Source organism: Danio rerio, chromosome 11 (assembly GCF_049306965.1).
Source record: "Danio rerio strain Tuebingen ecotype United States chromosome 11, GRCz12tu, whole genome shotgun sequence".
Lineage (NCBI taxonomy): Eukaryota > Metazoa > Chordata > Actinopteri > Cypriniformes > Danionidae > Danio > Danio rerio.
Window position 1 is genome coordinate 4,373,618 of NC_133186.1, and position 72,089 is coordinate 4,445,706.

The 72,089-nt window shown below is 37.7% G+C and overlaps 1 protein-coding gene and 1 long non-coding RNA gene across 4 annotated transcripts; both read right to left on the minus strand.

The window, feature by feature from the left end:
- Positions 1-7,940: 7,940 nt before the first annotated feature.
- Positions 7,941-15,127, minus strand: nampt4.1 (nicotinamide phosphoribosyltransferase 4, tandem duplicate 1). Its single transcript, XM_021472385.3, has 9 exons — positions 14,938-15,127; positions 13,636-13,698; positions 13,451-13,516; positions 11,939-12,493; positions 11,780-11,842; positions 11,210-11,674; positions 11,052-11,114; positions 9,239-10,951; positions 7,941-8,972 (listed from the first exon to the last, which is right to left on the minus strand). Exons 1-9 carry the CDS (start codon positions 15,002-15,004, stop codon positions 8,965-8,967), a joined length of 3,063 nt encoding a protein of 1,020 aa, XP_021328060.3. The 5' UTR covers positions 15,005-15,127; the 3' UTR covers positions 7,941-8,964.
- Positions 15,128-17,743: 2,616 nt separating this feature from the next.
- Positions 17,744-58,148, minus strand: nampt4.2 (nicotinamide phosphoribosyltransferase 4, tandem duplicate 2). Of its 3 annotated transcripts, XR_012386948.1 has the most exons (12): positions 58,035-58,148; positions 36,091-36,252; positions 33,784-34,069; positions 28,058-28,394; positions 25,364-25,426; positions 25,179-25,244; positions 23,626-24,174; positions 23,468-23,530; positions 22,892-23,362; positions 22,737-22,799; positions 20,924-22,636; positions 17,744-20,657 (listed from the first exon to the last, which is right to left on the minus strand). It is a non-coding gene; the product is annotated as a nicotinamide phosphoribosyltransferase 4, tandem duplicate 2 (long non-coding RNA). The 3 variants fall into 3 exon arrangements; XR_012386949.1 differs by lacking the exon at positions 33,784-34,069; XR_002459722.3 differs by lacking the exons at positions 28,058-28,394; positions 33,784-34,069; positions 36,091-36,252; positions 58,035-58,148 and adding an exon at positions 26,669-26,911.
- Positions 58,149-72,089: the final 13,941 nt, after the last annotated feature.

Consider the following 72,089-nt stretch of genomic DNA (forward strand, 5'->3'; position numbering starts at 1 on the left):
GGATTTGCCCTGGGACATCATCAACAGGTTCTACGTCACAATCACGCCTCCACAAGAGCAAGCTTCTGATTGGTTAATGCGGTGCGAATGTTCGATGAAGTTCAGATTTCGAACTGGAGATATTCGTGCAAAACGCTCGTTAAGCACGTCAAACGCGCAATTCGCCTCATTCGCTCCGCGCCATTCGCGCGTATCACGCGTTTGCATTGACTTAACATGTAAATCACTCTCGCTTGACGCGCGTTCTGCATCTGGTGTGAACGCAGCATCAGACCATTCTCTGTAAACCCTAGAGATGGTTGTGCGTGAAAATCCCAGTAGATCTGTAGTTTCTGAAATACTCAGACCAGCCCCTCTGCACATAACATGATTGTTGGTGCCAAAGTCACTTAAATCACCAAATCTTGACCATGTCTACATGCCTAAATGCATTGAGGTGCTGCCATGTGATTGGCTGATTAGAAATTTGTTAACAAGCAGTTGGACAGGTGTACCTAATAAAGTGGCCGGTGAGTGTATAGTGAGCACCCAAGGTACAAGTCATGCAGTGTCTCAGGAAGAGAATACTTTTTCTCTCTCTTTTTTTTTTTGGTTTATTTGTATGTGGGTTTTTACCAAAATCTGTGTTAATTACACTTCAACAGCTTCTTCGTAAATATATTTACCAGGAAAAACACATATAGACACACAGTATATAAAGTGCTATTGTATTTAGCATTGTACCTCAACTCTCAACCGGCAGCCTGATTAGTTTTCCCATTTGCCTCAACCCTGGACAGTCAATACACCTCATCAAATCCAAATAATCCTTTTTGCAAAGAATAGGGATCAGTTCAAGTGAAACGCTGGGATTATTGATGGGAGAATAGGATCAAGGAAGTTTCAGAGTACAACAAGCCATAAATAGCCTGACAAACACGACGGTTTTGATGAATTCTCCACAGACGTAATGGAAAACATCCAATCTAGAGAGGAAATAAAGCTACGAGCGCCGCTGTGAGATGTAATTCAGCTAACAAAGGCCCCAATGCAACAGCTAATGTGAGAGACCGATATGACGCACACGACTTCCCTGAACTATCTAATCTTCACACGTTTCATTTCTTATTTGTAGCATTACAGACCCTTAAAAGGAAGGAGAAATCAGGTGGGGGGTTACAGGGTTCAATGTGAAATCCAATGAAAATGTAAACGAATAATTTAAGGGTACTAACCTCCTGCCCACCATGCAATGTGTGCTGAATGACTTATCAGCTGGCTTGAAATGTTTGACTGAAAATGGGCCTTAGTATTTTTGCTCAGAGCTGGAAATGGGCCCAATTTAATCTAGCGCACCCACAGTAATTACATTAAGATCCTCTTAGGACCACCGCATGTGTGTGTGTGTGTGTGTGCCGGTGTAATGGATGGACCCTCATCACGCAGGCAGTGTGGGTAAATTAGACCATTCCCCTCATTTTCTCCAAACACAGGGAAAAGCTTTCTGTCAGTGTTTGCTAAATGTGCATTATGGGTCCTGGAACGGGAACATTTTGACAAGTCTGCCGCTTTGCTGTGCAAATCTGCCGGAATCGATACTCTCCATCAACAGGCAAGGTGCAGAAGCGGCCTGATATTACCCTAAAGTGACAGGAAACTGATGTGAGGACAGCAGGATCCCAAGGTCATTACTTTAGCACTTCCTTCTTCAGGGAGCTGACATATGTTTTGAGGTCAGTCTCTCAGAAAAATCCAAAACTGAGAACTCATGCGCTCTCATTTGGCTTGACATAAATGTCTCACATTTTCAGACTGATAGGTATGATGATGTAAAACAAATGATTGTCATACACTCTTATTCACACACATACACTACAGACAATTTAGCTTACCCAATTCACCTATACAGCATGTCTTTGGGAGAGCGTGCAAACTCCACACAGAAATGACAACTGGCCCAGCTACGGTTTGAACCAGCGACTTTCTTGCTGTGAGGTGACAGCACCACCGCCCCGCCTTTAATAATCGGAAGCAAATATTCCTTAAGGGGGCTAATAATATTGACCATAAAATGGTTTTCAAAAATATATTAAAAACTTATTCTAGCTGAAATAACAAATAATATAAAATCCTATAAAAATAATAATATTATACTTCTGTGTCAAGCGCATATGCTTTGGCACAGCCTAGCGTATATGCTTTGGCACTCGCATAGCTAGCACCGACACTAATGCGCACCTTTCAAAAAAAATTTAACTATATGTCGCAACGACGCATAGTGCAAGCTCTGTGATTGGTCGGCTTGGCAGCACTGATGAGTGTGGCCAGTGCTGAAAGTCGCGAGCCAGATGGAGCGAGTGTTTAGTGTCAAAATTGGCAAGTTTGAGCCTCTTGTACATTAAGGTAGCGTTCAGAAAAAACAAAACATCAGCAAAGAAACTCGACACAGAGGAAAATAAAAACCTCACTGCCAGCTAGCGTTTCTGAAGTGTTATTGCAGAGCAACTTAAAAAGCGTGCAGAATTATAAATGCACGGTTATTATTTGGCACAGCCAAATATTTATGGACCTAACTGCATATATACAGTGGTGGGCCCTTATCAGTGCATAATGTTTACATGCAGTGCTTTCATACAAGAGTTTCCTGTTAATTTTGGGTGACTTTAACTGGAGTTTCACATTCACTCATGAACATTTCATTCATGCCCCCGTGACAAACTGGGGTATTATACACAAATAAGGAGTAAGGACAGGTTATGGAGTTTAATAACGCACACCAAAATGGAACGAAACGTACGCATTCAGCCACGTGTGTGGATCTTGTCGGAAAATATGGCGAAAAGTCCTACATGACGGTCATAGTTTGATTGTGGTGTTTACTTTAAAAATGCCACTAATATATGCATACTTCAAGTCTTAATTCAATTTCTGTTTAGTTCAGTTATGACTTTAGTCAGATTAAGGTAATCAAAAAATAAATAAATAATTTAAAATGAGCCATTTTAATCTAGATTATTTTTTTATTAAGTTTACAGTGAGATTAATCTAGAATTTTTTAAAAAAAATCTATGCCCTATATATATATATATATATATATATATATATATATATATATATATACATACATATATATATATATATATATATATATATATATATATATATATATATATATATATATATATACATTATTCAAGACACTTGTACAGGCAGGTTAGAGTAATTAGGCAAGTTATTGTATAACGAAGGTTTGTTCTGTTGACTATTGAAAAAATAGCTTAAAGGGGCTAATAATTTTGACCTTAAAATGGGTTTTAAAAATTAAAAACTGCTTTTATTCTAGCCGAAATAAAACAAATAAGACTTTCTCCAGAAGCAAAAAAAAAAAAAAAAAAAAAAAAAAAAAAAAAAAAAAAAAAACTGACATACGGTGAAAATTTCTTGGCTCTGTTAAACATCATATGGGAAATATAAAAAAATAAAATAAATAAAGGGGGGCTAATAATTCTGACCTCATATGATCATATTTCTACCAATGAGCCGGTGTTGACTATTGAGCTAGTATGATTCAGTTTGTAAAAAAAAATGTCTTCTTTAACGACTGAAAATAACAACAAAACAGAAAGAAAAAACTTTTGTGCTGCAGGAGTTTGTAAAGATATTCAGCATCTCAAAAGTTTCATCTTACCTTCAGATGATGAATAACTACAATTACAACAGAGTGAAATAATGGAATGTATATAAACAAATAATACTGAAAAGAAACATACACTGTGAAAACAAACTTATTTTTCCTGTCTTATTGAATCATGGCTTTTTGTTGCCACTGAATAGCCGTACTGACACATGAGAATGAAAGAAATGACATAGCCTTTCACTCTCTTGAGCTGTGTCTTTAGATAGACCTTCAGATAAATACAGAAAGAACTAACCTTTTGTTTTCTAAAGCGCATTGTGTGGGAAGCTTTGGCTCATGGGCTGTGTAATTGCACGATTTCTGTGTTCTGAAGTTGGCTGAAGTTCACTTGCTTTCAGAGATAGCGATTATCAGATATTTCTCGGCGTCCCAGCAATATCCTCCACGCTTTGATCTGAAGGCTGTTCTTTCTCCATCTCCTCAGTATGCATTTCAGTCCCTGCATCCAACATCAGAAAACATGCAAAGAATGTGCGCTAACTAACATACCAATGATTCAATGAGTTGATTGATCTCAATGGATAAGATTATTCTCCAAACTGTAATCAAAATGTTTTAATATTCATTCAAAAATTCACTGATATTTCATTAATGTGATTTATAATATAATATAATATAATATAATATAATATAATATAATATAATATAATATAATATATACTCACCGGCAACCTTCCTAGTACCAGGTTGGACCCCCTTTTGGCTTCAGAACTGCCTTTATCCTAGATCCATTTTGGTCCATTTTGACATGATAGCATCACACAGTTGCTGCAGATTTGTCAGCTGCACATCAATGATGCGAATCTTTTGTTCCACCAACTACCAAAGGTGCTTTATTGGATTGAGCTCTGGTGACTGGAGGCCATTTGAGTACAGTGAACTCATTGTCATGTTCAAGAAACCAGTCTGAGATGATTCGTGCTTTATGACATGTCGCATTGTCCTGCTGGAAGTAGTCATCAGAAGACAACCATGTTCAAAGTCACTCAAATCCCCTTTCCTCCCCATTCTGATGCTCGGTTTGAACTGCAGCAGATCGTCTTGACCATGTCTACATACCTAAATGCATTGAGTTGCTGCCATGCGATTGGCTGATTAGAAATGTGCGTTAACGAGCAGTTGGACAACTGTACCTAATAAAGTGGCCAATGAGTGTATCATGGTATTTTCATTTGAAAACGTATGCCTTTTATCATACTTTTTGAATCGTCTTTCAGTGTATCAATACGGAAAAAATAGTCAATAATATATATTCTATAGTTTTTGATAGTAAAATATTAGTCATACTTCATTACAAGTCAAAATAAGTTAATTCGTTTTTACATTAAGATAAATGTTGTGCAAAATGATAATAAACATTCGGCACAATCTTTTTTTTTTTTTTTAAATAATAAAATGTGTGAGTTGAATCAATGATCCAAATGGATACGGCTTAGATTATTTTTGAAACAGTGATCAATTGAATTATAAAAATCCATTTTCGGAAAGGTCTACATATATAATTATGATAATTTTTTCCAAGATACTTTTAAAAATGTATTTCAGTGTAACAATAGTTTGTAAAAATATCTTGTCAGTCATATCGGAAAAAACTATCGAACAAAAGGTTTCATGACATAATAAAAGACTCTGAAATGTTAATTAAATCAGTTCAAACTACTAAGTGTTAGTGTCGTCAAGTTATTTATTCATTCATTTTCTTTTTGGCTTAGTCCCTTTATTGATCAAAGGTTGCCACAGTGGAATAAACCACCAACTTATCCAGCATGTTTTATGCAGTGGATGCCCTTCCAGCTGCAACCCAACACTGGGAAAACCCCACACACTCTTGCATTCACTATGGACAATTTAGCTTATTCAATTCACCTACAGCGCATGTCTATGGACTGTGGGGGAAACTGGAGCACCCATGCAAACTCTACACAGAAAAGGTAACTGACCCAGCCGGGGCTTGTGCTACCTATTGCGACATCGTGACGCCCTTGTCTAGTTTTGATGGTGATATGACGATGATGATGAAGGAACATAAATTGAGCCATATTTTGAAAAATATTTACAATAAAATGTGTGTAAAAAGTCATGCAGTGCTGTTCCAATGAGTAAAATAATACAAAATGTTATGGATTAGATTATTCTCTATGAACTATTAAATTAATAATTTAAAAATAAAGCCAATTAGATGTAAAAACAAATTATCACTTATCTTAATATAATATAATTTTGGAAATGTATTAATTTTAAAATAATGATTATCATAACTATTATCATCATACTTTTTTTTTTTAAATGTCTTTTGAGTATCGATTGTCGTACCAAACATGAATGTTGTCAGTAAACAAGAATTATTTGATGGCATATTAAAAGTCTCTACTTATGATCGCTGTGCATCCTTGAAATAACAAAAGGTCAAAATCTTTATTTTGCCACTATTTTTTAAAACTGTTAAGATTTTTTCAGTTAAAATCTAAATATGACTGTTTTTGTCTGACTTAACATATCTATTGAATGATGATGGAACATTGTTCCACCATATTTTGAAAAATATAATAAAATGTGAGATAAAGCTCATGCAAAAATAGTCTAATGAGTTGAATGATCCAAATAGATTATTCTCGCAACTGTGATCAAATGTATAATTAAAGGATAAAACCAATTAGATAAATATAAAATCTCATTTCTCACCTCCTTCTGTAATATAATGGGTCGAGGAGATATTTCTGGAGATGTAATTACAAAAAAAGTCTGAAGTCTGTGTGCTAAACTGAGAGAGTGCTGGCACTTTTGATATGCTTCAGCATTTCTGAAATATCCCTCGCTCAAACGGCAAACACGTTTCTCCTGCAAACATGGCTTTGATGATGTGTAATCTCTCGCTGTCTCCTTCCCATCATGCACTCTGTCAAAGAGAATCATTCACACAGTCAGACACTAAAAATCCTCATAGAGAAACTCGCAGCACACAACTGAAGGTTGGACTCATCATACAAAATTAATGTTATGCACTGAATGCGGTCATAAACGTAATTTTTTGAAAAAAAATATATATACAACTTATGCTTTGAGATATGCATATAAATATGAAAATATAGTAAGCTAAAAAAAAACCCTGAGCACAAAACCAGTACATTCGTACACACTCATACACTACTGTCAATTTAGTTTATTCAATTCACCTATAGAACCAATGAGTTAAGCAAACTAGTACACATTTTATAATATTTTTCAAAACATGGGTGAAATAATGTCCCATCATCATTCAACAGATACAAAATGGAGTCATACATTTTATGACATTCTGAACTGAATAAAAACTTGGTGGCAAATGGGCAAGACATAGTTTTGAAAAATAGTGGCAGAATAATTATTCTGAAAAATCCAGCTTAAACCAGCCTAGGCTGGTTGGCTGGTTTAAGCTGGTCAACCAGGCTGGTTTTAGAGGGGTTTTGGCCATTTCCAGGCTGGTTTCCAGCCATTTCCAGCCTGGTCTTAGCTGGTCAGGCTGGAAAATGACCAGCTAAATCCAGCTAAAACCAGCTTGACCAGCCTGGTTTAAGCTGGACATAGCTGGTTTTGGCTGGGCTCCCAGTCTGGCTAGGCTGGTCAAGCTGGTTTTAGCTGGTCACCTCCCAGCCTGACCAGCTAAGACCAGGCTGGAAATGACTGAAAACCAGCCTGGAAATGGCCAAAACCCCTCTAAAACCAGCCTGGTCGACCAGCTAAAACCAGCCAACCAGCCTAGGCTTGTTTAAGCTGGATTTTTCAGCAGGGAAAGATTTAACGTGACATTTAGTTCGTATTTCAGTGTTTTTTACTGTGCTTACCTCTGAATTCTGTTGCACTGCAGGTGAGCTGCCGCAGAAATAGAATTTAAGTTTCCTATTTTTTGATTTTGGCATCCTACCGCACAACACGACATGTTTGCTAATGCAACTGGTCTTTTTTTGCAACCCGTGTGACGTAGATTGGTAAGTCCCCTACATGAAGATTAGTGTCCAACAGTTAAGATAAATCACTCTCACGCTGTTTGCATATTATAACAAGTTTTTCTTCATTTTTTTTGTCACACTATAAGACATACCATAAGTGACGATTTACATTTTATTAAACATCTGACTTCATACTACATAGCAATTTTTACTGCCTATTTGTCAACAACCCATATAAACGCTAAGGATTTCATCTACTGCCCCCACCAAAAACATTTTGTTATATACTTATTTCTTAGCCACATATGTAAAATAATGAGACAAAACACAACTAATACATGCATACAGTTTTATTGAACATCATTTACATAAAACAAGTGACATTTCTTAAAAACAGAAAACAAAAAAAATCATATGAAACACACCGTGAGCTCTTTTTAACACTTCTGATTGGTGTTTCACTCTGACTCTTCAGTTCTTTCCTCCAGAAAACAATGAATGAGGAAAAGTGCAATGCTACACTTCCAGTTAAGCTGAAATTAGCCAATCGTGAGTCTTATTAGCCACTCTGTTCTGTAGGGGAAGGGAATCTGCAGATTTTCTTGATACGATAAGTTCTGTCATTTGGGAAATACTTTGTGTATGTGTGTGTGTGTTTATTTTGACAGAAGTATCACTTGGAATTCCCCAGTGTGTGTATTATCGAATCTTCATGCGTGTTCTGCTGTATTCTGTGTTCTTGATGAAGGCACATTAGAAGTTTCCAGGTAGATCTCTGGGTTTGGGGAGCCCTGCTCTAAATAAATAGAGAATAGGATTTTTGTGTGTCCTTTTTGTTACCTATCCCCTCCCCAAATATGCACTTTTAAAATAGAGTTTGTAACAGTAAACTCACTAGGAATTGTGGCCAATCAAACACAGTCTGGTGTGTGCATATTAATGATCCTGTGTGGAACATAGCAGTCTGTATTTTGTTCTGATCTGCTTGTTTTTTTTAACCGGGATTTTCACTCAGGATTTACTTGAGAAAGAGGAAACACCGGTGTGTGTGTGTGGCTCTTGGTGTGTCCATTTCCATCTACTACACTCTTATTATTTAGCCAATATTATCATTTAATACAAATGTCCCTGTTGAAGGTCATCCCACCGATGTGCAGCTCTGCCAGCCCCAACCAAGCAAGCCAGAGGCGACAGTGGCAAGGAACCAAACTCCACCTATTTAGGTGGAGAAAAAACCTTGGGAGAAACCAGGCTCGGTCGGGGGACCAGTTCTCCTCTGGACAAAACTTAAGGCAGAGCTGCAGTCTGGATGTCGGAGAGGGTCGGGAACGGTGGAATCCTGTTTTTCCTGGCTATACTTTGTTATGTTCCTAGTGAAGAGAAATTGAAACAGAAAATGAAACAGAAAATTAGTTATGAGCATAGAAGAAGGACCTCAATGAGGAAATTTAATTGAATGATTGTAGAGAAGCCTGTAGAGAGGCTCAGACACAAATTGTGAACACAAGATTGTAAATAATACAATATAACTGGCTAATAAGAGTTTATAGATCTCCAATATTACTAAATATTGTGCATAAAAGTGGTGTAAAGTATCTTTGTCATGATTTAGTGAAAAATGTTGTGTAAGTCTCACCTGTTTCTGCATGTTGTGTGTGTGCTCGGGTCTGTGAGCAGTGTGGTGAAGAAGGGGATGATGGGAGCTGCTCAGAGGGACACAATTCACTCTCCTTCAGCTCCGCATTTTCTCTGACCTCATCGAAGGTGTACGTCTTTATGATCTTCCCATTCCTAAACACAGTCTGGAGCAAGTCTTCTCCGTACTCCCCCAGACTGCCGCTTCCCTCTTCCAGTGTCACCAGACTTCCACTGGGTGTCCTGTGAAGGGAAAGCCGGCCTTTCTTTGACTTTTTAGTGGGGTCTGCAATGGGGTCTTTAAAGACGTTTATGGGCACCCCGTTCGTCACCGCATAACTGCACTTAAAGCAGCAGCTGAGCATATCTCGGTTCAGTTTCTGCAGCAAAGATCCTCCTGAACCAAAGCCGATGTTCTCAATGCTCCATCCGTGCTTTTTTATGCCCTCTAAGATGTCCTGTAAAGACTCTATGTCGATGCCATCCCCCTGGATGACTCTGATGTAGGGGGGCAGCACCTTATAGCCTTTGGAGTTCTCGAGCGGAGGGAACTTCTCTCCTAGGATCTCGAGCACTCTCAGAACTGTTTCTAGAGGGTCTCCTGAATCGGGTCGGACCACCAGCGGGGCGTCTGCGCTACGCATCTCCACCAGAGACCTCAGTTCTTCGCCCCAGATCTTCTCGCAGGCGTTGTAGATGTCGTAGCTGTCACTGACCACAGATACAGGGACGGATGGGAACATCCTGACAATGTGTTCGAAAGCGTCCTTCTCGTGGTCCTTTCCCCAGGCTGTGATCGTGCTGTGCTCTGCAGCTGGCACCGAGAAACCAGCAACTGGCTCTTTAGTGCCGTAATATTTCTTGATGAGTCTGATCCCAGCCATGGTGTCTGTTCCTTTGAAGTTTACCAAGTGTGCAGATCCACCGATTCCAGCTGTTTCCTGAGATGAAACTCCTCTGTAGCCGAAATCGTGCAGCTTATATTCAAGCCCGTCCAGGCTTCCAGAGGTTTCCATCAGATATTTGGCCAGAATCTTCTTTTGCTCTCGCGAGTTGGTCGCGACAGTGATAGGATACCAGATCTGCAGAAGAATCGTCTCTATCCAGTTAGTCAGCCAGTAGCACTCATCATCTGTGTTTTCCACAGTGAACAGCACGTTTCCACGCGGGATTACACTTCCCTCTGGCACAGCCTTGATCTCGATGGGAAGATGGCCGTTGTACTTCTCCAGAATGTAATTCCATCCTTTCTCATTGAACATGTCGTCATGAAAGTGTTCCCGGTACACTTCCTTTGCTTCCTGAATCTTCTCCAGTGTGACGACCTGTCCTTTAAAGTACTTGTGGAGAACATACTGAAGTCCATAGAAGACCGTCGTGTCATATCTGATTTTCCTGGGTTTGTTGGGGTTGGCCTTCTTCTCACGGCACTCAAAGTAAGAGTACATCTTACTAGTGTTGGGCGGGTATTGGTTGTAATGTGTCACCTTGTAGGAGTCAGTGGCTAACAAGATGTTGAAGTCAGCATCTTCTTTATGCTTTCCTGAGTCCTCTGAATCAGAGCTAGCCTGAGAGACATCGTCAGTTTCAGAGAAAGTGTCCAACACAGGAACTCTATCAATCTGAGAGACAGCATTAATCTCAGAGAAACTGTCTTTTGAAGAAACACTCTCAATCTGATAAATCTGGTTGGTCTCAGAGGCAGTCTTAGACACTGTGACAGAAGAAGAAAAGTAAAAATTGATCAGTATGCTGGTTAGTCAATAGTCTCTGGATTCATCATTGCATAAACCAAAAACTGAATAATTCCATACCTTTGAAAGCTGGACTCGCCCTGAATATAGCGTCTTCTTCCTCATCAAGAACAACTGCAAGTCCTGGAGAAGATAACATACAGCATTCAGTAAAATGTAAAAAAGGACAATTGAAGAACAATTTAAGTCAAATTCAGTTGCTTCCCTATTGCGCTTACCTTGATATTTAGAGAAACGCTGAACTAGTCTTCTTGTGTTTGTAGGGTCAGCCTTCTTCTTGTGACACTCAGAGTACATCTTACTTGTGCTGGGTGGGTATTGGTTGTAATGTGTGACAGAGTCAATCTCAGAGAAAGTGTCCATAATAGGAACTCTATCAATCTGAGAGACAGTGTCAGCCTCAGATACAGTGTCCACTGGAGCAACACCTTCAATCTGAGAGACAGCGTCCGTCTCAGAGACAGTGTCAACTGGAGCAACACCTTCAATCTGAGAGACAATCTCAGAGAAAGTGTCCATCACAGGAACTCTATCAATCTGAGAGACAGCGTCCGTCTCAGAGACAGTGTCGGTTGAAGGCACACCATCACCCTGAGAGACGCCGTCATTCTCAGAGAAAGTGTCTTTTGGAGAAACACTTTCAATCTGAGAAATCTGGTTAGTCTCAGAGGCAGTCTTAGATACTGTGGGAAAAGAAGAAAAGACAGAAAAAACATTATCAGTATGCTGGTTAGTCAATAGTCTCTGGATTCATCATTGCATAAACCAAAAACTGAATAATTCCATACCTTTGAAAGCTGGACTCGCCCTGAATATATCATCTTCTTCCTCATCAAGAAGAACTGCAAGTCCTGGAAAAGATAACAAACAGCGTTCAGTAAAATGTCAAAAAAGAACAATTGAAGAACAATTTAAGTCAAATTCAGTTGCTTCCCTATTGCGCTTACCTTGATATTCAGAAAAACGCTGAATCAGTCTTCTTGTGTTTGTAGGGTCAGCCTTCTTCCTGCGATACTCAAAGTAAGAGTACATCTTACTTGTGCTGGGTGGGTATTGGTTGTGATGTGTGACAGAGTCAATCTCAGAGAAAGTGTCCATAATAGGAACTCTATCGATCTGAGAGACAGTGTCAGCCTCAGTCTCAGAGACAGTGTCCGTTGAAGGCACACCATCAATCTGAGAGACAGCTTCAGTTTCATAAAAGGTGTCCATTGGAGGAACACCATCAGTTGGAGAGACATCATCAGTCTCAGAGAAAGTGTCCACTGGAGCAACACCTTCAATCTGAGAGACAGAGTCAATCTCAGAGAAGGTGTCCATCACAGAGACACGGTTTGTCGGAGAGGAGGTGTCAGTCTCAGAGCAAAGAAACGTCTCAGAGACACCATCACTCTCATGTAGGAAAACTACCACAGAGACACCGTCGTTCCCAGAGAAAGTGTCTTTTGGAGAAACACTCTCAACCTGAGAAATCTGGTTATTCTCAGAGGCAGTCTTAGACACTGTGGCAGAAGAAGAATAGACAGAAAAAAACATTATCAGCTTGCTGGTTAGTTGAGCAATTGGTTGAAGTAAAAATAAAATTCTTTTAGATTTTAGATGTGAACATTTGTAACAATCAACTTCTGAATCATTCAAATCACATGTATGAAAACATTTTGTCTGCCCTGTTTAATATTTAATGATGACGGGAAAAGTTGTGGAGGCACCTAAATGTTTTCTTCAGGGTTTCACTAAGTTAAATTTAAGACTTTTTAAGACCATTATGGTTTAAATTTTAGACTTATACAGGGCTAAATGCTCAGAGAATTTTCGTTTCGAATATCCCAGTTGGAAAAGATTTTCACTTGACCTTTTAAAAGAAATATTATTATCACTTAAGTGATTGTAACTTAATAATGCAATAATAATAATTTATTAACAAAAATATATGTCAGGTCAGTAGTAGTCCTCAGTAGTAAAAATTTTTTAGAACTTTTATGCAAATGTTACTGTAAGGAAAGTAGTTAAATGCTATTTTTAAATAAAAATGGCTAATTTGGCTAGCTATACATAAACAAAGGAAAATTATGATCTATTAAAAAAAGATTTAAGAGCTACAATATAATATTTCAGTAGATTTAAGACTTTTTAAGGCCTAAAATGTATCTTTTGAGATTTAAGACATTTCAATACTTTTTAAGATCTCGCGTATACCCTGTTTCTCAGGTTATTAAAGGTGTCTTCTGTCAATATGCTGTATTAATGCATTCAGTGTATCGCTGCACAATTAATCATTAAAACATTTTAAAACACATTAAAACAAAAGCATGTTCTATAAGTTAATACCATTTAACTCAATTTTTAAGTAGTGGTGCAAAAAATTGGGTAATTTTTAAAAAAGTCCTATCGCCCAGCCCTAATTTCAGTTGTCTGGATTCATCATTACATCAGAAAACAGAAACGGAATAATTTCATACCTTTGAAAGCGGCTGGACTAGCTCTGAATAGAGCGTCCTCCTCCTCATCAAGAACAACTGCAAGTCCTGGAAAAGATAATATACAGTAATCAGCAAAACATGTACATTTCTGCACTCATTACAGCACATCTGGCTGAGAATATTCACTGTCTGAAAAACAATTTACTTCAAATACAGCTGCTTACCTTGATATTTGGAGAACCGCTGGAACAATCTTCTTGTGTTGTTGTTGGTCATCATGTTTGATTCTGAGGGAGAAACATATCATTTAGCTTTTCTGAACAAACACCAAAATCTTAATTTCATCATCTAATGAGTTTTCTACTATGGATGTGCATTCTTCAAAATATCTTCTTTTGTGTTCAACAAGAGGAAGGAAACTCACAATGTTTTTTACTGAAGTTTTACATAATTTTCCGTTTACTAAAAGAAGGAAATTTCCGTAAAAAAACTGAGAAATGTACTGGTTATTTTCTAACAGGACATTCTTTGTATTTTTACAGATTTTTCCTTACAGTGTAGTTCACAATAAAGTGACATTTAATTTAAACATCACATTATTTATGTAATGTGAGACAATATTAATCTGTGAATAAAAATGTTCCGGAAAAAAAAAAAAACAGTAACTCATTGAAAACATTAACAATATAATAATATTCTAATATATAATAGTATAAATATAATGATACATTTATAAGTAGTCATTTAATAGTAATACACCTAAAATGTTAGTTTAATATGGGTTGTATACTAGTATTCCACTGTATTACATAGACAGGCATTGCATTTGAGTTCTGAATAAGGCAAATAGGCTCAACCCACCTGTTTACTGTAGTAAAAACCATTTTCTATAATCAAGTGTATTTTTTTTTCCATGTATTAAATAAATAAACTGCCACTTTTCTACTTAAATGACATGCATATACATATTTTAGACTTACAGGCTAATTCCCATATTTCACGATCTGAATGATAATAATAAATGGGTATTTTTTAATACTAGTCAACACTTGATGTTTCTACAGTATCTCTCTCTGTCAGTGAGTGAGTCTGTGAAAGATAAAACGATTTCTGCCTCCGTTTTCATTTCAAATTTAAAGGAGACTGGGGTGATAATTTAGTGTACAGTTTATGAGCTAATTACAAAAGTTTTAGGGGGGCTGAGTAGAAATATAGGGGGGCTACAGCCCCTCTAAAATAGGCCTAGCCACGCCCTAATGACCTGTCCTCGACGCAAAACGACGAATTTTAAGCTTATATTCGTGACTAATTGGACACTGACGATTGAGTTTACTTCAGTAAAGTACAAAATATATTAAATACATAAAATTATTAAACATACAGTAAATCCTGGATGTGTTTGACTTATTTTGTACAGATATTTTAGCACATTCGCCATTTTCCTACACCACATTGATTTTAAATACAAGTATATAAACCTGTAAAGCTTAAAAATGTATGTATACTGAGTTGTACATATGTTTTACCTTGATTCTGGCAGAAATCCATCGGTAGTTCGTTATTTCTCGCCAAATTATCTCGTTTGTAGTTCATCACAGCAATGCAAAACGATTATGAGGCAGTTTGCAAAACGGGCGGTTATACATACGTCAGCATTCCAATTTAGAACGCGTTCTAAAAGCCCCGCCCACTCAGGGAGCTGCAGACGCACGTCAATTTCTTTTAAAGTGACAAAAAATCACTTTTAATTGCCTTGGAAGTTAAATAACTGAGAATTACAGATGGCATTAAGAGGTTTTTGCATCTGAACTCTTTGTATGCAACAGTCATCATGCAGAATATAAAATAAAATACATACATACAAATAGACATGCACATACCTAGATTATTAAAATTGAATCATTGTAAATATACTTTTTTATATTTTGTAAATATAACGTTTTTATTACTGATTTATCCTAAAATGTTGATTGTTAAATGTACAGTTTATTCTGATGTATTATTTTTGTAGTGATTTGTATGGATAATACATGTTGAATAATATATTGAATATTAATGTAATATATTGAATATTATATATTGAATATGTATTGTTGATATTTAATTATATATAAATATCTTCCCTTTTTTTACACTATTACTATTTACTGTGTTTACTGTTTTTTATTATATATGCATATTACAATTTATGTAAACTTTAGAACTGTTTTGGCTATACATTTGTAACATTTGTCATGTCAATAAAGTAATTATTGGATATATATGTATAAGGGACCCATCATATTAAAATTATTAGACTGTACAGATTTCTTTTTCATTATTAGAGATGTTTTATAGCCTTCTTGTTACTTGTAGCTGAGGTCAAATATTATTTTGATATTAAATATTTTAATATATTTATATAAAATATATAAAATATTTTTATATATTTAATATTATTTTAAATATAATGTATTTAATATTATTTATTATTTAAAATAGTATTTAAAAATATTTACAGAAAAAACTAAAGGAGGAATACACATTACTTTTGCCTTGCTAAATTTACTTTTGCTAAAATTAACAACTGCTAAGCATTATCGAGTGTATCATTGCCAGTTTTACAATTAAAAATAATTGTGCATTCATCAAAGTTAATTATTTAGTAGAATGAAAATCAAACCGGTTTCCAAAAATCATCAGAAAATTTACAAGTACAAAAATAGATGTACAAGACTTCCAGGCTCAGTGTTACAGAAAGAACGCAGTGGTGAAATGTCTTTGTAAAATGTATTAATAAACATATTGCAGGGATAGGAAGATTATTATTTTGAAATGAATTTCTTTTAGGTGGCGCAGTGGGTAGCGCTGTTACCTCACAGCAAGAAGATCGCTGATTCGAGCCTTGGCTGGGTCAGTTGGCATTTCTGTGGCATGTTCTCCCAGTGTTAGCGTGGGTTTCCTCCAAGTGCTCCAGCTTCCTCCACAATCCAGACACAGGCAGTATAGGGGAATTGAATAAACTAAATTGGCCATAGTGTATGGGTGTTTCCAAGTGATGGGTTGCAGCTGGAAGGGCATCCACTCTGTAAAATATATGCTGGATAAGTTGGCGGTTCATTCCGCTGTGGCGACCCCTGATTAGTAAAGATACTAAGCTGAAAAGAAGAAATGATTGAATTTCTTTTACCTTATTTGACAGTAAAAACTCACTACTTGTTGACCAAATATCATCTATAAAATGTAAAGAAAAATATTGTTTCCATGTCAAAATTGCTTTCGGGAAACAACTATTTTCTGATAGGCTATAGAAGTTATTACACTTTTTATTCAAGATACCGATACCACTGAGAAATAAAGTCGCAATTCTGAGTTATAAAGTCACAATTCTTAGTTATAAATTCTGAATTCTAAGTTATAAGGTCAGAATTCTTAAAAACAAAGTCGCAATTCCAAGTTAAAGTTTACTGTTTTTCCCATGCTGATAAACTTCAGGTGATCTGTTATATAGATTTTTTTCCCCCAATTTATATGGTTCCTTTTACAGCATCGATGTTGTAATGTAATTAAAATACATTCAGTTAAATAAACTTTGGCATTCATTTATTTAGTTGCTCAAGCGTAAAACGAGACAAAAAGCCGTTTACTCGCACGTGCCAGTCAGAATCGGCAGGCTAGCGCAGAAGCTCTATTGAATATACTGGGGTAAAATAAATGTTCATGTTTTAAAGACATGGCGAGGAAAAATGTAATTTAATGCAGTGCTTCTTGTATAATCTGAGACCCACTTTATATCGGATATAACTCAGCAGGTGGAGATCGATGATTTTTAAAGAAAACAGACCTTAAATGTGCAGATATTTGCATTGGCATTCAGTTGACCGGAAGCGATAAACCCAGGTTACTGGCAAATTCAAAGTCCTATTAGCATGCTTCAGCATATACCTTATTCTGAGGTATAATGTCAGAATTGTGAATTATAAAGTCAAAATTCTAAGAAATAGTCGCAATTCCGAGTTAAAAAGTCACAATTGTGAGAAATAAAATTCTGACGCAATTCTGAGTTATAAAGTCAGAATTTTGAGGGAAGAAGCCCAAAAGTTTAGGATCAACACTGTAAACATTGCAACAGCATGCTGGACTACAAACCTCCAGCTGTTGCTGTGATTTCAAAGTGCAGATATGGTGTAAACATCACATAATATCATTCTGTTCAGTTTAATTTAAACAATCAAAAGCATATTAGGCATAAAACAATGCAGTCCTGTACACCCTGGTATTGTCTGTAATAGTGTTGACTCGGGACTGAAATTTTAAAAACTTTTTATTTATTTATTTATATTTAGATTTATTAAGACACGACAACATTGCATATTGCAAATCTACATATTCATATAGAAAATGTGTGTGCGCATGTACAGTGTATACATACCGTGCTCCGCATATGACACACTCACAGATCTCTCATTTAAATTAATATTCTCTACAGGAAGTTTTACAATATTATATTTGAGCATGTACATCAGTTTAGTCTGTACTGAAGCCAAATCTGGAGCTTATCTAACAAAAGAACTTATGATACTGGTCCAAATTTGTACAACCAAATTTTTTTGTAAGAGAAAAATATTAAAGAATCTAAAAGGAGCAAAACTCAAGAGAAACAAAAAAAATTGCATTAAATTTAGTTGAAATTTAGTTGTTTGATGCGCCTAATTTTATTTAAGTTAGGAGCACCAGTGCTACCAAGCAAAAAGGTTAATTTCGAGCCCTGTATTGATTACATATTATATATATTAATTGCATAATGCTTTCAGCATATTATAACAGCTCGTTACCCAGTGATAAGCAGTTATTCGGCAAAATTAGCGTTAAAGTGAGCAGTTTGTCTGACAGGTCCATCTGCGATAGCACTCTTCCAATGAATATTGGATAAGACAAAATGGCCAAACATCCAGCCCCAAATATACAACTATCTTGTTTAAACTCCCAAGATTTTACAAGAAGTTAAAGGCCGAAAAGTCTTAGTATGCCTACAGTTTTGTTGTGTGTTCATGTGCAAGAAATAATGCTCCACGATTACCATATTCAAAATATGTAGTGCTAAAAACCGAGGTTCTGCCTAGCCATGGACAAAGAAAGAAGACAGAACTGTACGAGGCCTGAGTAATCAACAACAAGCAGAACAACTGCATTGCTGCAATCAACAATGAGTGATGTGTGTGATTCAGCATAGCGTCAACTTACCTGTTATAAAATGAGAACTGCAGAGTCATTTTTAATTAGGTCTTCACTCCATTCAGTTTTTCTTATGGCTGTTAGCCAAAGACGTCTGCGGTTGGCATTAAAAGCAATGTGGTGTACGGTAAGATTTGTCTATTTTTGGACTTTTGATTTTGGCATCCCACCGCACAACACGACATGTTTGCTATTGCAACTTGTCTTTTTTTGCAACCGGTATGCGCAGTTGAACCCGTGTGTCGTCATGTGTGACAGGTTGGCAAGTCCCTTACATGAAGATTAGTGTCCAACAGTTAAGATAATTCACTCTCACGCTGTTCGCATATTATAACAAGTTTATCTTCATTTTTTTTGTCACACTATAAGACATACCATAAGTGACCTCTTACATTTTATTAAACATCAGACTTCATACAACATAGCAATTTTTACTGCCTATTTGTCAACAACCCATATCAGGGCTCAACGCTAAGGATTTCATCTACTGCCCCCACCAAATACATTTAATTTCATACTTATTTCTTAGCCACTGTAAGAGCCAAGTATGCATAATCCATTTGTGGTTATAGTTTAGTTAAAAAGGTTAAAACATGATGAAAATCGATATTTAAATATAATAAGAATTCATTGTGATTGTATTATCTAAAATGCATGATTTAATAATTAATACAATTAAGAAACCTTTACTTTGGTATTTTGGCTTCCGACAGTAAGACATCATGAGGTTGTTAGTTCATACGTTTAAGTCAGATTGCAGTTATGGATGTTGGAAGCAACACAGTTTTTTGACCGAGCTGATCGAGTCTATTGAAACTTTGCATTTTTGTTTGCATTTCTTCAGTAAACCTTTTTTAAAAGAAGAATTGGTCTTACTCGCGTTTTTGCAAATACTGGTTGTTGGAATAGAAGCTGCAAAAGGTGGTACATAAGGATTTGCCCAAATGGTGTGCCACTACAGCCACATATATATAATAATGAGACAAAACACAACTAATACATGCATACAGTTTTATTGAACATCATTTACATAAAAACAAGTGACATTTCTTAAAAACAGAAAAAACAAAAAAATCATATGAAACACACCGTGAGCTCTTTTTAACACTTCTGATTGGTGTTTCACTCTGACTCTTCAGTTCTTTCCTCCAGAAAACAATGAATGAGGAAAAGTGCAAGGCTACACTTCCAGTTAAGCTGAAATTAGCCAATCGTGAGTCTTATTAGCCACTCTGTTCTGTAGGGGAAGGGGATCTGTGCAGATTTCCTTGATACAATAAGTTCTGTCATTTGGGAAATACTTTGTGTATGTGTGTGTTTATTTTGACAGAAGTATCACTTGGAATTCCCCAGTGTGTGTATTATCGAATCTTCATGTGTGTTCTGCTGTATTCTGTGTTCTTGATGAAGGCACATTAGAAGTTTCCAGGTAGATCTCTGGGTTTGGGGAGCCCTGCTCTAAATTAATAGAGAATAGGATTTTTGTGTGTCCTTTTTGTTACCTATCCCCTCCCCAAATCTGCACTTTTAAAATAGAGTTTGTAACAGTAAACTCACTAGGAATTGTGGCCAATCAAACACAGTCTGGTGTGTGCATATTAATGATCCTGTGTGCAACATAGCAGTCTGTATTTTGTTCTGATCTGCTTGTTTTTTTTAACCGGGATTTTCACTCAGGATTTACTTGAGAAAGAGGAAACACGGGTGTGTGTGTGTGGCTCTTGGTGTGTCCATTTCCATCTACTACACTCTTATTATTTAGCCAATATTATCATTTAATACAAATGTCCCTGTTGAAGGTCATCCCACCGATGTGCAGCTCTGCCAGCCCCAACCAAGCAAGCCAGAGGCGACAGTGGCAAGGAACCAAACTCCACCTATTAAGGTGGAGAAAAAACCTTGGGAGAAACCAGGCTCGGTCGGGGGACCAGTTCTCCTCTGGACAAAACTTAAGGCAGTGCTGCAGTCTGGATGTCGGAGAGGGTCGGGAACGGTGGAGTCCTGTTTTTCCTGGCTATACTTTGTTATGTTCCTAGTGAAAAAAAATTGAAACAGAAAATGAAACAGAAAATTAGTTATGAGCATAGAAGAAGGACCTCAATGAGGAAATTTCATTGAATGATTGCAGAGAAGCCTGTAGAGAGGCTCAGACACAAATTGTGAACACAAGATTGTAAATAATACAATATAACTGGCTAATAAGAGTTTATAGATCTCCAATATTACTAAATATTGTGCATAAAAGTGGTGTAAAGTATCTTTGTCATGATTTAGTGAAAAATGTTGTGTAAGTCTCACCTGTTTCTGCATGTTGTGTGTGTGCTCGGGTCTGTGAGCAGTGTGGTGAAGAAGGGGATGATGGGAGCTGCTCAGAGGGACACAATTCACTCTCCTTCAGCTCCGCATTTTCTCTGACCTCATCGAAGGTGTACGTCTTTATGATCTTCCCATTCCTAAACACAGTCTGGAGCAAGTCTTCTCCGTACTCCCCCAGAATGCCGCTTCCCTCTTCCAGTGTCACCAGACTTCCACTGGGTGTCCTGTGAAGGGAAAGCCGGCCTTTCTTTGACTTTTTAGTGGGGTCTGCAATGGGGTCTTTAAAGACGTTTATGGGCACCCCGTTTGTCACCGCATAACTGCACTTAAAGCAGCAGCTGAGCATATCTCGGTTCAGTTTCTGCAGCAAAGATCCTCCTGAACCAAAGCCGATGTTCTCAATGCTCCATCCGTGCTTTTTTATGCCCTCTAAGATGTCCTGTAAAGACTCTATGTCGATGCCATCCCCCTGGATGACTCTGATGTAGGGGGGCAGCACCTTATAGCCTTTGGAGTTCTCGAGCGGAGGGAACTTCTCTCCTAGGATCTCGAGCACTCTCAGAACTGTTTCTAGAGGGTCTCCTGAATCGGGTCGGACCACCAGCGGGGCGTCTGCGCTACGCATCTCCACCAGAGACCTCAGTTCTTCGCCCCAGATCTTCTCGCAGGCGTTGTAGATGTCGTAGCTGTCACTGACCACAGATACAGGGACGGATGGGAACATCCTGACAATGTGTTCGAAAGCGTCCTTCTCGTGGTCCTTTCCCCAGGCTGTGATCGTGCTGTGCTCTGCGGCTGGCACAGAGAAACCAGCAACTGGCTCTTTAGTGCCGTAATATTTCTTGATGAGTCTGATCCCAGCCATGGTGTCTGTTCCTTTGAAGTTCACCAAGTGTGCAGATCCACCGATTCCAGCTGTTTCCTGAGATGAAACTCCTCTGTAGCCGAAATCGTGCAGCTTATATTCAAGCCCGTCCAGGCTTCCAGAGGTTTCCATCAGATATTTGGCCAGAATCTTCTTTTGCTCTCGCGAGTTGGTCGCGACAGTGATAGGATACCAGATCTGCAGAAGAATCGTCTCTATCCAGTTAGTCAGCCAGTAGCACTCATCATCTGTGTTTTCCACAGTGAACAGCACGTTTCCACGTGGGATTACACTTCCCTCTGGCACAGCCTTGATCTCGATGGGCAGATGGCCGTTGTACTTCTCCAGAATGTAATTCCATCCTTTCTCATTGAACATGTCGTCATGAAAGTGTTCCCGGTACACTTCCTTTGCTTCCTGAATCTTCTCCAGTGTGACGACCTGTCCTTTAAAGTACTTGTGGAGAACATACTGAAGTCCATAGAAGACCGTCGTGTCATATCTGATTTTCCTGGGTTTGTTGGGGTTGGCCTTCTTCTCACGGCACTCAAAGTAAGAGTACATCTTACTAGTGTTGGGGGGGTATTGGTTGTAATGTGTCACCTTGTAGGAGTCAGTGGCTAACAAGATGTTGAAGTCAGCATCTTCTTTATGCTTTCCTGAGTCCTCTGAAGCAGAGCTAGCCTGAGAGACATCGTCAGTTTCAGAGAAAGTGTCCAACACAGGAACTCTATCAATCTGAGAGACAGCATCAATCTCAGAGAAACTGTCTTTTGAAGAAACACTCTCAATCTGAGAAATCTGGTTGGTCTCAGAGGCAGTCTTAGACACTGTGACAAAAGAAGAAAAGTAAAAATTGATCAGTATGCTGGTTAGTCAATAGTCTCTGGATTCATCATTGCATAAACCAAAAACTGAATAATTCCATACCTTTGAAAGCTGGACTCGCCCTGAATATAGCGTCTTCTTCCTCATCAAGAACAACTGCAAGTCCTGGAGAAGATAACATACAGCGTTTAACAAAATGTCAAAAAGAATTGAAGAACAATTTAAGTCAAATTCAGTTGCTTCCCTATTGCGCTTACCTTGATATTTAGAGAAACGCTGAACTAGTCTTCTTGTGTTTGTAGGGTCAGCCTTCTTCTTGTGACACTCAGAGTACATCTTACTTGTGCTGGGTGGGTATTGGTTGTAATGTGTGACAGAGTCAATCTCAGAGAAAGTGTCCATAATAGGAACTCTATCAATCTGAGAGACAGTGTCAGCCTCAGTCTCAGAGACAGTGTCCACTGGAGCAACACCTTCAATCTGAGAGACAGCGTCCGTCTCAGAGACAGTGTCAACTGGAGCAACACCTTCAATCTGAGAGACAATCTCAGAGAAAGTGTCCATCACAGGAACTCTATCAATCTGAGAGACAGCGTCCGTCTCAGAGACAGTGTCGGTTGAAGGCACACCATCACCCTGAGAGACGCCGTCATTCTCAGAGAAAGTGTCTTTTGGAGAAACACTCTCAATCTGAGAAATCTGGTTAGTCTCAGAGGCAGTCTTAGACACTGTGGGAAAAGAAGAAAAGACAGAAAAAACATTATCAGTATGCTGGTTAGTCAATAGTCTCTGGATTCATCATTGCATAAACCAAAAACTGAATAATTCCATACCTTTGAAAGCTGGACTCGCCCTGAATATATCATCTTCTTCCTCATCAAGAACAACTGCAAGTCCTGGAAAAGATAACAAACAGCGTTCAGTAAAATGTCAAAAAGGACAATTGAAGAACAATTTAATTCAAATTCAGTTGCTTCCCTAATGCGCTTACCTTGATATTCAGAAAAACGCTGAATCAGTCTTCTTGTGTTTGTAGGGTCAGCTTTCTTCCTGCGATACTCAAAGTAAGAGTACATCTTACTTGTGCTGGGTGGGTATTGGTTGTGATGTGTGACAGAGTCAATCTCAGAGAAAGTGTCCATAATAGGAACTCTATCGATCTGAGAGACAGTGTCAGTCTCAGAGACAGTGTGCGTTAAAGGCACACCATCAATCTGAGAGACAGCTTCAGTTTCATAAAAGGTGTCCATTGGAGGAACACCATCAGTTGGAGAGACATCATCAGTCTCAGAGAAAGTGTCCACTGGAGCAACACCTTCAATCTGAGAGACAGAGTCAATCTCAGAGAAGGTGTCCATCACAGAGACACGGTTTGTCGGAGAGGAGGTGTCAGTCTCAGAGCAAAGAAACGTCTCAGAGACACCATCACTCTCATGTAGGAAAACTACCACAGAGACACCGTCGTTCCCAGAGAAAGTGTCTTTTGGAGAAACACTCTCAACCTGAGAAATCTGGTTATTCTCAGAGGCAGTCTTAGACACTGTGGCAGAAGAAGAATAGACAGAAAAAAACATTATCAGCATGCTGGTTAGTTGAGCAATTGGTTGAAGTAAAAATAAAATTCTTTTAGATTTTAGATGTGAACATTTGTAACAATCAACTTCTGAATCATTCAAATCACATGTATGAAAACATTTTGTCTGCCCTGTTTAATATTTAATGATGACAGGAAAAGTTGTGGAGGCACCTAAATGTTTTCTTCAGGGTTTCACTAAGTTAAATTTAAGACTTTTTAAGACCAGTATGATTTAAATTTTAGACTTATACAGGGCTAAATGCTCAGAGAATTTTCGTTTCGAATATCCCAGTTGGAAAAGATTTTCACTTGACCTTTTAAAAGAAATATTATTATCACTTAAGTGATTGTAACTTAATAATGCAATAATAATAATTTATAAATAAAAAATATATGTCAAGTCAGTAGTAGTCCTCAGTAGTAAAAAAAATTGAGAACTTTTAGGCAAATGTTACTGTAAGGAAAGTAGTTAAATGCTATTTTTAAATAAAAAGTTTTATTTGAGATTAGGATTGGTGGTGATTGTATAGGTGTGAATGGCCAATTTGGCTAGCTATACATAAACAAAGGAAAATTAAGATCTATTAAAAAAAGATTTAAGACCTACAATATAATATTTCAGTAGATTTAAGACTTTTTAAGGCCTAAAATGTATCTTTTGAGACTTAAGACATTTCAATACTTTTTAAGATACCGCGGATACCCTGTTTCTCAGATTATTAAAGGTGTCTTCTGTCAATATACTGTATTAATGCTTTCAGTGTATCGCTGCACAATTAATCATTAAAACATTTTAAAACACATTAAAACAAAAGCATGTTTTATAAGTTAATACCATTCAACTCAATTTTTTAAGTAGTAGTGCAAAAAAATTGGGTAATTTTAAAAAAAGTCCTATCGCCCAGCCCTAATTTCAGTTGTCTGGATTCATCATTACATCAGAAAACAGAAACTGAATAATTTCATACCTTTGAAAGCGGCTGGACTAGCTCTGAATAGAGCGTCCTCCTCCTCATCAAGAACAACTGCAAGTCCTGGAAAAGATAATATACAGTAATCAGCAAAACATGTACATTTCTGCACTCATTACAGCACATCTGGCTGAGAATATTCATTGTCTGAAAAACAATTTACTTCAAATACAGCTGCTTACCTTGATATTTGGAGAACCGCTGGAACAATCTTCTTGTGTTGTTGTTGGTCATCATGTTTGATTCTGAGGGAGAAAAATATCATTTAGCTTTTCTGAACAAACACCAAAATCTTAATTTCATCATCTAATGAGTTTTCTACTATGGATGTGCATTCTTCAAAATATCTTATTTTGTGTTCAAAGAAAGGAAACTCACAATGTTTTTTTTTACTGAAGTTTTACATAATTTTCCGTTTACTAAAAGAAGGAAATTTCCGTAAAAAAACTGAGAAATGTGTTGGTAATTTTCTACCAGGACATTCTTAGTACTTTTACAGATTTTTTTCTTACAGTGTAGTTCACAATAAAGTGACATTTAATTTAAACATTATCACATTATTCATGTAATGTGAGACAATATTAATCTGTGAATAAAAATGTTCCGGAAAAAAAAAACAGTAACTCATTGAAAACATTAACAATATAATAATATTGTAATATATAATAGTATTAATATAATGATACATTTATAAGTAGTCATTTAATAGTAATACACCTAAAAATGTTAGTTTAATATGGGTTGTATACTAGTATTCCACTGTATTACATAGACAGGCATTGCATTTGAGTTCTGAATAAGGCAAATAGGCTCAACCCACCTGTTTACTGTAGTAAAAACCATTTTCTATAATCAAGTGTATTTTTCTGTTGTTGTTTCCATGTATTAAATAAATAAACTGCCACTTTTCTAATTTAATGACATACATATACATATTTTAGACTTACAGGCTAATTCCCATATTTCACGATCTGAATGATAATAATAAATGGGTATTTTTTAATACTAGTCAACACTTGATGTTTCTACAGTATCTCTCTCTGTCAGTGAGTCTGTGAAAGATAAAACGAATTCTGCCTCCGTTTTCATTTCAAATTTAAAGGAGACTGGGGTGATAATTTAGTGTACAGTTTATGAGCTAATTACAAAAGTTTTAGAGGGGCTGAAAAGAAATATGGGGGCTACAGCCCCTCTAAAATAGGCCTAGCCACGCCCTAATGACCTGTCCTCGACGCAAAACGACGAATTTTAAGCTTATATTCGTGACTAATTGGACACTGACGATTGAGTTTACTTCAGTAAAGTACAAAATATATTAAATACATAAAATTATTAAACATACAGTAAATCCTGGATGTGTTTGACTTATTTTGTACAGATATTTTAGCACATTCGCCATTTTCCTACACCACATTGATTTTAAATACAAGTATATAACCCTATAAAGCTTAAAAATGTATGTATACTGAGTTGTACATATGTTTTACCTTGATTCTGGCAGAAATCCATCGGTAGTTCGTTATTTCTCGCCAAATTATCTCGTTTGTAGTTCATCACAGCAATGCAAAACGATTATGAGGCAGTTTGCAAAACGGGCGGTTATACATACGTCAGCATTCCAATTTAGAACGCGTTCTAAAAGCCCCGCCCACTCAGGGAGCTGCAGACGCACTTCAACACGCGGCCGCCGTTTTAGTACTGACAGTATTAAGGAATATATGATGATATATGAAGAGTTTAGATGAAAAAACCTTAAATGCCATTTAATATTTTCTTCTAATAGAAGCATTTCTCTCTGATTACGGCGGAGGCACAGTATTATTTCTTTTAAATTGATAAAAAAAAAAAAAAACGCTCTTTTCATTGCCTTGAAAGTTAAATAACTGAGAGAAATGCTTTAGGAGAAAATTACAGACGACATTTAGAGGTTTTTGCATCTGAACTCTTTGAATGCAACAGTCATGATGCAGAACACACATAAAATAAATTACATGCATACACCTAGATTATTATAATTCATCATTGTAGCCTAAATATACTGATTATTATCGTTTTTATTACTGATTTATCCTAAAATGTTGATTGTTAAATGTACAGTTTATTCTGATTTATTATTTTTTTGTGAATTGTATGAATAATACATGTTGAATAAAAATTTAATATATATTGAATATGTATTGTTGATATTTAATTATATATAAATATCTTCCCTTTTTTTACACTATTACTATTTACTGCGTTTACTGTTTTTTATTATATATGTATATTACATTTTATGTAAACTTTAGAACTGTTTTGGCAATACATTTGCAACATTTGTCATGCCAATAAAGCAATTATTGGATATATGTATGAGGGATCCATCATATTTAAATTATTAACTTGTACAGACTTTTTTTTCATTATTACAGATATTTTATAGCCTTCTTGTTACGTAGCTGAGGTCAAAGAATATTATTTTAATATTAAATATTTTAACATATTTATATAAATTATATTAAATATTTTTATATATATTTAATATTATTTTAAATATTTTTTAACATATTTACAGAAAAAATTAAAGCAGGAATACACATTACTTTTGCCTTGTGTATGTGAAACTTCCAAAAAAAAAAAAATCAACAACTTTTAAGCATTATTGAGTGTATCATTGCCAGTTTTACAATTTAAAAAATAATTGTGCATTCATCAAAGTAAATTATTTAGGAAAATGAAAATCCAAAAATCATCAGAAAATCAAAAATCATCAGAAAATTTACAAGTACAAAAATAGATGTACAAGACTTCCAGCCTCAGTGTTACAGAAAGAACACAGTGGTGAAATGTCTTTGTAAAATGTATTAATAAACATATTGCAGGGATAGTAAGATTACCTGTGTAATATTTTGAAATGAATTTCTTTTAGGTGGCGCAGTGGGTAGCGCTGTTGCCTCACAGCAAGAAGATCGCTGATTCGAGCCTTGGCTGGGTCAGTTGGCATTTCTGTGGCATGTTCTCCCAGTGTTAGCGTGGGTTTCCTCCAAGTGCTCCAGTTTCCTCCATCCAGACACATGCAGTATAGGGAAACTGAATAAACTAAATTGGCCATAATGTATGAGTGTTTCCAAGTGATGGGTTGCAGCTGGAAGGGCATCCGATGTGTAAAACATATGCTGGATAAGTTGGCGGTTCATTCCGCTGTGGCGACCCCTGATTAGTAAAGAGACTAAGCTGAAAAGAAGAAATGAATGAATTTCTTTTACCTTATTTGACAGTAAAAACTCACTACCTGTTGACCAAATATCATCTATAAAATGTAAAGAAAAATATTGTTTCCATGTCAAAATTGCTTTCGGGAAACAACTATTTTCTGATGGACTAAAGAAGTTACTACACTTTTTATTCAAGATACTAATACCACCAAGTACAAACTTTGGAGTTTGCTTTAAGACTGAGTTATAAGATGGGTTTTCATTTAGTAAAGCAGTTTATTAAAGATGCTTTCCACAATCAAATTATAATCGTTATGCAAAAAAATAAATAAAATTTCCTGATAAGTATAAATCTCACCACTGCTATTTAGTAAATCTCAAACAAAAATAATTCCCCTGTCAAACCAATCTTTTTTTAAACATACTATTTTTTATGCAATACATGTTGGTTATTCAATGGAAGCCCTTTCCCCCATTGTGTTATAAAAATATATAACTAAATAAAAATTTTTTAAAAACTATAAAGTTAGAATTCTGAGTTAAAGTCACAATTCTGAGTTATAAAGTCAGAATTGCGAATGATAAAGTCAGAATTCTGAGAAATAATGTTGCAGTCCGAGTTATAAAGTCTGCATTCTGAGTTACAAATTCTGAATTATAAGTTAGAAAGTCAGAATTCTAAAAAATAAATTTGCAATTCCAAGTTAAAGTCAAAATTCTGAGTTATAAAGTTCAAATTCGGAGTTATAAAGTCGCAATTCCGTGTTATAAAGTCAGAATTGCAAATAATAAAGTCAGAAATCTGAGAAATAGTTGCAATTCCGAGTTATAAAGTCTGCATTCTGAGTTATAAATTCTGAATTCCAAGTTATACAGTCATAATTCTGAAAAATAAAGTCACAATTGTGAGAAATAAAGTTGTGAGCTATAGAAATAAAGTCTGCATTTCGAGTTACAAAGTCAGAATTGTGAGAAATAAAGCCGCTACTCCGAGTTATAAAGTCTGCATTCTGAGTTATAAATTCTGAATTCTAAGTTATAAAGTCAGAATTTTGAAAAATAAAGTCACAATTCCAAGTTAAAATTACAATTCTAAGTTATAAAGTCAGAGTTGTGAGTTATAAAGTCAGAATTGTAAGAAAAAGTCGCAACTCCGAGTTATAAAGTCTGCATTGTGAAAAATAAAGTCGCAATTCTGAGTTATAAAGTCAATTCTGAGGGAAGAAGCCCAAAAGTTTAGGATCAACACTGTAAACATTGCAACAACATGCTGTGGACAACAAACCTCCAGCTGTTGCTGTGATTTCAAAGTGCAGATATGGTGTAAACATCACATAATATCATTCAGTTCAGTTTAATTTAAAGAATCAAAAGCATATTAGGCATAAAACAATGCAGTCCTCTGTACACCCTGGTATTGTCTGTAATAAGTGTTGACTCGGGACTAATATTTTTAAAACGTCCATTTCCTACACTGGCCTCCGGTTTCACAAACAAAATTTAAGGCTAGTCAAGATTAAATTGCACGTTTGAGCTGTCTCAATTCAAAGTAACTTGCAGTGAGATGTCCTAAAATACATCAGTGTATTTTTTTCTCTAGGTGCACAGCAATAATATATAGTACTATGACCATTTTTATAAATTTGGCTTAAATAGCCTAATTTAACTAAAGCCTAGTCCTGGCTCAATCTAAGCCCTGTTTGTGAAACTGGGCCTGGATTAATTAAGACATGACAACATTGCAAATGGCAACATGTAATAAATCTACATATTCATATAGAAAATGTGTGTGCACATGTACCGTATATAGATACAGTGCTTAGCATATATGAGTACACCCCTCACAGATCTCTCATTTAAATTAATATTCTCTACAGGAAGGTTTACAATATTATATTTGAGCATGTACATCAGTTTAGTCTGTACTGAAGCCAAATCTGGAGCTTATCTAACAAAAAAACTGATGATACTGGTCCAAATTTGTACACTCAAATGTATATGTAAGAGAAAAATATTGAAATAAAGAATGTAAAAAGTTGCAAATTTTGTTGACATTTTGCATTTTGTCAAATCTGAAGCAACTGCGTGGTGCTATCCAACACAATCTCACGGCAATTCGTAACTTTTTCATTTAGTGGCTAATTTGTATGAATTCGTACGATCTAATTCGTACAATTTAGTACGATTTGCTTATCCCCCAATGACGGTTGGGGTTAGGGGTGGGGTCAGGTGCCACGCCTCCTTTTTAAAATCGTACCATTTCGTACGACTGAACTCGTACGAATTTGAACAAATTAGCCACTAAACTGGCAAAACGTAAAATACTTACGTTTTCTCGTGAGATCAGGCTGTGCTAACATGTTAATATGGACCAAAATCTCTGCGGAATATTTCCAGTAGCTTGTTGAATCTATGCCACGAAAGATTAAGCCATTTTTTGAAGGCAAAAGGGGGTCCAACCCGATACTTGTAAGGTGTACCTAATAAAGTGGCCGGTGAGTGTATGTCCACCGTCAAAGGGGACCAATAATGTGTGATGAGTATCAGTTTGTGTCCACAATATGTCTATGGGTTAGTTTGCAGCTGCTCACTTCATGTGTGTTTTTTTCTGATGGTGAAAAGCACAGGTGTAAATGTCCTCTGAAACGCATTGGAGATGGATATAAATGCGATCACGTGTTACGGGATTTTGTACAGATGAAACTGCACGACATATGTAGATTTTACTCCCTTTTAAAATAAAAGAATAAAGGTTAGAGTGCAGGTGTTGTAGGCTATATGACCTTCAGATAGCAGCACAAATGCCTAAGCACTGGAACAGGGCCGGAGTGGGACTCCTTTTCAGCCCTGGAGCTTCGAGCCTTAAGGCCCGTGCCTTATATATATATATATATATATATATATATATATATATATATATATATATATATATATATATATATATATATATATATATGAGCAATATCACACAAGTAGCAGTGTGATATAGCTGTATATCGGCACTGGTGGGAGGCTTGCATTAGTGCCCCAACAGTGCTGATATACAGCCATATTGCACTGCTATGAGTGTGCATGCATTTATACAACAGTTTGACGGCATAACTGTGTAAATAAAAACAAAATCAAACATGGAGAGTCTCAAAAACCCTTTTGTATGAGGAACTACTTTCTTCCGCGTTGGATTCAAATCATAAGCTGACAGTTAAACAGCTGAGCAAGCATCTTTTAAACTTTAGATCTGTAGTGTCTGGTTTTTGCTGGCTGTATGTGGGCGGAGTAATACACAAAGGGTAAAGAGGCTGTACGGGTGCTGATAATACTTAAATATATCACAGCTATCAGCCAATCAGATTCGAGAACCAGACAGAACTGTTGTATAAAAAAAATTATTAAAAAAATTATATATATATATACACACACACACACACACACACACACACACACACACGATATACTATACATAGACATGATACACTCTATACATATGCAAAAACGATACATTGCATACACACACATACACTCATTATAGATTCTATACACATACACACGATATACTATATCATAGGCAGACATGATACACTACATACACATACACACTAAACATATGATACACTCCATACATATGCACACATGTATACATTTTATACATATACACTCATGATACATTCTATGCATACATGTCAGGCTCTGGGATAGAACCCGGGCCTCTGGCATTGGGAGGCAAATGCCCGTCCAGCTACAACCCATCACTGGGAAACATCCAAACAAACTCATTCTCACACATACACCATGGACAATTAAGCTCACCCAATTCACCTGTACCGCATGTGTTTAGACTGTGGGGGAAACCGGAGCACCCGGAGGAAACCCACACCAACACAGGGAAAACATGCATACTCCACAGAGAAATGCCAACTGAGCCAGCCGAGGCTCGAACCAGTGAACTTCTTGCTGTGAGGCGATTGTGCTATCCACTGCGCCACCGTGATGCCAAATTTATATTTATATCTATGTAAAATTTATTTAGATAATGCTTACGCTTATGCTTACGTGAGAGTATGTGATTGGCCAAGGACAGAATAGAAGTCAAGACAACTTTCCTAAATTCACCCTACTGAAAAAAGCAGCTTAATCCAGCCTAGGCTGGTTGGCTGGTTTTAGCTGGTCGACCAGGCTGGTTTTAGAGGGGTTTGAGCCATTTCTAGGCTGGTTTTCAGCCATTTCCAGCCTGGTCTTAGCTGGTCAGGCTGGGAGATGACCAGCTAAAACCAGCTTGACCAGCCTAGCCAGGCTGGGAGCCCAGCCAAAACCAGCTATGTCCAGCTTAAACCAGGCTGGTCAAGCTGGTTTTAGCTGGAATTAGCTAGTCATTTTACAGCCTGACCAGCTAAGACCAGGCTGGAAACAAGCCTAGAAATGGCCCAAACCTCTCTAAAACCAGCCTGGTCGACCAGCTAAAACCAGTCAACCAGCCTAGGCTGGTTTATGCTGGATTTTTCAGCAGGGCAAGTATACAGATATCTGTTTTTCATGACTTTTCCAAAACTTTGTGGGTTTTTCCAATACTTTTCCAGGCCTAGAAATTGCCATGTCAATATGCCATGACTTTTCCAGGTTTTCTATGACCGAATGAACCCTGAATATAGCATGTAATGAATTTGTTATTTAAAAATAAGTTGCTTTTTCACATTTTTGAATTCTAAATCTTTAGGAAATATATTTGGTACATCAAAATGTGTGTTTATGATGACCATCCGACAAGCTAATCCAGCTAAAAATTGTGCTTAAAATGTCCCTAAAATGCAGTATTTAAATCTCATAATTAAATAGAAATGGCAGCATGGTGGCACAATCGTCAACACAGCAAGAAGGTCGTTGGTTCGAGCCCCGGCTAGGTCAGTTGGCATTTCTGTGTGGAATTTGCATGTTCTCCCTGTGTTGGTGTGGGTTTTCTCCGGGTGCTCTGGTTTCCCCCACAAAAGCAAAAATTACATGTTAGTGGTGAACTGGGTAAGCTAAAGTGTCTGTAGTGTATGTGTGTGAATGAGTCTGTGTTTCCCAGTGTCCGGTTGTGTCTGGAAGGGCATCCGCTGCATAAAACATATGCTGGATAAGTTGGTGGTTCATTCTGCTGTAGCGACCCCAGATTGATAAAGGGATTTAGCCGAAAACAAAACGAATAAATGCATTAAAATGAAAATGAGGCATATAACTGCAAAAAAAGGCCAGACTTTTTGAGAAAAAGATCCATCCCTTTTACCAGGCTGCCTACAGGCCTGCGTTTGCCAGTTTATTTTTACCACATCCACTTATATCTATATATTACCTCTACCTCACATTATATAATTTAGGCTATAGACAAAATATATGATGAGTAAAACAATGTTAACATGAGATGTTTTATTTACCCTAAAACCAACTGCTGTGTCCGCCTGCACACCACTCTCCGTTCAGCAGGGGGAGCCAGTGAGCTGTGATTCTCCACAACACAGCTGGAATGAGGACAGGCTCCGGCACAATACAAAATGCTGCTTTTTTGTTTCAGTCGCACCGCTGTGCCGCTCTCTTCTCTCCGGTCATTTATTGAAAGCAAGGACATTAAGATGCAAAGAGAGCTCTCACAACTCGGCGGCCCTCGTGGAGACACCCACACTGCTGTTCCTACGCGCAAACACTGTGCTAAACAACAATGGGCTGAAGAGAGAGAGGGAGAATAACAATAAGAGAAACAAATTCAGAGCATTTGTGTTGTTTTTTTTCCAGGCCTGTCCTCTGCGACAAGTTTATTAAGTAAGGTAAGTGGAAGCGGTAGTGTGAGTTTACACGCTGATACACGTCACAGGCTACTGAGTAGGGCCAGATTTGCCAAGTCTGCAATTTTTCAACGTCTCAACTATATATTTTAGTTTTTTTTTTTTGATGTCAGCTACTGATTGAAAGCGTCTGTTAACAGTGAGGTAAACTTGGTTTTATATTCGCACATTTGTTTAGTGCCAACTTGTGACAGAGTCCTTATATTGTTTACTATGGTACTTGTGAAATTGCATAACATCAGAACAACATTAGCACTATCAGTGGCGGTTCTTGCTTAAATGGCACCCTGGGCGAACCACCATTTGGGATGATTTACAATAAGATATTAGTGTATGTAGGGCTGGACGATATGGCAAAAAATTATATCACGATATATCTCTTAATTTCGGTCTATAAGATATAATTCCGATATCGATATGGACAATATTAAGAAGTACCTACAAATGTCTGCAAACTGAATTTGCAAAGTCTATAATACCTCCAGGCTCTTATAAATTTTCTTTAAATAAAAAAAGTACAAAAAAATTAATGTTCTCTTTTTTTTTATTTAGCCTTTACAAATATATATATATATATATATATATATATATATATATATATATATATATATATATATATATATATATATATATATATATATATATATATATATATATATACATAGTTCATGGGGATTAGCTTGACCAACGTGATAGACAGAAGCTTTTATCAGTTGTTTTTTTGTATGCTGAATATTTAACAATTAAAATAATACCAAAATTCACATCGTAGAAAAAAAAAAAAATAAAAAAATAATTTAAAAAAAATGAAAAAGAGTATAGGCTACATTAATATTTGCAAAAGAAAAGAGTTGTTTGAGTATATTAATAGTTCTGGTTGCTTTTCATACTGAACACCCTTTAAGGGTTCTATCTGAGTATTTATATTTGTGTATAATTACTCAATTAAATTAAAAGGTTTAACATAAAATAGTTCTGATATATTTTATATAATCTATTTATATAGACTAATATTTTATATAACACATTTTCATTATTTAACATGTTTAATGCCTCTATCAATCGGATTCTTTCTATTTCATCAACTTTGCAATAACCACAGGGTTTCTGCAGGTTTCCCCAAGTTAAACTTAAAAAAATCTATCCCGATATATATTGATATTGAATTATTGTCCAGCCCTAAGTAGTATATACTGTACATCAGAGTAAACCCAAACTAGAACAATCTAACAAAATAACCTCAGACTATTGTCAAAAATTAATAAAACTCAGTGGATTTGTCAGGTGGAAAAAAATACATTTATGAACAAACAATAATAAAGAGCGATCCCATAAAAAAATCAAAATTAGTTAACATTTTGTAGTTTGTCATTTTTTCGCAACATACCATTTACACAAACAAACTTAAAGTCATCACGAAATCAAAATTTACACTTGTTTTCTATGTATATAGTAGTGTTCGCATATATAATGTATCTGTGCATGTCGTTATTTTGTAAAAATGTATTTGCCCTCATAGTCGTTAATCATACCCTAATCATCCCCCTTGAAATGGCATTCCTTAAGGGTGGGACTATCAGTGGGTTGTTTGGTTTCTGGTCTGCAACACCCATCTTTCAACACTCAAATCATTTCTCATAGAACAAAATCATGCACCAGCCTACATTTCTTTTTATCTTCCATTTCATGCCGATTTTCTGTTCCTAAGATGTTAGGTGACCACACTGCTGTTTTAATGAATATAACCATTTAGCATTTGAAGAGGATAAAAATAAAAAAAAGTTTTTTTAAAACTATCCTAAGAATAAAATGGATGTTGTGTGATAGTTTTAGGACAACTTTGATGAAATGGATTGGTCATTGTGTCCGAGAAAATGGTCAATGTCTGTGTCTCAAACCCACCATAATTAAAAGAAACAGCCACTGCTGTATCGTTGGGTCACACAGCTAAACATTTTTCTACGCCATCTCAGGAAAAAAGCATTAAGATCAGTGGCAGCAGTCCAGACAATTCCTCTCATCGATAGCCGAGGAACAAAACCAGCGAGAGCAGGATGGGACAACCTGAAAACAAAAAAAATTCAGAAGCATTCAGAAAGTCATCATGACAGAATCTCACCTACTTTACATGATACTAAACTGTAATGGAGATCCAAACTGTGCTATTGTTAATCGTACCATACTAAAACAGGTATAGCTAAAGCTAAATAAATGCAACCCTAAAAACCCTAAGAAGGAGGCAGCGAATGACTTGTTGACTCATTAATTCAAATGATTTGTTCAAAATGACTGATTCATTTGGAAAGGAACCAGTTATGAATGGATAATTGAATCAATGCCTCAAATTTAAATATGATTTAAAACAGATAAATTCCATATTAACTCTAGCATCTGATAAAAAAAAAAAAGTCTTAAAGGATACATTTATTATAACTTACATTGTTATATAAGATTTTATAGTATTACAATATATCACAGTCTTTTTTGTCTGCAGCCCATTGCAGGGTTCAACCCCAAGAATACAGGTCTGATTGGGCCAATGATTCAGATTTTTACTTGCCATTTATAGCCACTTTTAGTGACATATTTTAAATAATGTGTCAAAAATAATGTCTGTGAATCTAGAATTTAAATATTTTAAAAATGTTAATAAAAGTATAATGACTATAATGCAGTTCGAAATTATTTAACAAAAGGTGGCCGACTTGTCACACTGATGGCAAATTGTGCAAAACATCATTTTTTCATTATGTTATACCCGCCTGATCTCACGAGTAAACATAAGTATTTTACGTTTTGTCAGTTTAGTGGCTAATTTGTACTAATTCGTACGATTTTACTCATACGGAAATGTATGATTTTAAAAAGGAGGCACCCAACCCCACCCCAACCGTCATTGGGTGACGAGCAAATCGTACAGAAATGTACGAATTAGATCGTACAAATTCATACGAATTAGCCACTAAATTAAAAAGTTACGAATTGCCGTGACATTGCGTTGGTTATACCCACGTAAATGTCTGCTTCCTAGACATTAGAAACAGACGTTTTCTTTAACCATTATACTTTGATGTTGCAGTCACTTCACTGTACTGGTTGTTACCAGGTTATGGAAAAAAATAACAAGCCCAAAACCTCCAATCAGATAAGAGGAACCGAAAAGCAATATGGTGTTTACGACATCACAGAGAAGGTAGCATTTAAAGACTTAAAAGCACAAACTTGCAATTAGGGTTGTAACAATATACCGGTATGACGGTTTACCACGATTTGAACGTGCACGATTATCATACCAAGAACAATTGCATATCAACGGTTTTAACCCTTAAAGACCGAGACAGCCGCCCGCGGCTAAAAATAAGTATTGCTCTTAAATGTTTAATAACTTTTGATCCGCTGATCCGATTCATACAATTCAAAGATTGGCATAAAGAAGAGAATATCAGCTTTCCAGTGATGTATCACATAACATTCGCGGACTTTCTTTTTTTTTTTTTCTTTTTTTTTTTTTTTACATTCGCGGACTTTCAGAGGCTCCGGAATAAGTGCGGTTACGTCATCAACATTTGACAACGCTGATTTGACAAAGAAACGCTCGTCACTGTGTCTCCGGACAAATCAGACATGATACATTGATGCATTGTCCCTCCTCCATGCCCAGATTGGTTCAAACTTGCTATATCACAACCAATAAGCATAGGTTTCGCTTTTGTTTGTGGACCAAGCTTTTTGAACAACACAGAATGAGAGAAAGGCATACATTTATGCGCGGCTAAATAAAACGCAAAAAAAAAAAGTTTTGCATGAAATAATTCTCATACTAAGTACTTTTGCATGCACAGCAGCACAGAAACATGACAAAATAGTGACACAGCAAAGACGAACTGCTGCTCTTGCTGTTTTCAAAAGACGCAAATGAAGATGCAGCTGTTTGTCTGCATTGCATACAACCACATCCAAATCCATGCTGGCACATAGAACCTAAGGATGTTCCATATTGAATCTAGTTTCGTTATGTAACTATTTATAGTATAGTAAATATTTATATCTATTTTTTACTGAGGATTTGCACCATGTTTATTTGGACTTTATTTGGACTTTGACACATTATTTATTATTTTCTTATTTTTATTTGTTCATTGTAAGTGGTGTTGTTTATAGTAACTAAAAATATATAATTTGGAAAAAGTCAAATTTGCTTCACTGTTCTATTATTTTGTAACATACCGTATACCGCGAAACCGTCAAACCGTGGTATTGTTTTAGACGATTATCATACCGTGAAAAATTAATACCGTTACAACCCTACTTGCAATGCACGCAACTGACAAATAGTCGCAAGCAAATGAAACTTTAGTGACAAGGCAGCACTGTGCCGATCGGGCCAGTAATGATTCTGTGTACTGTCCCAAGCGTCTCTCACACTGGGCCCAGGCCATCAGGCAGTCCTTATTGTTGAGCCCTGCATTGCATCTTACATAATCAAACATAATAACGAATACACTTCATGTAAATTTCAGAGTAAGGTTTAATATTTATTTACAGTAATTATTTATGTTTTAAATGCAATTCCACTCATCCCTCAGGCATGATTAGACACCTTTGTGGGTCGTATGTTTGACATTTGACATCAGTCAGAGACCAATTCTATACATGGCAGACTGAGTGTGTGTGTGTGTGTGTGTGCATGCCCATAGCCATAGGGGGTTCCCACGCCCAAAAGGTCCAGAATTTGTCCTTTTAATTATTGTATGTAATTTAATATTATATAACATATTTATTATATAATTAATATAAAATATTTATAATCACTACATATTGGAATCAAGTGTAATTTTAAATAACTCTGGCCAGTAATTCGAATCCCATAGTGCCTCAAAGCCACAATAATGTGACGCGAGTCACGTGACATAACCCACTGAGTGGTCACATTTGAATCTTTGATGCGACATCCATGGTGAGTTACGCTGTGGGTCGAAAAGAGTAAGTAGGCAGAAAAGGCAGGCAGCGGCGTCATTATCGCAAAATATTGAACATATGTTCATAAAGACTGCCAAACAGGTAAGTGACTTACTTCCTAACAGATGAAAATCTGCTCCTGAGGTTCTAACTGGCCGCATTAGCCTGGACGTCCTGTATATTTATTGACTTGTCCAGTACATGACCTCTCTTTCCCTATTTCTGACATTGTTTAAATAACTGCCCAATGAAGCCTTAAATGGCAAGTGCTCGGCCGTCAGATGTCACTTCATAGCAAAAGGCGCTAATCCCGTCACGTCTGTGTTTTTGAGGCTGTTTGCTCACTTATTCTGATTGGATATAAACCTGATTGCTCAAACCACATCAGAGGGTGATTTGGGATGCATTCCAGATGAAGCTGGATAGGTATTATCATTTTTTTTTTTTTGGACAAAATTAATATAAACTAAATAAATTATGACCTGGAGAAAATCTGACCTGCGCCTGAAACACCTGTAGGTGCGTATTTACAGCCAAAATTCTATTAAAACATGTTTACTATCAGCATAAAACATGTTCTAACTTATGAGACCTGTAGCCAGGGGGGTTCGGGTGGTTCGGAAGACCCACCCCTCACTGACAAAGGTCCAGAGTTTGTCCCAAATGAGCTAATTTGTCCTATTTTAAAACTATTTTGACTGCAATGCCATCATAAATAATGAAAATAATCCTCCGAAAAAGGCTTTATTTTTTTAACCAAAGAGGCTAGAAAAAATCTGAAGAATTAATTATTATTGTATTATTATTATTTTTTTTTTTATTGAACTGGCCAAACTGTGACTGAGGATAGTTGAATGTGCTGGTTAGTTTTTTTTTTTTGTCTAATAAATGATATTAGGCTAGAGTTTTTTACTTTAAAACTTTACCAGATTGCTATTTTTTACTAATGACATATGATGTAATAAATTTGTATTTTAAAAATTATTCTTGTTAGAATTTTTTTAACCGCAATTTTTAGGAAATATTCTTAGTACATCAAAAAGTGTGGTTATGATAACATCTGACTAGCTAATCAAGCTAAAAAGTCACTACAATGCAGCATTTAAATCTCATAACTGCAAAAAGGTCCACTTTTTGAGAAAAAAAGAACCAACCCCTTCACCAGGCTGGCTACGGGCCTGGTGTGTACTAGTTTTGGTGGTTTACAAGGACATAAATTTGTATAATGACATTAGTATGACTTGGGTATTAACATTGAGGTGGTTTATGAGGACATGCCTTATGCCCTTGTAATTAAAAACACACACAAAAAAAAATCAAACTTAATGGGTTTTTTGAAATTTAAAAAAAAAATGAAATGGCTGGTGTAGAAGCATATAATTAGCATTTTGTTTATTGTATAAAATACATGACGCTTATAGAGAGTCCTCATAAATCACCAATACCAACATGTGTATGTCTCTGTGTGAGAAGAGCTTGACGTTGAAAGAGAGTTGTTTCTGCCTTGTAGACACAGGTAGAGGCAGGCTTCTCATAAAGCTGCAAACGGGGTATTTATATCACGCAGCAGCTCTGAAGCCTGAAGTCTCCCGTGAAGCGCAGAAAGACGCAGGTATCGGGCCTGTCATGGTAGACTAGCATGGAAGCAAAGCAAACCTCTGATGATAAAATGAGCACAGACGTTTGCTAAGCTGGCTGAAACACTCAGTAAGCCGCATATCATTTCTAAAGCATTCAGTAATGCCATTTTGCAATCTTTAAATAGTTACACATAAAAATAAATAAAATATGTATCTTTAATATTCACTCTTAGGAATGAATTTTCACATTTTTGTCATTTTGGCTGGCTTCACGGAGCAGCGAAGATTATATTTGATGTTCCAGGGACAAAACTTGGCATATTCTATCAGCTGGGGGCGTGAGTATTAATGTCCCCAAAATAATCTTTAATTGTTTTATTTATTTATATATATTTTTTTCTGTCCGGCTGTTATGTAGATAAGGCAAAGGCAAGAGGTGCATCCACATGCAGTTTGACATTTATTAAAATACTAACAAAACTAAAGATCCAAGGAAGAACAGAGCAAAAACCAAGGAAGATGGGGGCAAAATCCATGCAAACAAACTTTGACTGAAACACAAGGGCTTTTATACACCGGGAGAAACAACAGCAAGAGGGCAGAGACAATGGCTGTTTCTCAATATGCGTTCTTGCGTCTCCGTGTTCTTGTCATCGTCAATTGCCAAAGTTCAGTTCAAAACGGACGTTTTTTTGTTTACTATATGATTAAAGTTGTTTCAAGTTCTTTTACATTAAGGTAGTGTTCAGAAAAATCAAAACCCTCACAAATCAAATCACTTTTATTGTCATATCATCAGCTGCACGTGTGCTATGATGAGTGAAAAGCTTAGAAACTTGACACAGAAACAACAAAAAAAACCCTGCCAGCTAGTGATATTGCAGATAGCACGCAGAACAGACTTTAAAGGCTGCTTTATATACTTTTAAAGGCCACTTTGCAGCAACATCTGATATATGGGCAAGTAGGATGATGGACCTATTCTTGAATCTTAGGGTGCTTTCACACCTGCCTTATTTAGTTCGATTGAATGGCACTAGAGTTCGCTTTCCCAAGTAAGTGTACCGAGATCTGCTTGAAGAGGTGGTCTCGGTACGCTTTCAAACGAACCCTGGAGCGGTTCGTTTGTGGTGAGAATATGATCTGTACTAAAACAGGTCCAACTGCAAAAAGTACTGCGCGTTTTGGACTAATCCAGCTGCTGCATGCTGATGCGCATTATGGGATATGGAGGAAAAATATTTGTTGACAGCGCTTTACCAACAGAGAGAGAAAGAGAGAGAGAGAGGGGAAACATTACCTGATGGATCGTTGGTAATATTTCCGCAAGATGACCATGTCGCAGTTTAGCTAAATTAATTCACGCCTCCTCCTGAAGTGATGTGCGATGCATTAAAACACTGTTTTCCAGCCGTGGCCGCGCTTCGTTCTCGAAATGTATAGTTTGTCTAAAGCAGGCAAACAATCAGCCAGCACAGTCGTCCCTCCAGAGTAAAAACGACATTTTGTGTCTGCCGGTTTTGTTTTCTTGCGGGAGTTCATTGGCATTTTCCCTCACGTGAATTCTGACCAATGGATAAGCAGTTTAGGAACTATGTTCAACAACATCTGGCCAATGAGAGATGTGGATTTTGTCAGATGACTGCATTTTGGTTCGTATGAACTGGTTAGAACCAAAGCCAGCAGTGTGGTGTGAAAACGACCCAAACTTGGCAGAAAATGCAACAATGTATCATTTACTGCGCTTGGTCCGGACCAAATGAAGCGAACTACAGATGTGAAAGCACTCTTACGTTGCTCTACATTGAAAATGATAGTAGGCTGCAACAGAGATGCCTTGAGATTACACTAAAATTATTATTTACATTAAAATACTTGTTTACAGGAGATGCAAGAAATGCACTGTCTAAAATATTATATACAGGACATACAAAATGTATTTTATTAAGAAGAGATACTGCTAATTTTCTACTTTGAATATGAAAAACACTGAAAATTATTTATTTTGTTTCCAAAAGTGAAAAAAAAAAAAAAATACAAGATTATTTTCTTACCCCATTGGCAGATTTTTTTGCTTGTTTTCAGAAAAAACTCACTTAATTTTTGCATATTATTTCTTAAAACAAGACAGTATGTTTTGCTTGTCTAGAAAATGCTTCTTGATATAAGAAATTTTAGATATTTATACTAGAAACGAGACAAAAAATCTAAGCAAGAAAAGCATTTTTTTTTTGCAGTGAAGTAGGAGTTGACCTGTTGATCAGTTTGGTTTTGAACAAACTACACACACAATGTGAGCAAGAATACCTTCAATAATCCAACTTTGTGTTTACAGAACATGATTAATATCTCTGAAGAGTGATGTACATTTACAGAAGTCATACTGTGAATATATTGTAGCTGAATTAGTACAGCCATGCTGCAGTAGTCACCATGAGACCAACTCAACCTTCTATGAAGTTTCCTGTAAAAGCTTTCAACACCATTGCGGATTTTGTGTATCTGCCTGCTCTCTTTTTTTTTTTCTTGCAGATAACAGTAATTCTGCTTCTCTGCCAGCGCTGCTGCCAGTCTGTTTGCCTACTTTAAAATGAATAGAAACAACTTAATGGATCTTGTGGCAAGACCGCACAAAACAGTGATGCAGTGTGCCATTAAAACCAGCCGCAACTCCAAACAAATGAAGATTCACAGTGACTGAGGATTTGGCGGATCGTTCCAGAAATTGTGTTTTCTTTAATGATCTTTTATTCTCTTCCTTTTTTATTACGCAATTTACTTTGACATAACTTAAAAAGCAATGTTTACATCACAAATAAACGTTTTATATATAATAGATGTTCTCCAGATTAGGACTGTAGGACGGCGTTTCTACCGTGATGATGGTTAAGTGGTTTTTCTCATCAGATGTACACTGTAGGAAGTAATGAGGCTCGCTGGAGCTGAGAGAATGGACAGGGTAAGGTTATTAAGATAGCAACACAGATAGAGGCGTGTGGATCCTTTATGTCCCATCAGCGTGACAAACAACACCAGCCAACGAGCTCAAAATGAACCTATACTGTAGCAGCATCTATAGAGAGTATTAAACACTGTTGTAGATAAAGCTTAGGTGCTCGATCGGTTGAGTGGCGAACATGTTTGCTGTCTCATAAAAAAACTTTCGAGATATCTCCAGGTCATATTTCATCCCACAGTCCAAAGACAGAATGAAGATATTATTTTGGATTAGCTAGTACATTTCAAGTCACGTACTGTAAGCTTGTTGCTTACCGTTTCTCATTATTGTAATGCAAAATGTGAGAGACATTAGGGTAGTATAATCTGCATAATGTACACTTTAATTAAATGATTACTGTTTAATTTAGGGGGCTTTCACACCTGTGAATTGATTCAGTTGTTCCGAAACAGAGATTACAATTGTTACAGTGTTGCTCTTTGCTCTTGGAGCGGTTCGCTTTCACACTGCAAAGTGTGACCAAAAGAGCTTAAACAAGTCACGTGTGAGTAAACTCTCCTCACATTGGTCAGAGTGTCAGGGTTTATTTTGCAGCGTCCCGCTCAGCTGTCAGGAGAGGTGGTGGTTTAGTGGTGATTGACAGGGTGCGCACGCGACGTGTCTGAGGAGAGATGCGGAGGGGAGGGGTGAGAAGGGTGCGCGACGATGCCTATTTGAGGACCGGGAGGGAGACGCGAGATTACCGGGAGATCATCACTCGTTTGCAGGCATCCGGAGACTCGCGAAACTTCCCGCCATACTCATAATTCTCTCTTCATATAGCCGTAAGCCTATTACATATCCATAAAACACTGTGATATAACCGCGCTCGGATCGGATCGATTTCTCACTGCAATCGAACCGCTTCAGGGTTCGTTTCAATCGAGCCGAGACCACCTCATTCAAGCGATCTCGGAGCGATTACTTTGACGCGGAACAGAGCGCGATTGCCCTGTTCACATATGCAAAACGAACCGCGATAACTGGGCAAACGAGACACGTTCCGAAACAAAAGTGTAGGTGTGAAAGCACCCTTACAGTGAAATTGATAACCAAATTGGAATTATCCCTCATAATTCTGTAAGATACTGTTGAACTTACCATAAAAGACTTATAATATTAATAATACATTCATTCATTCATTTTCTTGTCGGCTTAGTCCGGGGTCGCCACAGCGGAATGAACCGCCAACTTATCCAGCAAGTTTTTACGCAGCGGATACCCTTCCAGCCGCAACCCATCTCTGGAAAACATCCACACACACATTCACACACACTACAGTCAATTTAGCCGACCCAATTCACCTGTACCGCATGCCTTTGGACTGTGGGGGAAACCGGAGCACCCGGAGGAAACCCACGCAAAGGCAGGGAGAACATGCAAACTCCACACAGAAACGCCAACTGAGCCGAGGTTCGAACCAGCGACATTTTTGCTGTGAAGCTACAGCACTACCTACTGCGCCACTGCCTCGCCATAATAATAATAATAATAAAGTAATAATAATAATAAAATGTTTTGTTTTTGGTGGCCGAGAGAGCTTAACGCTTAACTTAAGAAGACACATACACTGCAAATCCTCATAACACAAACACAAATAGAAAATGCAGTGCAGATCCTCACTATACATGCAAATAGCGCAAACCACAACAGAAAGATTTCAATGGGGTGAAGTGAAAAAAGTGATGGACCCGGCTGGGATTTGCTTAGTGCACAGTGACTATTGCTCAGTGAAGAAGTAGCTGACCTGAAGGTGAGTTTTTTTAACACCCTGATTAAACATTTGTTTTGTCTTTTGCATGTCATTACCCTAAATAAACTGACGAATAACTGTGAAACATTATCAGACAACTAAATTAACTTGACATCCTCAACTAAATGTAAGGTTAATGAAAATAAATATGTAATGCTTCATTGATAAAACAAATACTGTTAAAACATTTTTTTAATTTGTCATTAAATTACTTAAATATAATCCTGACATTAATGCACTAAAGAAATATACTTGTTTTGAAAACTGAAAAAAAAAGTCCACTAAAGGAGGTCGAGCCTTCTTTTATATGGCTCCTAAACTCTGGAATAGCCTTCCTTATAATGTCTGAGGCTCAGACACACTCTCTCTGTTTAAAACTAGATTAAAAGCATATCTTTGTACACAATGTACTATAGGATACGTGTGTGCGCTCCATGCAGGCGAGTTCGTTTGACAAACTACCCGTAAGACACATTCTCCCTGTTTTAATACATAAGGCGCTTTGTTAGAAAAACTTCTATGTATTTGTGTTTGTTTCAATGTTTGTTAATATAACTCCTAATTTCATTTAGAACACTTCATTTTTACATTGATATTTAATATATTGTGAAAAGTGCTATACAACTTAATAACCTTGAATTGCACTCATCAAGTAATGGCTGAGAATTATCCATAAACATTTTAAAAGCAGAAGAAAATGTACTATTAGCATTGCAAAAAAAATCTTGTATCTGAACCAAGAATACCATTACATACCATTTTATAACAGCGTGCATTTTAACCACAGTCAATCCAATAAGACACTTATTAGAAAAGAAAATCTCCTCACCTAGAGAACTGGCTTTTAAATAATAAACTATTGTGGCAATGTTTGTTGTTCCATTTTTGCCTGCATATGTAACTGAGATCGCCTGTTCTCATTTAGATGTGTTGCTTGATCGTTCATAATAGAGATGAAGTGGTAAACAGATTCAGTAGCAAAATTTGACCTTCAGGGATATCTTCCAAATTCTGTCGAAAGTTAAGCTTGCAAATTAAGACTCTTGCCATATCCAGTCAGCAAACAAGCACAGATATTTATTTTAGATTTTATTCAAGGGCCTTAAAGGGTCACGAAACACCAAAACCCATTTTTTGAGCTGTTGTTTGTTTATTCAGATGGCAAAGTTAGTTCGTATCGTCAGCAGTATTATTTCAGTGTTTAAACACAGACCTTAGTCAAAAAGATTTCTAAGTTACTAAGTTTACAGTATGTTAATATCACTACAATATTATGGACTGAAAGATCTGATGTAAATGCTCTCAGAGTGTAAACATGTACACACCGCAATCAAACTATTACCGTCGTGAGTAATTTTTGCTGCATTTTTTGAAAGGATAGTCTATACACACACGGCTTTCTAACGCTACATACCCGAGTGCATTTAAGTTACTGAGAAATGCTGATTTTTTTTTGTCTTATATAACGTGCGGTATCAAAGATTCCATTAAAACTACACTCTTCCAGCAGTTCCTCGTATGCAATATCGGGTTTGTCACGGAGGGCATGCATGAAAATATTTCAGAATGAAAGTGCCAAACTGCAGTTTAATAGGGATGTAACGGTATTGTAAATACCGTCATACCGCAATATTAATTTTTTTCGATATTACCGTAGTCGCATGACTCGGTAAAACTATAGGTCTTCTGAGAAAATTTGCTCAGGCGAATGAAGCGAACGGGAGGTAGCGAAAACTACAATTCCCATCAGCCCATGCTTGACCATCATCCCTTGCGGTCTGTTGTCGCTACAGATCCAGTAATGCGGAAATGGAGTGTGCTGCTAGAAGTGAGGATGAAAAAGAGCTGGAAAACTCTAAAGCGGGTGTTGTCGCCGCGCGCGTACTGAATAGCGGTGTTGTCGCGCGAGTTCTTATCAGCTGTGTTGTCGCGCGCGCGTACTGAATAGCGGTGTTGTCGCGCGAGTTCTTATCAGCTGTGTTGTCGCGCGCGTACTGAATACCGGTGTTGTCAGCACACTGTTCAGATTGATGCAGACATGAGACCTCTATCTTACTCATGGTTTGTCCTCTCAAGTGGGGGAAAGACAATGCACAACGTTACCCACTGCTGTCAACCTGGGCCAAGTCATATCTCTCTTGTCCCAGAAACCTCAGTCCCAAATGAGAGGGTTTTTTTCTGTTGCAGGGGACATTGTAAATACCCAGAGATACCAGCTTTTACCAGATTATATTTATATGATAATTTTCCTTTAAACCCATCTCTATCTAAGTGAGTGAGTGATTAAATGTTGAATGTGATGAGTTTTCAACAATACTAAATTGAAACTTTATTTTTTTACATGGTTTAATATTTTTTTGTTATTAAAATTGAAGTTCCTGTTTCAAAGTTTACAGATAGATGGCTAATTTGTATGTCATTGACACTTTTGGCACTTTTTTGGAGTATTTTCATAAGTTTTGTTTTTTCCTGTAAATGATTCAATAAATACCGTACCGTGACATTCATACCGAGGTATTACCGTACCGTGAAATTCTGATACCGTTACATCCCTACAGTTTAGGTCAACAAATTAATGATTTGGCAAATAATTTGATTACTGATGCCCATGTAAACAGTCATTGTCTTTCACTCCTGCATCTTTGTTTCGCCTCTGTGAAAATCAGTGCGTGGCCAAAAGAAAACTCCCATTTTTAATCCAAAACCTTCGCTCTTTCCCTCCCCCGACACAGAGCTGGACTCACCCACTTTCCTGACTTTTTCCACACTAGAGGTGTGAAAACACCCTGCTGAAACAGGGGGGTTTCATAGCCCTGTAACCTAAAAAAATATATAGATTTTTTTCAAGAAGTGACCATTTTTTGTTTTGTTTAAGCCCTACTATCTAAATTGATCTTGATGAATGCCCATTAGCCGGATTTCCATCCTAACATAATGTGAACCTTTTCAAAGTTTGCAAAAAAAGAAAATTCCCAAATGCAAATTAGGTGTGTTTCCATCAAGTTGTTAGAGTGGCTGACTGTAATGGTAACCAACAGTAAACATGACACGCAGAATAGAGCCACATGAGTGTAATATTCACTATGGATGCGTCCGATATCACATACTTCCCTATTATACATTAAATAAACATATGTGAGCCTTATAGTACGTCCGTTTTCATAGTATTGAAAACACAGTATGACCTACGGCAAGTTTCTGAAGCACGCATCTCAAGGACACTACAATATCGCATGATGCAATGTGAAATGATTTATAAATAGAAGTGAGGCGATGCAACTGACGTAGTTAGGTCATGTAATATAGACAAATGGCGGATGTTGTAGGTCCAAATTCAATTCATACTACTCACATTCATACTATATAGAACATATCTTTCTAACAGTCGTGTGGTAAATTCAAATGAGTAGTAGGCGATTTAGGACGCAGGCCCTGTCCGAGTTTATTCTGCAAATGCATTTCCATCTGCCATCTCAGTTTGTATAGACAGAGATTATGAGCGATAATAACATGCTCATGTAGCACAATGTAATTTTTATAGACAAAGAATACAGGAGAGAATTACATGTTCGCAATAACATGTTCAGCATTATGTTCTATGGCCATTTCAAATATGGAGTTTCTGTTGGTCTCCTTATCATGGTAACTCTGCCCTCAACCATTGATGCAAGTGGTTCTAACATCTAGGCCACCAACGGTTTGGTGCTACTTATGAATCACTTTTACGTTTACATTTCGTCATTTAGCAGCCGCTTTTATCCAAAGTGACTAACAAATGAGGACAAGGAAGCAATTTACAAAACTGTAAGAGCAACAATGAATAAGTGCTGTAGGCAAGTTTGAGGTGTGTAAAGTGTAAGAAGCAAAACATTAGTAATTTTTTTTTTGTAGTACAGTTAGCGGTAGAACCAGAGAGGCAATTGCAGATTAGGAAGGAAAGTGGAGACTAAATAGTTGAGTTTTTAGTCGTTTCTTTAAGACAATGAGTGACTCTGCCGTTCTGATGCAGTTAGGGAGTTCATTCCACCAACTGGGCAGATTGAATGTGAGAGTTCGGGAAAGTGATTTCTTCCCTCTTTGGAATGGAACCACGAGGCGACGTTCATTCACAGAACGCAAGTTTCTGGAGGGCACATACATCTGCAGAAGTGAGAGCAGATAATAAGGAGCAAGGCCAGAAGTCACTTTGTAAGCAAACAACAGAGCTTTGAATTTGATGCGAGCAGCAACTGGCAGCCAGTGCAAACGGATGAGCAGCGGAGTGACATGTGCTCTTCTAGGTTCATTAAAGACCACTCGTGCTGCTGCGATCTGAAACAGCTGAAGAGGTAGGTTCCAGATAGAGTTAGCTGGAAGCCTGGCTAGTAGAGAGTTGCAATAGTCCAGTCTGGAGAGAACATGAGTTTGAACAAGGAGTTGAGCTGCATGTTCAGATAGGAAGGGTCGGACCTTTCTGATGTTGTAGAAATGGTTTTCCTGATTCAGAGAAAATGCTTAGGGTATCGAAAGACAAAGAAGTGATTTGGAACTAGACTCTATTTTTCTTTAGTGGGAAAAGCGTTATTAATGTGTTGTTTTTGCTTTCCACCGACTTGACACTGAAAATATATTTTATGTTCCACAGGGGGGAAAATAGTACAACAGTCTGTTTAATGAATAAATTGCACTTCAACCAGTATTTAATTCCATATAGTAAACCAAATCAGGAGTTGTATCAATTTTCCAATTAAGTTTTGAGTGCACTGGGGGAACAAATCCTTGCCTCTGTGAATACCAGCCACCTCTCTTTCTCTCCCTCCGCAGGGCGCTGGACTCAGATAATCAAGTAAAGGTCACTCGCAGTAGATCAGCCATGATGTGGGGAAGGTCATTGGCTACGGTTTATTCATCAAACGTGGCAATTGGTGGCTAATTAGCGAGGCTAAAGACTTCTGCAAAGGTGCACTGACAGAACCGGATACTTAGGATAGTGAAGGTGAAGTAATCAGGTGTGAAGATGCTCCTGGGAATGAAATGGTTTCGGGCCGCTGTTCTTCTGAGCCTAAAGTGAACGCAGGGTTAACCAAGCATTGCATGCTTGCAACGCACTAGATCAGCTCCTGCAGAGTAAATGTATGCTCGGCTGGAGTAGAATCCAAACAAGTGATTTTACAGCCAGGCTATTATAGTTGATCTTAATAAATGCCTGTTAGCCTGGTTTCCATGCTAACATAAAGTGAATCTTTTTCAACTTTGCAAAAATTTAAATCCAGAATGCAATTTAGGTGTGTTTTTATCAAGCTGTTGGAGTGGCTGACTAGTATTTGTAACCTAGTAGCCAACAGTAAATAAGGCAAGCATACAGTAATAGAGTCACATGGGTATAGTGTTCACTATGGCTGCTTCTGACATGGCATACCCTCCTAAAACCTGAAAAAAATAATCTTTTTTTCCTTTTTTTGTGATTTCCTACATCCTTTGGCTTAAAAAAATCTACAATTTAGAGTTTTTACATTTTGTCTTTATTTTTAATTTTACAGCATGTCCACTGTAGTGGACCACAGGATCATTTTAGTTCAAAAATGACCGCCACTCAGACAACAAAACTGTACAGGACATGGCTGTAAAGGGATAATAATCCAATATTAATGTTACAAAAACAAAACAAAAGCCATTTTTTCCTTTTTTAATGAAATTCCTGAAACTGTTTAGTCTGAAAGAGAGCCAAACTCAAAAAAACTAATTAAAAAAAAAAAACAAAAAGTGATGTTAATCTAAAAGAAATTTAAAATAAAAGTGATTTAAAACTGATTGTCATTCTATAATTGTCTGATTGTTAGACTCTAAATCAGAGTCTCCCTCAACTGTTTTATAAAGAATCTACTCTGTTTTAGTTCTGCCTCCTACAACATGCCGTCATTAATTACATTAAAATGGTCCTGATGTCTACTATAGTGGACATTTAAAAAAGGATGATATTTTGAAACACAAACAAGTTAACAGCTTTGAAAGCTAAATGTATTGTTCCTGACACTTTAATGAACAAATATATATGTAATGACAATAATAAAAAAAACATTTAAAAAAGCAAAATTTTACATACTTCCCATAAAATGTGCTATTTTCTATGTCAGCCATTTTAGATGCAGTGTAAGAAGGGGTTCCTAGCATGCCAGTTAATCAAATAACATATCACTAGAAAGCCCAGGGTGTCCTCTGAACAGTACAACAGGACTTGACAGAGTAGCTCAAAAAATTCAAAGCAAATTAATGAAAACGCAAAGGACACAAGTCAATGGGTGGGGTCTCAGAAGGACACTTCCTTAATACACACATTAAAAACAGCATGCAAGCAGAGTATGTCCAACTTCATTGTATTTGAAAAACAGCATGCAAGATGTACCAGGATGACCTACTACTTCCTTTGAGATTCTGATTTGCGCATCCAAAGGACACTGTAATAACCCTTGATGCAATGTGAACGAATTTATGACTGGGAGCGAACCGGATACGTAGGATAGCGAAGGTGAAGTAATCAGGTATGTAGATGCTCCTGAGAATGAAATGGTTTCAGCTGCTGGAAGCCGAATAGTATTTCCGAATTCATAGTATTTGAAAAACAGTAACAGTAAGTACTAGGATGACCTACTACTTTTGACGAGATTCTGAAGCGTGCATCCGAAGGACGCTACAATATACCATGATGCAATGTGAGAGAGTTCATGAATGGAACAGAAGTGAATATTTAGGATAGTGAAGGTGAGGTAATCAGGTGTGTAGATGCTCCTGGGAATGAAATGGTTTCGGGCCGCTGTCCTTCTGAGCCTAAAGTGAACGCTGGGTTAACCAAGCATCGCATGCTTGCAATGCACTAGATCAGCTCCAGCAGAGTAAATGTATGCTCGGCTGGAGTTGAATCCAAACAAGTGATTTTACAGCCTTGATATCTCAAAGCCACTTGGGATGCGAGAGGCGAATTCCTAGTATTACAACTCTAAAGAGAAGCAACCGTTCCTCATATCTGAGGCAGATAAAGGCAAACAGGGTGCAGAGGGTCTGCTGTCCGATATCTGAGTGGTGTCCTGCAGATATGAGTGAGCGTCTTTTAGCTTTAAAACTCTGCGACCTCATGGCGTTGTTGTGAAAGCGAGGCGATGCCTCCAGCTAGGGGCCTCTCAGAGCTGGATGAGGCTCTGAGCATTTGCTTGGCATTTGGTGTGGTTTTCCATCCTGCGGTTCAGCAAACTCTTGTTTGTCTGTCTTTTTGTTTTCAAAGCAGTCCCTCTCGTCTGATTTTGGCCTGCTCTCTAAATTATGGATCAGTGCATGTTCCTCTCGCCTCGCTGGAAGCGCCGGAAAACAGTGGGCTACCGCAGCAAGCTCATCAGAGAAAGGTCAGATGTGTTTGGAAGGCACGGATTTCCTCAACCACATTAATTTGAGCAGGGAAAAAAAGATGTGAAAGAAGTCCTCCTGTAAAATGGCAGACGGATAGCCATTATGCTCTGACAATCACTCATTTGTTTCTGAGATTAAGTTGTTAGCGGTGCTTGATAAGACATGAATGACGATTATTTCTTAATTCAGAGAACAAATCCCTTAACCTAGATGCATTAAAAGAAGTTCTCATTGGGGATGCTCCGATCAGGATTTTTGCAGCCGATACCGAGTACAGATTCCTTGTCATGGTGATCGGTCGATACTTAGTACCGATTCTGATTCTTCAAGCTTTATCAGTTTGTTAAAGGGCCATGAAGCCCCTCGTTTCAGCAGGGTGTTTTCACACCTCTACTTTGGAAAAAGTCAGAAAAGTGGGCGTGTCCAGCTCTGTTTAGGGGGGAGTGTCGGAGGAACTAAAGTGGGATGGTGTGAGAGTGTCTATTTGGGCATTTTCGCGAGGGGCATGAATAATTCATTCATGCCCCTCGCGACAAATGTGATATTTGATTCTAGGAACTGCTCTAAGCGTGTATTTTTCATGCAATGTTTGAGACCGCACGGCGAATGAGAGAAAAAAAAACTCAGCATTTCCCGGAAACTTAGATGCACACGGCAGGTAGTGTCAGAAATCTGCATGTGTTATTCCGGTCACAAAATGCGGTTAAAATCCTACACGAGGTTAAAGTTTGGTTGTGGTGCTAACATGTTTACACTCGGTGAAATAGTTAACTTAGTTTGATACGAACAAACTGAATAAACAAAGAGCACTGTACCAAATCTGTAGAGACAGGACAATCACCAGCAACTAGAGCCGCGTCTTTATTAAGAGGAGACTACCAGCGAATCCAGATCTCAGCATTTGCAGATGAGAACAGCTCTCAGGTAAACAATAATCCTCCTTAGACACGCAAGTTATTGTTGTCGCGCGTCGTGTACACTGTTAATTCACATGTGACTCCAGATGAGCTCTCACAGAGAGAAAATGAAAACAAAACTTAACTGCAGCAAACTATTAAAGCAACACTTCACGCTTGTTTTGCCAACACAACGTGGCGTCTCTGTCGTCTAAACACTGTGACAGTAATGAATATTAATGAAGTTGCACAATAGAGCACGCTGATTGGTTTGAACCAAGCTTTACTCATGCATTAATGCATCACACTGTAAGACGTAATAAGACACACTCTGGCACAGACGTCCAGTCTGCACGCTGGAATACACGCTATTATGTCATGACCTTGACGCAGCTTCAAAAATTCGTTTCAAACCGGAAGTACAAATTTGCTTGAAATAACGCAAAAACTACCAATTTACACTTTTTTGTGAAATATAGGTGTCCTAATAGTGTTTTTAGCAGTGTGGGACACATATACGACTGTCAACAGCTCAAAAAATGTGTTTTGGTGTTTCGTGACCCTTTAAGTGGTGACGTGTTTGTGACGTATGTAATACTGCTTCCGGGTCCAAGCCGCCACTCATTTGAGTTGAGAAATCATTCGTTTATGATCACATTTTATTCTTATCACACATTAAAGTTAATTTTAAATAAAATCATAATGTAGACAACAATCTCTGGGCTTGCTGCATAACAAATACCAAAATTTTTACAATTTATAAAAAAAATAATCACTTTCTGGCCATCCGATATTAGGCATGGACATATATACTGCGATCGTGATTTTCGAAAGCCTTAAATCGCTTTGTAAACGTTTATTATTACCATTTCATGAGTCTCCCCATTCAGTTGAATAGAGCGCTTGGACCCGGAAGCCACTTCGCATGACGTCACATTTAACAAGTGTATAATGCATAAAGCACATTTTCCCTCTAGGTACAGTCCTTCCCACACATAGACTTTACTTGGGCGGGCCACCCAGGTATATTAACGACCACCCAAGTATATTTAGTGACATTTTTTTTACTGTTATTATCCTCCTATTACATTTTTTTGTATCACCCCAATATAAACAAACATGCCCGAGTGATTAAGTAGTGGAAAATCTTCTCTCCTTTACCCGTTTCATACTGCTCATTCTGTGTGTGCGAGAACTGTCAACACTCGCGTGCTCTGCAGACCAACAGACCAACCTGCACCTTTTTGTGTCCTGCCAGCGTTTCTAAATTTACTAAAATGTCCAGGATTTGGTTTTGCTTTCATTTTCTAAGCTGTCGTTAATCTGGGGTCACCAAAGCGGAATGAACCGCCAACTTATCCAGCAAGTTTTTACGCAGCAGATGCCCTTTCAGCCGCAACCCATCTCTGGGAAACATCCACACACACATTCACACACACACTCATACACTACAGACAATTTAGCCTACCCAATTCACCTACACACGCAAAGGCAGGGAGAACAGGCAAACTCCACACAGAAACGCCAACTGAGCTGAGGTTTGAACCAGCGACCCAGCAACCTTCTTGCTGTGAGGCGACAGCACTACCTACTGCGCCACTGCCTCGCCAAAATTCTTTTATTATTTTATTATTCTTTTAATATTCAGCTTTACTGTCACCTTAATGCCAGATTGTAAAGAGATGTGGCGAAACTAATCTCACGCAGCCTTCATCCTAATTTTGCTTTTGCCAAATACTCGCCATAATTTTGAATTTATTTTAATTTAATTTGTAAGGGAAGACTTATTTTCATCGGTGTGTTGGCCAATTTAAAGGCTAAGTGTATGTACCAAGTCCTATTTAGAGTGCTGAGATGTTACGATGTTTCAGAGGACTTATTTTATTTCTTTGTTAAAATTTCCAAGTGGCATATAGCCTACGTTTGTTACGAATAAATTGTTAAACACATAAATGACTCGTTCTTGAAAGAAGGCAAAAGAGCTGTGTGCCTGTGCACATTTGGCTGTAAACGGGTTTGGGCTTTATAAAGCTGTCATTCAAAATGTACCTGTCAGGCTCGGGCCGAATTGTCTCGGGCTCGGGCCTCATCGGGCCTAATTTTTATGGCCCGATTACAGCTCTAGCGTGCTCTTCCTCTGCTTGTAAACTCACAGACAAACATTTGCAATCAGTTCATGAGATTGTAGCATACCTACTTCCCATTCCTTGATTTTTCTTTCGGCTTACTCCCTTTATTCATTAGCTGTTGCCACAGCAGAATGAACCACCAACTAATCCAGCTTACGTTTTACACAGTAGATGCCCTTTCAGCAGCAACTCAGTACTGGTAAACACCCATACACACTCATTCACACACATACACCACGGGCAATTTCGTTTATTCTGTTCACCTATAGCGCATGTGTTTGGACTGTAGGGGAAACCGGAGCACCGGGAGGAAACCCACGCTAACACAGGGAGAACATGCCAAAAAAGCCAACTGATCCAGCCGGGGCTCGAACCAGCAACTTTCTTGCTGTGAGCTGACAGAGCTAACCAGTGTGTCGCCCATAGTTCTCATTATTTATTTTAATTCTTCATGCATTTCTAGGCTGGTGATGTATAGTTGTACAGTTCTGCTTTCAAAATACTTCTGGACAAACTCAAGATTAAAGGTGAAATAATTCAGCCTATTCGATTACCCAGCAACCACTCCGAACCATCATTCCTGTGCTTCAATAAGTGCTGCTGAGTTCTTCTTATCTAAAAATAAACACATATCGACGAGCCTATTCACTCACTGGTTTGTTTCTGTTTGATGCCATTCAACTATTCCTTCATCCATCCATTCATTCACTTGTTTGATCGACTGATTTTTCAGTCTATTGAACCAAGCCAGACGTACAGAGACAGAACTCAATTTTTCAGCTTGCAGCACTGTGACATTCAAATTTCAGTAACTTCAAGCCACTCCTGACAAAGAAAGAGACATACAGATGAAGATGGCCATTTGCTGTCAGTCAGACAGTCTCTTCATGACTGCCTGAAGGAACATGTCCTTTAATGCGAAGCTCTTTACAGACTCGAAAACTACAGTATAAACTCATTTCTCACTCTGGCTTCTGAAATACATTTACTGGATCAGTGTTTCGTACCAACATCCAAAACATTCATTATTCTGGGCTGACAAAAATCACCATATAATCAGCTAATTAACATCCATGCCAGAAATATTAAACCGTTAGTCCATAAATAACCAAAGAATCAAAAGGTCCATGATTGACCATATATGGTTCATGTCATGAATATTAATGAGCTCGCTCTGACATGCCTCTTACAGGCACACACACAGAGCATGATGTACACTGTTGAGCCGATGAAATGAAAAAAAGTCTGGAACTTACCTATAAAATACTGTGTCTCACTAATAAAGTTAAAGAGGTGACATTTAAACTCCTTCATTTATTTATCTAGTGAAACAAGTTGTTAAAAAAAGTGTTGCGTACACTTTTTGTGAATTAGAGGAGGAATCGATAACATCTATTTTATGAATGCACATATACCCAAATGTTTTGGTTTGATGTTGAATATCTTATATTGAAACTTACAAAATGAAAAATTCAGTTTTCATGTAAACATTTTTTTTTGATATACAATAATGATATTAATAAAACTTTGGAGCAAAGTTTGTTTATTAAATTAATGATTATATATGGGAAGTACCATGTTCACAAACAAAAATGGTCCAATGATAAACCTAAAATTTGTTAAAAATTGATATTAAGCATTATAATGATACCCTAAAAGACTTTTCGATTTAAAAAAGCTATAAGGATGTATGCACTTTTGGAATAATTTTCTTATACAAATTTTTTGTAATTTATATATTCTCTGTAATATTTTTGCTATTATTCCCTATTGATTTGTTCCTTTGATGTTAAAAATTGTAAGTACTGTATTCCTCAATATTTGTCTGCTGTTGTTCTTGTTTTGCAATAAAAAATGCATGTACATTGAACACAGACAAATATAAACCCAATCAGAGTGATGTTAACCTATTTAGCTCACCAGATCTGTTGTGAATAAAGGACAAATTATAATTAAACTTGATAAAAGAGAATGATAGAGATGTGTGCGTTGTATTTTGAAGCTACAGTCAAAGAAAAAATATATCAAACTCGGGATGAACACATGACAGTTGAGCTGAATGATCTGACAGGAGTCTACATGTGTTTGTTGAAACATAAACATCAAATCTCACAATAAACCATATAAAATAACAAAAGATGTAACTAAACATACCTTATGCCTCTTTGAAGTGGTGATGAATAAACGAGTAATATGAATATCTCGCATTTTTCGTCCTGAGGCGAGTTTGAAACAGACTTGTACGGTGGTTGCCCAGTATCACACTGTAAACAATTTGCCGCTCGCGTTTTCAAAATAAAAGTCCCACGTACGAAAGTGAAATTAGGGCTGCACGATTATGGGTAAATGAGAATCACTATTTTTCTTTCGCTAAAAATCAAGATCACGATTTTCTCTGGATACTGTACATGTAAAAAAGGCTGATATGAGTAGGCTATTATTATTATTATTTATATGGTAAAACAGCAATAATATTAGGCCTATGTGTAGGTCTACTGTTGGTAAAAATGCTACATTATGTATAGACTTGGAATTGTAGAGTTGAATAGACTTTAATTAAATCCTGGTTGTTAATTCACAGTAAAGTGATTACATCAGAACACAACTATTCATAATAGGGTATGCAAAAAAAAAAAAACAGCGCCTCAGTGCGTCCTCATCGGGGCGCATGCTAAAGAGTTAATGTGACTTTTTCAATTTATTACAGTTCCTTTTACAGCATCGATACTGTAATGTAATAAAATATAATCAGTTAAAAAGACTTTAGCGTTCATTTAGTTGTTGAAGCGTAAACCGAGTTGAAAAATCTCAGTTATAATTATTTAAACTCATTTTAGCTCAGAGGCCATATGGAGGAAAATCTATTCCCAAGTGGGTCGGACTGGTAAAATCATGGTATATATAACTTAAAACAACAAGTTTAGATTTTTTTCTTTGTTTTAAAAAGATCAACATAAAACATAAAGCTGAAGCCTGAGGGCAACATTATCTCACGGCAATTCATAACTTTTTAATTTAGTAGCTAATACATATGAATTCATACGATCTCATTTGTACAGTTTAGTACGATTTGCTTATCCACCAATGTCGGTTTGGCTCAGGGGTGTGGTTGGGTGCCATGCCTTCTACCTTGAATTAGTAAACTAATATGACCAAACGTGAATTTGTTACGTTTCCTCTTGAGATCACCTCAGTGTGATATGGCAGTGCATAGATGTAATCTTTCTCTCTGAGAAGCTAAAATTAACAGTTTGAAATTGCCATCCAGTGGACACAATTGGAACAGCAGTTTCTTTTACTGAAAAATTGCATCTCCTTTTTATTTATACTCTACAGAATCATCTTGGAGGCTGGATTAAACCCGTTTGCAGGCCTGATCTGGCCCTTGGGCCATACATTTGACATTCCCCTGCTGAAAAATCCAGCTTAAAACAGCCTAGGCTGGTTGGCTGGTTTTAGCTGGTCGACCAGGCTGGTTTTAGAGGGGTTTTGGCCATTTCCAGGCTTGTTTCCAGCCATTTCCAGCCTGGTCTTAGCTGGTCAGGGTGGAAAATGACCAGCTAAATCCAGCTAAAACCAGCTTGACAATCCTGGTTTAAGCTGGACATAACTGGTTTTGGCTGGGCTCCCAGCCTGGCTAGGCTGGTCAAGCTGGTTTTAGCTGGTCATCTCCCAGCCTGACCAGCTAAGACCAGGCAGGAAATGGCTGGAAACCAGCCTGGAAGTGGCTAAAACCCCTCTAAAACCAGCCTGGTCGACCAGCTAAAACCAGCCTAGGCTGGTTTAAGCTGTTTTTTTCAGTAGGGTCCTGATTTAGACAGTGAAGATCAGGGATTTTTAAAGATAACAGACCATAAACGCGTCGATTTACAACTTTATTACCTGTTATTCACAGCCTATGCAGATTCTGTTCTATTATACCTTATAAACACAGTATGTGACACTTTTAAGACCATGTGGAGGTGTTCATGTAGCTGAGCAAGAAGACTTAACCTTGAAAATATAATTGGCTGAATTGTAGTAAAGCAGATTTAAGATTGTGTGTAGGGTCAAATGGAGATCACAATCTTTTGTTGATTAACCATGCAGCGCTAAGTGAAATATTCACGTAAAATAACTAAGGGATGACAAAATATCACTGTAGTATCACTAGAAAATGTTTGGCTTATCAAACACAGCCTGAGGTGTGCACATGAATGATTTCAGAGCTGAGAGAGAGTTGTGTTCTTTTGATAAAGTAGCTGCTCATCAGGTTCGGATAAATGACCTGAAGTAGCAACACATGCAAATGTGGAGGGCGTGGCCCGTAAGTCCCATCACAGTTAGTTTTTGTCAGGATTTTGCCCATGTTATTTTAGTTTTTTCTTGTAATGTTTTTTCTTCACCACTAGATGTCCTCATTTCGTTCTTTGTCTTTATTTTGTATTTGTAATCACAGCTATTGATTTCACATGTTCCTTGTTTAGCTGTTTGTATTTAAGTAGCCTCAGTTTAGTAGTTCTTTGCTCGGTTATTGTGGATCCTAGCCTGTCATCCTCTGTGAGTTCCTCTATTTGAAAAATTACCTTTTGTCAAGCTTTTTGTGACTTATGTTTTTTTGTAGTAATTTTGAGCAGTTACTGATCCTGAGTTTTTTGCCTCTTGAGTTTTTTGCATTTTTTGAAATTGGAGAAGTCTCTGTTTTTTGTCTGCTCTATCTTTATCTTCTATTGAAGTGTTTTTTGCCACTAATAAATTCCTCTTAAGGAGAAAGTTCCTTTTTGTGACTTTGGTTCTTCAACGCCTGTGTGGCTCAGTGGGTTCAAGGCCAACATCTCGTGCAGGAGACCCGGGTTCTATCCCAGTCTCTGACAGAATAACCGAGCCAACATCATGAACCCTGAAAACCCCAGTTCCCAGGAGCTCCTTACCACAGTGGCTCAGCACGAGTCTACAGTTCAACGACATGAGAATGTCCTAGTTCAGCAAGAGGCTTTGATGGCCAAACATTCACAGGTACTCTCTGAACTTATGACTACTGTTCGTCAACTTTTTGACAGATTACCTACCTGTTCTAATCCGGCATCCACCGCCACCTCAGTACCCTTGTCAGAATCTCGAGTACCCTCTCCTATGATGGAACCTCGCCTACCGCCACCACAACATTTCTCAGGTGATCCCAATGCATGTGATGGTTTTCTAACCCAGTGCTCTCTTACCTTTGAATTGCAGCCATCATCCTTCCCATCAGATCGGGCACGAATCGCATATGTGATCACTCTGTTATCCGGTAAGGCTCTCTCCTGGGCTACCGCAGTTTGGAAGGCCAAAGCCCCCTTCTGTTCAAGTTACACTGCTTTTGAACAGGAGTTTAAGCGAGTCTTTGACCACCCTCTCAGTGGCCGACAAGCCTCTAAAAGACTCCTCATACTTCGGCAGGAGACTGGAAGTGTGGCAGAATATGCCATACAATTTCGTACAGTGGCAGCAGGGAGCGGCTGGAACGAGGAAGCTCTCATGGTCTGTTTTCGAAATGGGTTATCCGAGATTATTCAAGATGACTTGGCTACTAGGGAACCTGCCCAAAATCTCGAGATTCTAATTGATCAAGCCATTCGACTAGACAACCGACTGAGGGAGAGACGTCTAGAGCGCTCCACGGCTTCCACTGAGATGCTCACTTCAATTCCATCATCCACATTACTGGCCCATCAAGATTATTCTGAACCAATGCAGTTAGGCCGGACTCGCCTTTCTTCTACTGAGAGAGACCGCCGCATGAGGGAGCGGCGCTGCCTTTACTGTGGCTTATCAGGTCATTTTCGCTCCACCTGCCCTCAGCTCTCGGGAAACGCTCCATCCCGTACAGGCAAGGAAGGACTGTAACGGGAGTTACATACAGTTCATCACCTTCCAAAAGTGGTTTGTTCCTTCCTGTCACTCTCACTTGGGCAGACCAACATTCCCAACTCCAAGCCTTCATTGATTCTGGTGCCGCGGGAAATTTCATGGACATCACTCTAGCCAAGAACCTCAATATTCCCAATGATCCCCTTCCAGAACCACTGTCAGTCACAGCTTTGGATGGCAGACCATTAGGTCCGGGTGAGGTAACTCATCTTACTTCTGACCTGTCCCTTTCCATTCACCAGCATCATGAGAAGCTCTGTTTCCACCTCATACAATCACCTGAATTCCCAGTTATCCTTGGACACCCCTGGCTGCTTCAACACAACCCGCACATTGATTGGGTTACTGGAACCATCCTGGCTTGGAGTCCCACCTGCCAAGCCACTTGTTTGAGTCAGAAACCCCTGAAACCCATTTTCGAGTCTCGAGAGCCCTTAGATCTGTCTCAAGTTCCAGCCCAGTACCACCACCTTAAAACTGTCTTCAGCAAAAAGAGAGCTACCTCCTTACCGCCTCATCGTCCCTATGATTGTGCCATTGAGCTGCTTCCGGATTCCTGCCCCCCTAGAGGCAGTATTTTTTCCTTGTCCCTTCCTGAGCGCACTGCCATGGATGACTATATTGAGGAATCCCTCGCAGCAGGTATAATCCGGCCTTCCACCTCTCCAGCAGGCGCTGGTTTTTTCTTTGTTGGAAAGAAGGACGGCGGTCTTAGGCCATGCATAGATTACAGGGGGCTAAATAAAATTACCATCCGCAACCGTTATCCCCTGCCATTGATGTCTACTGCTTTTGAGATCTTACAAGAAGCCTCAATTTTCACTAAGCCTGATCTGCGCAATGCTTACCACCTAGTGCGCATCAAACGAGGAGATGAGTGGAAGACTGCTTTCAACACACCTACTGGCCACTACGAATACCTAGTGATGCCCTTCGGTCTCACCAATGCCCCCGCTGTTTTTCAAGCCCTCATTAATGATGTTCTCCGAGACATGTTGAACAAGTTTGTATTCGTCTACTTGGATGACATCCTCATCTTCTCGAGCTCACTCCAAGAACACGTACATCATGTCCGCAAAGTCCTCCATCGACTTCTCGAAAACCACCTGTATGTTAAACCAGAGAAATGCCAGTTCCACGTATCCCAAGTCAAATTCCTTGGTTTTGTCATCCAACCAGGGCAGATCCAAATGGATCCACAAAAGGTTCAAGCTATGGCGGACTGGCCTTCCCCTTCATCAGTCAAGGAAGTGCAGCGTTTCCTGGGCTTTGCTAATTTTTATAGAAAATTCATCCTAAATTTTAGCACTGTGGTGGCCCCATTATCTGCCCTCACCAAAGAGAAAGTTGCTGGGTTCCGGTGGGGGCCTGAAGCTGAGAAGGCGTTCAATGAACTCAAGAAGCGCTTTACATCGGCACCTATCCTCCTTATCCCAAACCCTGACAAACCTTTCACGGTTGAAGTTGATGCTTCCGAAGTGGGCATTGGAGCGGTGTTATCCCAGAGAGGTGAGGATAACAAACTTCACCCTTGTGCTTTTCTCTCCCATCGTCTCACCCCAACCGAGAGAAACTATCACGTGGGTGACAGGGAACTACTGGCAGTGAAGCTAGCACTTGAGGAATGGAGACACTGGCTGGAGGGATCCAAACACCAATTCCAAGTACTGACAGACCACAAAAATCTTGAGTATGTGCAGCAGGCTAAGCGACTCAATCCCCGCCAAGCCCGATGGTCTCTGTTCTTTAACCGGTTTCATTTCACCCTCACCTACCGTCCGGGTTCCAAAAATCTGAAACCAGATGCATTGTCCCGAGTATATGTAAAATCCCCTCAAGAAGACCGCAATAAACCTATCATCCCCAGTTCAAAGATTATTGCCCCCATCAGGTGGAGTCTGGAGGGTATTGTTAGGAAAGCCCAAATCAAAGACCCTGACCCAGGCGGAGGTCCTGCTGGCTGTCTGTACGTCCCCAAAGCTGCTCGATCCAAGGTTCTCCAGTGGGGACATTCTTCCCAGCTCACGTGTCATCCAGGGTCTGCTCGCACTCTTGAGTTTTTGCAGAGACGGTTTTGGTGGCCCACCATCAAGAAAGATGTGACCTTGTACGTCAATGCATGTCATACTTGCAACCAGAGTAAAAGTTCCCACTGTTCACCCCAAGGTTTCCTGCATCCACTTTCCATACCTCACAGACCCTGGTCGCACATTTCTATGGATTTCGTCACGGGGCTCCCTCCATCCCAAGGGAATACCACTATTTTGGTAATTGTGGACCGATTTTCCAAAGCTGCACGATTCATTCCCTTGCCCAAACTTCCCACTGCCAAAGAGACAGCCGAGCTTACCATAAATCACGTGTTCCGAGTCTTTGGCATTCCCCAAGACATTGTCTCAGACCGAGGACCTCAATTTTCCTCCCGATTCTGGCAAGCTTTTTGCCAGTCCATAGGGGCTACGGCCAGCCTATCCTCAGGTTTTCACCCAGAGTCCAATGGTCAAACCGAAAGACTCAATCAAGACCTTGAGACCACCCTGAGATGCATGGCAGCCAATAATCCCACCACCTGGTCCCGTTTCATTATATGGGCAGAATATGCACATAATACACTCTGTTCTTCAGCTACTGGTATGTCCCCTTTCGAATGCCAATTTGGCTATTCTCCTCCACTATTCCCGGAGCAGGAGGTAGAAGTGACCGTCCCCTCAGCCCTCCAGTTTGTCAGACGCTGCCGTCAAACGTGGAGGAAGGCACGTCTTAAGCTTCTCCGCGTATCCCAACAATACCAGCAACAGGCTAATCGTAGACGCAGACCAACCCCCACTATGCGCCCGGGCCAAAGAGTCTGGCTCTCAACTAGAAATATTCCCCTACGAGTGGATTCTAGAAAACTCTCCCAGAAGTTCATAGGACCCTTCAAGATAGCAAGGAAAGTAAACCCGGTCACTTACAAGTTAAATCTACCAAAATCATTAAAAATAAACCCTACCTTTCATGTATCGCTACTAAAACCAGTCTCATCCTCTCCTTTTTCTGTGACAGGTAAACCTCCCCCTCCTCGGTTATTTGGAGGCCAACCAGTCTACACAGTCCACCGGATACTGGATGTTCGTCAAGTGCGTCGGACCAAGCAGTATCTTGTGGACTGGGAAGGCTACGGCCCTGAGGAGCGTTCCTGGGTTCCTGCCAAGGACATTTTGGATCCTAAGTTGATTCGAGACTTTCACACTCTCAAGCTCAAGTCTCTCGGCAAGAACGTCAGGAGCCGTTCCTAGGGGGGGGGGGGTCCTGTCAGGATTTTGCCCATGTTATTTTAGTTTTTTCTTGTAATGTTTTTTCTTCACCACTAGATGTCCTCATTTCGTTCTTTGTCTTTATTTTGTATTTGTAATCACAGCTATTGATTTCACATGTTCCTTGTTTAGCTGTTTGTATTTAAGTAGCCTCAGTTTAGTAGTTCTTTGCTCGGTTATTGTGGATCCTAGCCTGTCATCCTCTGTGAGTTCCTCTATTTGAAAAATTACCTTTTGTCAAGCTTTTTGTGACTTATGTTTTTTGTAGTAATTTTGAGCAGTTACTGATCCTGAGTTTTTTGCCTCTTGAGTTTTTTGCATTTTTTGAAATTGGAGAAGTCTCTGTTTTTTGTCTGCTCTATCTTTATCTTCTATTGAAGTGTTTTTTGCCACTAATAAATTCCTCTTAAGGAGAAAGTTCCTTTTTGTGACTTTGGTTCTTCAACCCCTGTGTGGCTCAGTGGGTTCAAGGCCAACATCTCGTGCAGGAGACCCGGGTTCTATCCCAGTCTCTGACAGTTTTTTCCTCTGATTGGCTCATTTACCACTGGGGTTTTACACTCGTGGAATTTACATGAAATTAGGACACAGTGAGGCTCACAGTATGCCCATTTCTGTATACTGATCTTTTATTATTTTACTACACCTTAGTATTATCCATATTTTTTTATCATAGGGCACCTTTAAAAAGTCTTAAATTTGACTTAACGAAACCTGCAGAGACCCTGGAAATAGTAAGTAAATTTACATTTTTGGGTGAACTACTCCTTAATATGGACAGTTTTCAGCCTGAATCGACTATGGTGTAGATCAGACTTTAAACCATAAGCCAAAAGTCTGGGTGACCAATTTATAACTCACTTTAATTCCCTTCTATATCTCGTTCTCTTTTTCAACTGTGTTTGAGTATGACAACTGATGCTTAAAGTGGTACATTATCTTTCCCAGCAAAGCTCTAAACTCTCGCTAGAGGAAAGCGAATGAGCAGCAGACGCCGTGGTTTACTGCGTTTGCACACGCGGTACAAGAGATCAATAATTGTAATTATTATCATTATTTTCTCCTGGCCTTGGCTAATCCCCAGTTGTGGCAGGAGTTCGATTTTCGGCTTGCATCAGGGGAGAGAGATTACACCATACAGTCCCTGAATTTGATGTACTGCATTTGTTCCCATTTCGGTGACAGTCCCACAGTGCCACACTACCAGCCAATAAACACCAATGACATGCTTATTTATTGCTTTGATTAAATGGTTTGTTCCACTGAATGAAGCTGATTGGTCAACACACGTGTTTTATGTATGATACAGCACAGCTATGACTGCTTTTATTCATACAGTATATGGATGGATTTAATCTCTATAAGTCTTTTTGTTTATTCATTTATTTTCTTGTCGGCTTAGTCCCTTTATTAATCTGGGACTGCCACAGTTGAATGAATCACCAACTTCTCTAGCATATGTCTGCAACCCAACACTGGGAAACACCCATACACTCTCATTCTCTACAGACAATTTAACTTACCCAATTCACCCATAGCGCATGTCTTTGGGCTGTGAGAAAACCGGAGCACCCGGGAAAAATCCACGCTAACATGAGGAGAACATGCAAACTCCACACAGAAATGCCAACTGACCCTGCTGAGGCTCTAAACAATGACCCTTCTGCCTTCACCGCACCACCTCTTTTGGTTTATTTTTTAAAATAATATTTAAATTTAAATTTATTAATTTAAACACTCATTTAAATGAACAAAAAATATTTTTAAAAAGTTTAGAATAAATTTTTGATTGATTTATTCAAATATTTATTGATTTGATCTCTATTAAGAGTTTAAACCTTTATATTAAACCAAAAATACCTTGATTATCGTTCATTATTTCAATAATCCAACAGCTAAAGGTGTAGTACAGGGGTGGCCAACTCTTTTCCTGGAGAGCCTCCTTCCTGAAGATTTTAATTGCTACCCATATCAAACACACCTGAACCAATTAATTAGGACCTGAACACCACGTGATAATTACAGGCAGGTGTGTTTGATATTGGTAGCAACTGAAATCTGCAGGAAGGTGGCTCTCCAGGAACAGGGTTGGCCACACCTGGTGTAGTATGTAACTTTGACAGCCAGTGGTTGAACTAGGTATTGCACTCGGGTTCAAAACAAACGCCAGCGCAGGTTGCCAGATTGACGACACCAACAGCAGTGTGTTTGACTATCGAGCCTAAAAGCTGATTTAAAGCTGATTCAAATTGTGTTCTAAACAAAAGCAATGGCACGTGGTAGAAGGAATATTTTATATTTTAGTTTTTGTCCAAACCAACACCTGAAATTTATACTTTAGAAACGGCTTGTAATTCTCACAGCTGAAAAACAGGACGAACTGTAATCACCGCATGTGCACCTAATGTACTTTATTCAATGTTAAGTGAAGTTTATTTATAAACTAATTTCGAGAGGATCACATGCTTATGATTGTTTGCTGCTGGTCCCGCATTATTCAATTTATGATTCACTGATCAGAAGATTCCTAAGCCACTATAAATACCATAAGTTCCATATGACAGCCTTCTTCGTTTTGAAGAGTTCCCCCTTCTACCCCTACTCATCCTCCTTTTCTAGATGGGTGGCACGGTGGCCCAGTGGTTAGCACTGTTGCCTCACAGCAAAAACGTCACTGGTTCCAGTCCTTACCAAGCCAGTCGACATATCTGTGCAGAGTTTACACGTTCTCCTCATGCTCACGTAGGTTTCCCCCGGGTCCCCCGGTTTCCTCCCACCATCCAAAAACATGTAACTTAAGTTAATTGACTAATTCAATTCGGCACCATAGACATGCTCCTAGTAAGTAGCTATCTCTTAAGAGCAATCACTATCTATTCATCAGCTACTTCAGCAGGGGAGTTCTCGAGATCTACCTGAGCTCAAACTCCCCTCTCAGCTTGCAAATGGGAGGGAGCCACGGGCTCGAGGATCTTATGAGCTCAAGGCTCTCTCCCGGGACAGCACGCCAAACAAGCTTTATAATCAATCATCAGCTAAGTGTGAACTCTTGAAATGCTAATAATGTGAGTTTTAAATGCCATTTTACATGATGTTTATTGCCATACTACTGAAAGCAGCAGCAGATAATTCACCTAAGATCTTGAAAAGAAAATAAACCGTTTCAAATGGAGCTTTAGAACTGTGACTCAGTGCAAGGCAACACATATCAGTGATTCAGCATCTACATTTAATAATATCAAAGAGGTTTAATGTGTATTAATTAGATTTTAAATCTTACAATTTCGTTGGAGTGCAGTGAGTGCACTATTCTGTGCCTCTGAATGGCTGTATTTAAATTTCTGTCATGTTTGGTCTGGTGCAAACAACCAATTACTTATCACTGCAAATCTCATCATGTAGCATGTTGTTCGGACACAGGGTTACAGAGTAACCTGCTAACCTAATGTTTACGTTCGAAATATTTAGATTATTTGCTATTAATAACCACCTCATGTGGAACTCTGAATCTGTGTCTCATTTCGGAGGCTGCTACTGTCCACTGGAGGTCGCATTTCGATTGTGTATGCATACTTTGAGAGCCTTCATGACTGAATGAATTAAATAAGCTGTTTTCCACCAAGGAGTGCTAAAATACAATTGGCTAAACTGGCATTGGGCGGGTTAAAGAGACCGAAACGAAGACAGACGTTCCGGCATGTAACACTAATCTAATTTGAACAAAATGAACACATTTTGGACCTCACTGCTATTGGACAGGATGCCTAGTCAACCGAAACACTGCGTTTCCTGCGAATCTGTCATCCTGCATCACACGATTGAGATAAACAGATAGACCTGAATCTTTAACCGCTCTGACAATTAAAATGGAGTGCAGAAGCTAATTAGAGCGGTCTTTATTTCGCTGAGACGGGATGCTGAACTTTAATTCATGCCGGCTGGAGAGGGAGCAGATTCATTTATTTGGGTAATTGAAGGTGCTGATTAGCTGTCTATGAGAGAAAGGGAACGGAGAATGATTGCTCACAGACTCGAGCTGAGCAACAAACCTAATCTACCTTTTCCCCGGCTTTTCCTCAGATAGCTCTTTAAATCTTGGCCAGACACCGCATTTAAGAAGGGAAAGACGGCGATAACAAAGGCCACCTGTGGGAAAACGGGTCGCATGTTTATTATCTTGTATTTGCATTCGGATGTGCGTTCAGAAACTGTCAGGGAATCCGTTTTGAGCTGATGAGACGACTGTTACGAGACACGCTGAGGCGTTCGCCAAAGAGGAAAACGAGAACATCACATTAAAGTGTGTCAACTAAAAACCAACAACTGATATGCTCATCAAAGCTTTTAAAATACACACTTCCTTTAACTGGACTATTCGTGTCTCTTAAAGGAACAGTTCACTCAAAATGAAAACGATTCACCGTTTATTTATTCCAAGACTTTAATCTGTTGGAAACCAGAGCAAGGAATTTTTCACAGTATTTTCCATATTATTTTTTCTTCTGGAGAAAGTTATTAGAAATTAGTTGTAAAAACTATTATGTTTAGAAATGTGTTGTAAAGTCTTCTCTCAGTTAAACAGGAATTCAGGAAACAAACATACAGAGCGGCTAATAAATCTAATAATTCTAACTTTAACTGTATATATTTTAGAGTCTGCATGAAATCATAACTTACAATATTTATTCTGCTAGCATACTGTCAGTTCCCCGGCTCGTTCCTGCTTCTCCAATCAACATTCTCCTATTTGATGCGCTTTGCTCCACTCTCTGTATTAATCTGCCTGGAAAGTAGGAGGAGTAGGGGTGGAAGGGGGGATTCTTCAAAATGAAGATGGCTGTTATATGGGTATTTATAGTGGCTTAGGAATCGTCTGATTGGTGAATCGTAAATTGAATGATGCGTGATCAGCCGCAAATGAATGAATATTACCCAAATGATGTTTAACAGAGCAAGGATTTTTTTTTTCACAGTATTTACTATAATATTTTTTTTTCTGAAGAAAGTCTTATTTGTTTTATTTTAAATAGAATAAAAGCAGTTTTTTTATTTATATTTTTTAGATTGTCTACAGAATAAACCATCTTATACAATGACTCGCCATACTTGTACAGACTTGTACAGCTATCCTAATAGGTACTTCCCATATACTGTACATATTGTGTACCCTACCATTTAACCACAGGAAAAAATCCTTATTTTAAGATTTTCAAAATACTTTATTCTGTGTGATTTCTGAGCCATTTTCCTCATGGGAACCAAAAAAAAAAAAAAAAATAAATAAATAAAAAAAAAAATATATATATATATATATATATATATATATATATATATATATATATATATATATATATATATATATATATATATTACTGGTTTTGCTATACATGTGGGGACATTTGGTCCCCAGAATGTCAGGAATACAAGGCACATTCACATCCATGCACGGCTACTACTCACAAAATTTATTTCTTAATAAAAAAAACAGTCAAAAGCAAGTAGCTACTTTAATTAAATAAATGGTCATTATGCGGTTTTAGGATTCAATTTTTCTGTTCCGTCATGCAATTTTAATGTACTCGAGGTCCAACTTATACTTCTTCTTCAATCATTATTCCTGACAGCTAAATAATTCATACAAATGAAATCATGCTGCAATATTAATATGTATAAAAGCAATAACAAGTTTAAACCACTTACTTTTATTAGAGAAACAAGTTTTATAAATGAGGAGCACTGATTCTGACTATAACAGGGTTTTTTAATCTTTAAAATGCAACAGACCTTTAAATGCTGTATGGTCTCGCTTATGAAATGCAGAAGTGTCTTAATCTGTCAAAGGACTTTAGAATTTATAGATGATAAGTGTGATAATCTGTTGGATGTTTTAATGATCTTAGTACAATTTATTTAATCATCAATTACTGTGTTTTAATCAAGAGTCGTTTGCTTCCTTTATAACACATGCATGTTTAGGTCATTCATTCATTCATTCATTCATTCATTCATTCATTCATTCATTCATTCATTCATTCATTCATTCATTTATTAATTTATTTATTTTTCATTCATTCATTCATTCATTCATTCATTCATTCATTCTTTCATTCATCAATTCATGTATTTATTCATTCCTTCATGTATTTATTTAGTCATACATGTATGTTTTCAACCATTCATGTATGTATGTATGTATGTATGTATGTATGTATGTACTTATGTACTGTATTCCTTAATTTGTGTATTCATTCATTAATTCATTTATTCATTCATACATCCATTCAATTCATTCATTCATTCATTCATTCATTCATTCATTCATTCATTTATTCATGTATTTATTCAGTTACTAATTCATTTATTTATTCATTAATTAATTCATGTTATTCATCCATTAATGTATTTATTTATTGATTTATTCACTCATTTATTTATTCATGTAGTTATTCATTTATTCATTCATTCATCTATTCATGTATGTATTATTGTATTCATTTATTTATTGATTTATTCATTCATTTATTTATAAATTCATTTATTTATTTATTCATTCATTAATACATTCATTCATGTATTTATTCATTCATGTAATTATTCATTCATTCATTCATTCATTCATTCATTCAGTCGTTCATTTATGTATTTATTTATGTATTTATTCTTTTATTTATTTATTCTTTTATTTATTGATTTGTTATTTTTTTCATTTATTTATGCATGTATTAATTCATTGATTCATTAATGTATTCATTCATTAATCAATTCATTCATGTGTTCATTTATTTATTTAATTATAAATGTATTTAATCATTCTTTTATTGATTTATTCATTCATTTATTAATACATGTATTTAATCATTCATTCATTCATGTATTTATATATTCATTCATGTTTTCATTCATCTATCCATTCATTCATGAATTCATTTATTTATTTAATTATACATTTTTTATTCATCATGTATTTATTTATTCTTCATTTATTTATTTATTCATTCATGTATTTATTTATTTAAGTATTCTT

Excerpts from the sequence above, each read along its gene's own strand:
- nampt4.1 (XM_021472385.3), bottom strand. The coding sequence starts at position 15,004 with ATGAACTACAAACGAGATAATTTGGCGAGAAATAACGAACTACCGATG. Across the intron at positions 12,494-13,450 it reads TAGTCCAGCCGCTTTCAAAG|TGTCTAAGACTGCCTCTGAG; the intron begins GTATGAAATTAT and ends CTTCTGCCACAG. Across the intron at positions 11,843-11,938 it reads GCGTTTTTCTGAATATCAAG|GACTTGCAGTTCTTCTTGAT; the intron begins GTAAGCGCAATA and ends TATCTTTTCCAG.